The following is a 72,089-nucleotide window of genomic DNA, read 5'->3' as shown; positions in this document are numbered from 1 at the left end:
CTTCAACACGCAGACTACCCACAATCTATATTGAAATAGGTTTTATTCAATTTGAAAATAAAGTAGTGATAATATGTATTTCTAGGTTGCCATGTTTAGTAGGGGTGGGAATCTCTTGGCACCTCAGGATTCGATTTTGATTCAGAGGTCAACGATATAAAAAAAATATCAAAAAAAATATATAAAAATATATATACATCTGAAATTGCTACTCAGAGTTTGCTAATCACTTCCTACTTTTGTGATGATCATTAAAGAAATCAACAGATAAATAACCTTATCTAATATTTTATTAGAGAAAAAGCTTTTTTCACAACTATGAACAATGCAATAATCAATACAGCTTGCATTACAACACACTATGGAAGTAGGTAAAAAATAAACAGGAATTGTTCCACACAGAATCGCGATGCATCGAAGAATCGATTATTTTTCCCACCCCTAATGTTTAGTTAATCCCTCAAACACATTTCAGAGATGTGCCAGGAATGCCTGCCCCCGTCTAATCGAATGGCCTTTAACTCACTATCCCAAAACCCCCAAATATCTCTCACCTCCCGGGTTAGGATGATTTATAGGGGAAAAAACTGATTGCCGATTAGCAGTTTTCCCATTTCTAACATTCTTTCCATTTATAGATATAGAACACATGTATGGATGTCAATACCGTCAACCAAAATACCTTCTGATGTTATCTGGGTTCCCTCCGACTTGGTGTGCCAAACTAGTTACCTTGCTCCTCCAATGAGGTCACAGGGGTGGATAACTACAGTGGGAGCTGAGCCCAGAGATGCATTTAAATTACCCTCCCTGACTCAACTCCTCCTGAGTCAGGGATGGGGGATCCTACATCCGAGCTGATAAGATATTGCTGCCTTCCTGCTTACCAGAGTGTGCCCTGCCATATTCCCCCCCCCCCCCCCACCTTAATGATATTATTATTGGTTATATACATATTTAATGTACATATTCAGCAGCACACCTCCCATTTATATTTATAAATTTTTGGATTTATATTCTGTGTTGTTGAATAATATTCTCCGTTGGTCTATATCCACAAGGATAAATATTAGATTTTATTTTTACATTCACTGGAGAATTTCTAGTGTTTTTTTCTTTGTCTATCTGTGTTTGTGTATGTTTCTTGCTAGTCTTGCCATGTTCCCTGAAATTGTTTTGCACTGTTCAGCTTCAGATGACCCTGTGTTAAACTGTGCTTATGCCAAATAAACATTTTTGACTTTGGGGAGGTAAACTAGCCTGGCAACTGAAATAAAAAACAACGAGCACAACCGTCGCCTCGTCAAACACATCAAGATGAGGATGCACTCCCTGCACTGGCCCTTTAAGACATGATGCTGACTAGTTACCAAACGGCAAAGGCAAAACACTAAGCATAGCGGTGGCAGAAGGCGGGGGGTGAATCCCACTTGCTTACATACGCACATTTGCGTGTTCATTGACCAAGGCTGGAGCATTACTGTGCGGAAAGCACTTTTTTCTCCAGCTGCGTTAATTTTAAGTCTGCACCTTTGCACAAATCCACCGCTGCCAAATGCGTAGTGAAACAAGCACCTCCGACGGTGTGAAACAGGCTACTTATTATGAGCCATTAGGGGTAGATTCTGCTGTGCATCCTCGATTTCTGCAGCTCTGCGAGGGGCGCCCACTGAGGGGAGGTGGTGACGGACGGGAGGGTGTAATAGTGGTTGAACTGTGGGTGTCAAGGGGCGGGAGGATTAGCTCCGTACTGAGGCACAAATTAATTAAAGATAAGGGTCAGCCCCGGTGCAGTTAACAGCTCCACGGGGACGCGGTCCGGTGGTTTACGGTTCAAAGTCACCGGGTCCACCTTTCCAAGAGGGTTTGACCACCCCCCATCGGACCCATATAGGGCCTCAGAGTCCCCTACAAATAAACAGGACGTATTAAAAATGCAAGTAAAGACCCCCACGGGTTCCTACTTCCTACAAGTGTGTCACTGATAGAAACAGCCTTCTAGCGGACGCAAGACGGCCATTGGGAACAGAGGGGCGGTCACCTTCCTGGATCAACCCCATCACAGGGATCCCAGTCTGTTAACCCCCCAAGAACATTACCCCAGCACATTGTCCCGGGAACGGGAGGAGACCATGGGAGCCAAGGGGGGAAATGAGCTCATAATTAAAATGAGAAGCGGGGCGCTAAGTGGTATGAGAGCGATAAAACAGAATGTTTGTAACATAGCATTGACAGGGGGAGGGGGGGCGAGGGCGTAACAGCCTCCCTTAGTGGAGCCGCGCTGCAGGGAAACACAGCGTAATTATCAAGTAATGATGAGCCCATACGGTCTTACTACTCATTTATTGAAATCCTTTAAAGCCTCCTCCTGATTGCCTCTACCACACACAGCCCTATACAAATGTGTCTACCCGAACACTAACACTAACACATACACACACACACACACTTCCACCCCCATACACACATACACAAACACACTTCCACCCCCATACACACATACACAGTATACCTACGCACTATCCTGGAGCCACTTGGCCAGAACATCACAACACAGTGTGATAATACAGAGATAATGGGAGAGCAGCAGTGTAAACTCTCCCAGGTCTCGCCTCAAATGTACCTGCACTCAGGGGCTATTCACTCTATCGCTTTTACCAGCGGCTTGGCGGCACGGCATGCACTGCTGTGTTGCCTCTCAATGACGGGGGTTTCCGTGCGATCCAGAGATGCTGGGCGGTAGCCCCCTCGGCTTAAGATTAGGTATTCATCATCAAACTTTAATCTTTTCTTTTTTTCTTTGTGTCCCTGTGGAAGACACCCCTGTATGTGTGGTGTGATGTGAAACCAATATCCACGACAGGGGTTGCAAAGCATTCATGTAGAATAGGAGGAAAATCGAACCCTGGAGCTTACATTTTAAATGGCTTAGGGAACTGGATCTGAACCAACAGAGCCTCTGTCTGCATCAAACTAGTAGGCTGGAACATGTCCCCCACTCGGACCCCCTGAGGCTGGCCTCTGCTCCAGTGAGAGGTCCGGTGAGAGCTGGCTGGGCCCAGGCTGTTATATTCTGCCCGTGTTGGCGGCAGGTCAAGCTACCAGGGCTGTTGTTGCAGACCATTTCACACACTCTCCAGCAATGGCTGAGAAGTTGTCGCCACACATGTCGCCTCACTATATGATTATCTTGGTCACACACACAAACACAAAGCACACTTTGCTCTTGTCATCTATATCTGGGCTTCTCCAGAAGTGTCACACTTTGTATTCCGACCCATGAATGTTAATATGGAGAACAACCGGGGAGAGGGAGGTGAGGAGAGAATTACCAACAGACTGGAAGATGATTGTGGTGGAGGGATAATGGCAGGGATAGGGCTAAGTGGACGGGGAGGGAGTGCATAATAATGAGAAGGGGGGAAATACAGACGCTTGAGACGTACAAAAACAAGGGGCTCCAAAATGATTTTCTGTCTGAAACAAAGTGCGACAGGCAAACACCAAGACACACGCACGCGCGCTCACACACACACACACACACACACACACACACACACACACACACACACACACACACACACACACACACACACACACACACACACACACACACACACACACACACACACACACACACACACACACACACACACACACACACACAGATCTGCCCAGGCATACTCACATCTTGGACTGCGGTGTTCACTCTTAAACAGGGTCATATCAGGGACGCCAAACAAAGGAAGGCAACTGGGCGCGGAGAAAACAGCAGCGTAATTCCTTGTTTTTCTCTCTCGTCCGGGCTTTTCCACTGCCTATGTGACTGCTTGTTAGTCTCTTTCTATTGTTTGTTTATTTGTCACTCTTCTCGACAGACCTCGTTCAAGCTAATGTTAGGCTGACTGTTATGCTACTACTGAATCGGTGACATACTAGCTACAGCAGCACAAACGGAATGTACCAAGTCCTTGCTCCGAGCAGGGGGGAGTAAAGGACGGTAATCGGCAGTTCCATTCACAGAAGTACTGGCAGGGGTACTGGATGAGTGTGCAGCTTGTTTTCGCTCAGCAACAGGACAAGGCTGTGTATAAAAAAAATCTATGTTTTAAATAAAAACAATAATACTATTTTATATATAAAAAATATAAATATATATGTTAACAAAATATGTTTGAATAATTAATGTTTTTTAAAAAGTTAATATTTTTTTACATAACATAAATTAAATAATATATATGAACATATATGATATATATATATATATATATATATATATATATATATATATATATATATATATATATATATATATATATATATATATACATAATTGCTGTTCAGTTTAAACAGAGATTTTTCTTTTGTGTAAGTATGTCAATCAGATTCATAATTTCCAAATCAGTCTGCAATCACTTTCAATAACCTCAAACGAAGACACTTCAAATTGCATCCCGGAGTTAAGGAGAGTGTCTGGGCCGGAGACAGAGAGTGAGAGGGAGACTCACCTTGCTGCAAGCACAAGAATCATTAAAGCTTTAATGAACACTTATCTGGAAGAGCGGTACTCAGGAGATAACGCTGCAACCAAAGTGTATATAGAGCTGAAAACACTCAGGGGTCTTTGAAAGCAAATGCCCAATACCGACAAAGTATAGCGTGGGCGATTTTTCAAAACATTTCAGTACTTTATTTCTAGGGCAGATCAAACATGGTGAGGTATTATTGTTCTCCCACTCATGGCGATACTACCCAGTAGCCCATCCTTTCAGATTAAAAAATCCAGTGCTTACAACAACGTCATTTCATTTACGTTATTGACTCAACTAGAATTTAATTGAACTTTACATATCGCTCCACAATAACCAGCATTTGTCCCAAATCCATATTGACCCCTTAATCGAGTCATGATTGATTGTAAGCACAGTTAGGGCTGCTCTGAAACAGCCCAGAAGGACCGCCACCTGGAATATAACATGTAAAGCTTGCAGGTTATTGGTAGTTATTTCTCTTCATGGTCAGGTCATACAAAAGCAGAAGTGAGGAAGAATAGAACTACCTGCAGAGCTCATAGTAACCAGACAGAAGAACACATTAAAACACCTGATCGGCACAAGAAGACCTATAGCACACTGGCTGTTAAGAAAAGCACACTTTTAAATTGAAAAGTGTCTACGTGTGTTCACGGAGGAATCTTTGAATCTGGACATGATAATCTTCTTTTAACATGCACCGCTGCTCTTTTTGCCAATATGTAACAGAGAAGACAGGTCATATATCATCATTGAGTGCCTTTTCACTACCAGCGTCCGTCTGCAAACCCCTATCTCACTCTCTATAGCTGGAGTGTCTCTATAGCTGGAGTGTGTGGAGTGTCTCTATAGCTGGGGTGTGTGGATTGTCTCTATAGCTGGGGTGTCTTTATAGCTGGAGTGTCTCCACAGCTGGAGTGTAATGTTTTGATTAGGAGCATGCCATCTCATTCCGACAGGGCACCAAAAACACACACACACACACACACACACGCACACACGCACACGTTTGTGTGTAAAGGAGTAAAGATAGGAGCATGACGAGGAGGGCAAGGGTTTCAAATACTGGAGTGTGTGTGTGTTTGAGTGTGTGTGTGTGTGTGTGTGTGTGTGTGTGTGCGTGTGCATGTGTGTGTGTGTGTATGTATGCGCGAGCGTGGGTGTGTGTGTGTGTCATGTGCACTTGTCTCTGCGTGCACGCAGGTGTCTGTGAATGTCAGTAAATGTTTGGCTGTGTGATGGCGTCTCTGTCTGTGTTAGTTGTTGGACCCCCACCTAACCCATGCTGATGGTTCCCAGATGGGAAAAACGTCCCCCTGTTCACTGGGTATCCCTGGCAGCAGTGTGAGATGACAGGATGATGGAAAGAGACCTTAGGCCATCGCGTATTTCAGCACACTGCAAATAACTGACAACTTCTCAACTTCACTACCCCCAGCCATCACACTGAGCACACTCATCTGCCTAGCCCCGTGATGCCTCCCCAAAAGCCAACATTCACAGTGGAAACAACACTTCCCCTGTTCTTGAATGAGCATAATAGTCCTAAATGTGATTATTCCTCTGCGAAAGAGGTTGAAGACCAAACATGTGTGACCTGGGGTTCAACCAATTCTTGAATCTGCGAGGCTACAACTTCCCCACAGGGTGATCCTTGGGAGTGCTATTGAGCAAGCTGTCACTCGTATTGACATCAGCATCCTCAGTGTCTTTGTGGCTTTGATCAGGCATCTTAGATTGGAGGTGGAACAAACATGGTGCTCACTGGCCTGTTTGGTCAGCTCTGTACACGGCAATCAGGGAACTCTCTACCCCAGTTCTGCTACTCTTCATTTAGAGTTAAACTTGTCACGTAGAAGATGGAAAAATGCCCAGCCCACCGACAAGACGGTGATATTTATATATTAGATTATTTACCGGCTGGCGTATTTAGACGGACGTCAGACAGCAAACTAAATTATGTTTTGAGGTATGAGGAAAAATTGAAAAAATAAGGCACGGTTAACTTTGCATCAGCAGCTAGCTTATCATCGCCGGTGCGGGGTCAGTCAGTGGGTAATAAGACAGATGCATTCGAAATTCTGGTTAAACTCAGAAGCATTCACAAACAAGCCCATTCATCATCGCCGCCGCCTCCCTGTCTCTCTGAGTATCGGGGAGACTTGTTCATTTATGTTGCCTGGCTGCAGTGATAAAGCTTCGCACCAAGACGTTCCTGCATCGGCCTGACAGCACGGCTGGAATCAAAGCGGAAGGCAAATGTCCAGGATGGATCTGAATGAGAGAGAGCTGGAGGCAATTTGGTTGGTAAATCATGAAGGTTTGGGGGCATATGCTCATTTAAAGAAAGAGATGAGATTTACATGAATCATAAACACAAACTGCAAAACAGCCCACAAACGCTGACGCACACGTTTTCTTCATCCCTGTGAAGCCGGTATCTCAGACAACATAATCTAACTCAAACTAAAGGTGATACATCGGGATCTGGTTCATCGCTGGGTCTCTCCCCGCGCGGAGACGGAGGTGATGGAAGGGGATTGCACAGTGAGTTATTATTTTTGGTTTAAAGTGCACATTACTTTCAGGGTATTGAACTGGTCTTGTAGATCATGGATCACTTGCTCCTTCTTGGGGAAGCTCTGCTATCCTGGTATCGTTAGAAGGAGATGCTAAATGTTTCCAGAGGAAAAAGAGAAGGAAAAATCTTGTTGCTGTAAAATATAGTTTTTATCAAAGAAATGTTTAGATTCTTGAAGCAACTGCAAAGTCGTCACATATTGAGACATTTGTTCAAGCAATATGTGTATTCACATTTCATTTGTTTAAGAAAATTATCCTAATTGTTTCACCTCTTTATATCAATACAAAGTTGAATTGTTGTGGCAACATGCATACAACTAAGGTGTTATATTAAAAATAATACCAATACCGGGCAATTGAAAACCACTTTGTCTGATTGTGGCAAGAGAAGAACCCCATTACAGGAATATAACTAGCAACTCTAAGCAGGTAAAGAGGTGTTTAGTCGTTTCCAACACAGAGATCACAAGGGATTAATTATGGACTACGTGCTGCAAACACACGGCAGAAACAAAAAGAGCCGACAAGGGAGTGAAACAAAGGGAATTTCCATAACAACAACAAAGTTGAACATTTTCAGTAATGAACATACAGTTAGTGTTAGGCGACAGACATTTAGAATTCCTCCATCAATATCCTTGAAGGACAAAATTAAAATAGGCAAGGTACACAAGGAAAAACACAAGGTACACAAGGAAAAACACAAGGTATACAAGGCAAAACACAAGGTATACAAGGAAAAACACAAGGTACACAAGGTATACAAGGAAAAACACAAGGTTTAAAAGGAAAAACACAAGGTGCACAAGGTAAAACACGAGGAAAAATACAAGGTAAGTGATGAAAATAGATGCTAACTCACTCACTGCAAGGAAAAAAAGATTAGGCCAAACATATGTGCTACATATATAAGTACTTAAGTGCTCATATATATATATATTAGTACTGTCAGTTTAACGCGTTATTAACGGCGTTAACGCGAACCAATTTTAACGGCGTTAAAAAAAAAAAAAAAAAAATACAACAACATACCGGATCTACACCGGAAACAAAACAACAAGCACGCCGCACACACTTGTTGGGGCAAGTAAGGATACGGAGCAGGTGAAAAACTCCTTAAAAGTGAGTGTGTTTGTGTGTCAATCTGTTCGAGCCTGCACGAGAGTTCAATGTTGTCATTAGCTGTTACGTCTTTCTGACCAATCGCAGTTCAAGGCCCACCTGGGCTGTACCACTTCGGGAGGGGCCGCTCAGTTACTCCCCTCTAGACAAAATCAACTTGGTTGCGATGTTGACAGTTTGTGAGTGTTGCGTCTGTTGAGTGAGTGAGAGGTTGCGGGCGCACAGCTCAGGCTGCCTGAAGGCGCTGCAAGGATCTTTTCTAAACGCAATATTGTTATCCCGCAGTAATCAGCCCGACAGCCCCGAAACGTTAACGGCCCACCGGGAATTCTCCCGACTCTCCCGATTACCACTCCGCCACCGTGTGTGTGTGAGTGTGTGTGTGTGCGCGCGCGCGCGTGCACGTGTGCATTTGCGCATGTGCGTGTGTGTGTGTGTGTAGGCGTTATTCGATAGCCTGGTAATGTGTATAGGCCTACGTACGGTAGGAATGTTCATACTGGTTTCAATAATAATTGTTATAGTATTTCATCTTTGCTGAGCAAGAGTTTTCTTCGAAAGTTCAGTGATTGAAACAAATAAAAGCCTGGGCTATTGAAGTTTTACGGCAGGCCTAGAGTTCACTGCAGGTCTCTGTTCTTACTGTCCTTCTCAACACTCTCTGATCTCACTAAAAGGCTAGCAGCACGAAATCAAGGGATATTTAGAATAGAAAAAAATGTGCGATTAATCGCGAGTTAACTATGACATTAATGCGATTAATATTTTAATCGCTTGACAGCACTAATATATATATATTGTGGAGAGCAGCACAGGAAGGACGAGATGGAAGCTAATGTTCAGCAGTAATACAACTCGGACACAGTAACTGAGTAACAAAAGTACAGTAACACTACAATGCACATAACACAAAAAACAGAAGAACACAACACAATTACACCCCCCACAACAACCAACCACGAAGTAACCCAGGAGGGCCCCGAAAAGGTCCAAACCCCAGGATAATTTAACCCCCAGAATCCACTGCGCATCCGAACCGAACTACCTCACCTATGGTCACTACAATATATAAGTTACATATGATGTCAACTTGGCGTCAGTTGTCACAAACCTACAGCCACAGCTGGAATTTGGAAGGAAAATTGCAAACGTAATGGAAGTTCTGCAGTGTTTTCTTAATCAACATTTCAACTTTACTGCCTTGTCCTACGGCCTTCTAAGACTCCATTCCTCGATAAATGTGATGGAGGGCAGCAGGGTTGGGGGAGGGGGGGGGGGTTCTGAGCATTGAAGAGTGTTAAACTAGAGGTTTCAATTAACAGGACCATGTAGCAGGCTAATCCAGGAAGAAAATCTCATGAGGTCAGCAAGGCAGCACAATGACTCTAAGCACAAAGCCAATGGCACAAATAATGACTTTAAAACAAAACATCCTGGGGCGGTCAGTGTTAGAGCTCTGGGGACCAGGAATTATTCATAGTCGTTGCTGTGGTTACACAACAAAGAATTACAGAAGAAAGAGCAAAATAATAATAAGAAGAAGAAGAAGAAGAAGAAGAAGAATATGATGATGATGATGATGATGATGATGATGAATAAATCAAGTCCATAGTAGGCTGCTTCTATTGACTCATCCCCACATAAAGATTTTTATACTTTAATCACATGGTTTGTGAGCATTAACATTCTTTTTTACAGGAATGATATAAAAGGGGCTGTAGGTAAGATTTAAAGGTCCCATGACATGCCATTTTATGGATGCTTTAATATAGGTATTAGTGGGCCACTAACACAGTATTCAAAGACGTTCCCGAAATTCAGCCGTGGTGCAGAGTTACAGCCACTCCGAGCCAGAAGCACATTGAGCTTCCCCCAAATGCGCTGTTTTGGTGTCTGTAGCTTTAATGCAAATAAGGAGGAGCGAGACGGGTCAAGGAGGAGGGTGGGGGTGTGGCCCTGAGCAGCTTGCAGCCATGGTACCAAGCGCTGTTTACAGTGGTGTATGGCGAGGCGCACACGGCCTTTAGCCGTGTTCTGTTAATATTCTAGAACACACGGGAGTCCTGGAGCTCTATATCTAAATAATATCATAATATAGATGGATATTTATATCGTATAATATATATTATCACTGCCAAAAGCTGTGTGAGCCTCCAGGACGATATTATGAATCTCAAACGACCGTGTAGGGTTCTCCGACGTCTCTCGTTCTTCCACAGTGATCCATCCACATCAATCTGAAGTAGACTGAACCACGACATGGAGGAGAAAGGGATTGTTGACTGCGGTTGTCTCCCGCCGGAGCCTTGCTGCCGAGGGACCACCGCCTCGGCAGCCGTCAGCGCTTAGGCACCACCGCCTCCTGCAGCGCCGAGGCGGTGGTCCCTCGGCAGCGGGAAGCGGGGCTCAAGCAGGAGACATTCGAGGCCAACAATCATGTTCATGTACTTCAGGGAGTCAAAGCTAAAGTTCCTTTCCCCCAATTCCTTCTCAACCATGGCTGAGATAACCCCCACTACGAGTCTCGTTGTGGAAATACCAGAGACGAGAGTCCGACGTGTTATGCGCCATGACACCAACAGCGTGTACAACACTTTGTGTGTACGTGTGTGTACGACACACACGTTAGTCCTGGAGCTCTATATCTAAATAATATCATATAATACATATTATCACGGCCAAGCTGTGTGCACCTCCAGATGATATTATGAATCACAAACAACTTCGTCGGGTTCTCCGACGTCTCTGGTTCTTCCACTTCCACATCAATCTGAAGTAGACTGAACCGCGCGCTGCCTGCTGCCGGCTGCCCGCTGCCAGGCGGTGCTGCTTCGTGGCGGTGCTGCTTCGCGGCGGTGGTGCCTCGCGGCAACCGGCGGCAGGCAGCATGTCGCAGTTCATACTTCAGGGAGTCAAAGCCAAAGTTCCTATCCCCCAATTCCTTCTCAACCATGGCTGAGATAACCCCAACTACAGACTTGTTGTGGAAATACAAGAGACGTCAAAGAACCGACGTGTTATGCGTCATAACATCAACAGCAAACACTGTGTGTAATCACACACACACACACACACACACACACACACACACACACGTGGCGCTCGCACGGTCGTGTCTCATTGGCGGGCCAAATTCTCTGAGCGGGCCAGGGAGAGAAAGGGGAGGAGTTTAGATCCTTTATGACGACATATGGGACCACATTCCATATCAGCATGCTTGAGCCTCCGTTTTTTCAAAGGCGAGCAGAACACCTAGTGCTCGTTTTACACCGAACGCAAGTATTAGCCACTGGGGGATCATTGGCAGGCTAGGGGAACTCATATATATGTTAGAAAACCTCATAAAGTGAGATTTTCATGCCATGGGACCTTTAAGAGCTATGATGTGAGTGCAATTTGTTAGAAATGCCAGAGCCATCCATCAGCTATTAGTGAGTGAGATGCTACGAGACTATGCTTTTCAAGTTGACTGCGTCTGTACGAGACAATTTATATTTTAGACATCTTGTGAAACGCGCGCGTGAAACCTGACACTTCTCAATGGCGCACAGCCAGAGTTTAATTTTTGGTTGTTTACTTTCAAAATTGAGCGCTCTCTCCGTCCAACTCTCCAATCTCACCTACAGCGTTTCTAACTGTGTGTATTTCGGAGGTAGGGTCGATTCAATGTGAACTTGGAGAGAGAGAGAGTGAGAGAACACACCAATCCTGAAATTCTTCAGTTGAGTTAAATGCCGTTGGCTAGGATGAAACAGCAAGTCACCAACGAACAGAAAGGCACAAAGCCACCACGGAAATAACACCATCAATGGGCTGTAAAAAAGGCATTTAATATGGTGGAAAAGCTTTCTATCTGCTGTTGTCCAGTAACTCCTGATTTGAACACTTGTTTATTCACAGCATTAGTTATCTTAATTCAAATGAATGCCACCCCTGGCTGGGGGATAGATTTGTTATCTTAATGACTATTTCATCTGCTTTGTTGCTTGATATGTTAAGCGTTTGGGTGTTTGTGCGGCTGTCGACTCAAAATACTTTATATTAAAGTACAAAGTTAAGGATTTTAGCAAGTTTTTTTTTTTTTAACGCCGATAATCACAAAGCCATTTGCCAAGATTGCCACTTGAAAATGTAGACCTCCCCTTTGCTTTAGGCCTAACAGCACTGGCAGTGATAATGAAAAATCTGATTGCTTCTCAGTTAGCCCGGCTTCATCAACCACTCCTCAGCTCATCAAGATCCCCGTCCCTCTCCTCTTTCTCCCTCTCTCTCTCTCTCTCTCTCTCGCCCTCTCCCTCCCCCTTTCTCCCTCTCTCTCCCCCTTTCTCCCTCTCTCCTTCTCTCTCGCTTCACTTTCTCTCTCTCTCTCTCTCTCTCTCTCTCTCTCCCTCTCTCTCTCGCCCTCTCTCTCTCTCTCTCTCTCTCTCTCGCTCTCGCCCTCTCTATCTCTCTCCGTCCCCCTTTCTCCCACACTCTCACTGAGGCCTAGAGCAGATTTTCCTCCTCGTTCTCTTACAGCAAGTCTTTCCTCCACCTCATTTGCTCCACATTGCTCCTGTGTTTCCCCCACACCGCTCCGTTCGGCAAATGATAAACTCCGGTCCTGTCGGGCTGTGCCACTCTTTGAAGCTAATGAGCAAAAACTATCAGTCGTTTCGCTTTTAATTAGAAAATGGACTGAATGATTACATTTTTAATTGAAGCTGTCATTTTCAATTAAGATATGGCACCCTCCAAAAAAAAAAAAAAAAAGCCCTCTCGCGACTCTCATTATTTATCGGCACGCTTCTCAAGACGCTCTCCCGCTTTGCGGGCCTTTCCCCTTAAAGTCTGGCGTCGCGCACACACACCATCAATCAATGTAATGGAACGTCCATCCATTGCAAATGACTTACCTTCCCCGCTACCTTCTTCGATGTATCTTTGAAATCCTCTTCAATAAACACTCCTGTGAAGCCTACTGTCTCTGTCTCCTGGCTCTCTTAACCCCACAATGTCCTATTATCTAACTTATCTCTTTCGCTCTCCTCCCTGTTTGTCTGTTATCACTCAACCCCCCCATCCTCCGTCCCCCATTCCCCTCTCTCTCCCTCCATCCCTCCCCCATATCTCACTCCTGTGAAATCCACTTTTCTGACTCTTTATCTTGGTTTCATCGCCTCCTTTGCTTAACACCCCGGTTCCACGGGGGAACCACTTCCCCTTCCTTCTGTTGCCTCTTACCCCCCCTCCCCTACACACACACACACACACACACACACACACACACACACACACAGCGCCCCCTCTCCCCCGCACTCGTATCCTTTCATCGTCCCACTTACGTCGTTTGAATGCTTCCAATCAGCGTCTTGAAGAGCCGCATAAATATCTCTCATGTTTTAGAGATGAGCGCTACCAATTCACCGCGCCAATTAAACCCAGGCCCGACCTGCCACAGACTTAGCAGCGATTTGTAGACGCACAGACTGGGAAGGCTTTATAAATCATACGCTGATTGAGAGTCACATGCGAACACCATCATATGCTAGGCCTGGCTAGACATGGCCCGGTCGTGGAAGGAACTCTTACACTTAACCGGAGACGGTTTTGACTGTCAATATCACAAATAAAAGAGTTGGTGTTAAAGAATTTACAAAGTAAACGGTTCTGAGGAAAGATTTCAGAGTATCCTTGAAGGAAAACCAATACCATTTGTAGATTGGTTTGCATTATGTGCTCTATGGTAAACACATGCTACTGCAGGGCTTACTTCTTAATGGCGGACATGGTGACCCGGTCACTTGAAAACAGAAAAAAACAGAAACAACTTTTCAAGGTGTTGATTCTCCCTTTATCTATTTCTAACTGCTTTTGATGATGTGTCACCACGGGTAAATGTCCATAACGTCGTCCGGAGCCAACAAATGAACATAGCTGAGTAACTAAGGCGCCGGTGAACCAATTCCTGGGACTTTGTTTCAGCCTTGTATAAACAAGGGTAATAGGAAAAGCCTGCTGGTGTGTGGGAGAGAATAATGAGCACAGACATAATTTAAACTCAATATTGTGTTTCTCCAAATGATTCAAACTGTTAATTTAAACCCAGCATAATGCGAGCCGACAATGCTGCACTATCCCACGTTTGTCTGCTTCGTTCCCTATCTCTCTTCATCCTTGTCCTCCCCCCCCACACTCCACCTCCTCCTCTCCTCTCCCCCCTCTCCTCTCCCCCCTCTCCTCTCGTCCTCTGAGTGGGAGTCTGCTCTTTACGGTCCATTTCCTGTTGAGGACGCTCTGAAGTGTAGCCAGGGCCAATTCTTCTCCTGCGCTCCACCCCCCCCCCCCCCCCCCACACACACACACACACACACACACACACACACACACACACACACACCCCCACATGCACACACAATGCCACTTTCTCATTAACTCTTATCAAAGTTCATCTTGCATCCAAATGCTCTGGGCTGCTCAATACAGAGTGTGTGTGTGTATGTGTGTGTGTGTGTGTGTGTGTGTGTGTGTGTGTGTGTGTGTGTGTGTTTGTGTGTGTGTGTGTGTGTGTGTGTGTGTGTGTGTGGGAGTGAGGAGAAAATGAAAGACAAAAGCAAGGAGAGAGAGACAGAGGGAGAGACAGAGAGAGAAAAAGGGATTGCAGTGAGGATGGGGGAGGGAAAGAGAGAGCGAGCGAGAGAGAGAGAGAGAGAGAGAGAGAGAGAGAGAGAAAGGGAGAGAGAGAGGGGAGGTGAATACAGGGTAAGGCAGAGAGAGAATTGTGAGCAAGACAAAAAGGGAGAAAGGGAGAGACACTTCATTCTGATAAGGGCCCGGGAGTTATTGAGTTCATGGTGTGAAGACTAGTATAATACTTACCATTGCATTGTGTGTATAGGCTGAATATTTGTTTGAAATGAAATTTGGCATGGTTCACACTGGACAGATATGGCTATCAAGTCATTCTGTTTCTCGGTCTGTGTGTCTAAGAGTTAAATAAATAACCGATAACCTTAAGATCTGTTAAATAAGGTCTAACCTGCCCAAAGATTGTCCATCTGGATGCTTCTTTTTCAGTGATTTGAACAGCTGTTAAGCAATAAATTAGACAAACCAAGCCAAATAAACAGAATATGTTTGTGGTCTCAAATTACGTTGGCCAGGAGGTGATAGAATTTTGCAATATATATTTTATATAATTTGGCTTATATTTGACTTCAGCTCATAGTAACATTCAGCATTCTGAACCATCCTTCCCACAATGCAGCAGGGGCCCTGATTTAGAAGGGGAGTGCTTTACTTTTCTGCTGATTGCAGCCTTGGGCGACAGCTTTAAGGTGGATAAATCCCTTTATGTTGGTTATGTCGAGAGGCAAATAGATTTGTTTATACTTTTGATAAAAGCGTACACGGATTTCATTTGCGCTATAAATAGAATGCACCATTTTGGAAACTGGTGTTTATATAGATGTTCCAAGTATATGATATAAATAAAGTTGTGCAGCAGAGAAATCCTTCAGCAAGAGAGAGCCATTCGAGTTTTGGGTTTTCTGTGGGGAGAGAAATGCCAAGTAATTGGTGGCATTGTCGTGCGCTATTATCAGCGCAGTGCACTGAGCGAACCCATCTTGCTACGGCTCTTCAGCGGAAAGGCCACAGTGCCGCACAGCACAACAGCAACATTGCCCGACACTTTTACAAACCTTCCCGTTCTCTAAGAGTCAGCTGCCATATGGGAAAATACTGAAGGAGAGTCTGTCCACATCAGTGGTTGGTGTTTTAAAAAGGTTAATAAAACCGAGGATTCGCTGAGTCTCCCCAGTACGGTTCTAGCTCAGCCCGTTCAGTTAAGTGCCTGGGAGCAGCTCTTTAAATAGTGTGCTTAAGATGACTCTTGAGCTTGTTCAAACACACTCAGTATTTGCTAAAACTGAAGCTGCTCTGTTACACAAAATATTGTTGAATTTTTTGTGTCTCTGTGTTGTGTTGTGTGTGTGTGTATGTGCATTTATATATGTCTGCGTGTACGTGTTTTTGTTGCTAGTGTGAATGTGTTTGAGTTCATGCCTGTATGGTTGTCCGTCGAAAGTGTGTGTTCTGTAAGTGCGCGTGTGTGTGTGTAGCCTGTGTTTGTTCATGCATGTTTGTGTGCATATGCTTGAGTGTATGTGTACGTGTGCATGTGTATGTAAGCATTTGTCTGTGTGAATGTTTGTGTGTGTGTGTGTGTGCATTTGTGTATCCATCCAAGTGTGTGTGTGTGTGTGTGTCTGTGTATACGAATGCATTTGTATCTAAGCATGTGTCTGATCCATCCAAGTGTGTGTGTGTGTGTGTGTGTGTGTGTGTGTGTGTGTGTGTGTGAAATCTGTAGAGTGTCTATCGAGAGACAGCCCTGGGCATTAAGGGGAGCTACCGTTCAGATCCTCCCCCTTTAATTGGCTGCCGGCCCCTCGGCCCCGACTGAATGGAGAGACATTTGGGGGCCAGTCCCTCTTTGCGGGGATTGTCGTGTGGCTTCCATTCGCCGGCGTAAAGGAGAAATTGCATTCCTGTTTGGGCACAATGGCGGGCCTGAATCGGACGGGGCAGGAGTATCACTGTCATTACCATGACAATGGGAGCTAATTCCACCGGCGCTGCCTCCATTCTGGAGCCATCCGCGAGGCCGGCTTATCAGAGGGAACCATGAGACCAACATGGAGCCCCAGCGCGGGCACGCACACACACGTGTGAGTGTGGATGTACATGTGCGTGCACGCACGTGCACGCACACACACACTCATGCGGGCACGCAGACACACACACACACACATACACAAGCGCCTAATGTTGACTGCATAAGGAGGTGAATATTAGGTCATATATTGTGTTCCTGTTATCATCGGACCTCACGCTACATGGCACATGGACAATGGGTTTGAAAACAATTCACCTGCCAGGGTTCCAAAGGTTGGCACACATGTTAATGGAAACTTACAAACACGTGCACGTGTGTGTGTGACCTGTTCTCGTGAATTTTTGCATACACCGCCTTTTCCTTTAGGGGGATTTGAAGTGAGTTCTGCTTCGCTGAGTTGGCAGCCCGAGAAAGAATTCTAAAATCAGCAACCATGTTTTGCACTGCAATCTCCTAAGAAGCCTATGTGGTACAATCAGTAACACATAGAGTCCACAATGAAGCTCACACTAACTACATGAAGAGCAATTACGTCAAAATCACATGCCATTTATAACATCTAAAGGGCACAATGCTGTAGGGGCTCAGCATAACAAAATGCCTGGTTTCTGGGGAGATGAATGGATGGATGTAGTGTTGTTGCGACATTTGTTGCGTATTTCAGTAACAAAGCGGTGCTTTTCTTTTCTTTTTTTATAAAAAGCATTCTTTCTATCAGGACCATTTTGGTTCTGTGGGCAGTGTTGTCTGGGGTCTGGGTTTGATTGCAAGTGACCGGTCACCATGTCAAGATGCATAATTTCAGTGAGCCCAGCAAACAGCGGGACTCAAGTCCTGATGCCATTCATCAGCCCCCCCAGCTTTGAGGACTCACACCATCCAAGGGCAGAGCGTATTCAGTGGCTGAGCCACTCAGCACTGTCAATATTTGGGGTGGGATATTTGGGGGCAGGATAGTGTTGCCACGGCTACGGTTTTCGATGACTCCCAGCCAAAAGGTACTGGGTTCGATCCCTGACGTCCGCTAAGTCTACCAAGCAGCCCTTGAGCAAGACGCCCTAATCCCTAACAACATACTGTATATCTGTGCAGCTCAAGCCACTTTGGAGGAAATCTTAAAGACTAAACATTAAAATAGTCCAACAAATGGAGTAAAATGCACGCTTGAGGGGGTTCGAAGGGTCAAAGTACAGAACATCTTGAACTGTCCACTAGTGTGACCTTGTGACCTCATTCTGGTCCTGCCAAACAGTGAGCTGCTCTTCTTACTAGCACACCCTTGACCCATCGCAGTTACCCGCCTCCTCACACATCAAAGTGATTGGCTGTGCTTCTGGGTGAACAGGGTGGAGGACCCGGTAAATATATGGCTGCACTGCAGAGAAGAGAGCAATCAACTGGGTCAAATCTCATGCCTCCAAATCACAAGTCACGTTATTTACAAATCCACAAACATAAAGAATGTCTATATGGTAATACATGTACAAATATAAACATCATAAGAACATCATACGAAGAGTTTTAAACATTTAACGTCTTTTATTCTTCATGATAAAAAAAGGCATTTTAAACAAGCAATGATTGCTGAATTTCCAACAATATATCTTATTACAATAAGTGCACTCGGTGCACTGATCACGCATCAATAAGTGGTTGAGCCTTGGCCGGTTTAACAGTGAAAACACAGGTTTAGGAGGAGTTGCCGCAGGTAGCTCACGGGTTACGCCAGGTGGTTCCAGAGCGTCTCTGCACTTTGTTTATCCACCAACGTTCCACAGGGTGACGTGCTGAGGAGCTGCACAAGCACACATGCACACACACGTACAGAAATAAATTATATGCCTGCTAACCTTCACCAGGAACAACAGCAGTGCAAGAAATAAGTCACCCTTCACCAGCAGATTGTGAATAATGTAAGGATAGCAAGGCTATACATTACATACATGGAAGTCATTATGTACACATACCCTGATGTACCTGCACAATCATGCTCACAAACACACACACATACACACACAAATGCACACACACACACACATACACAGACACACACAAAAACACACACACACACACATACACAAAAACACACAGAACAGCACACAGGAGCAGTTTATAATAGCGTTCGCCTCAGGCTGTTGACTTTCAACTTAACGTTTTATAAATTGTCAGAACACAGCCAAGCAGGCTGGAAATGACTCCAGTGAGTTCTGCGTCTGGTGTTAAGGGGGTCTGCTGGTGTCACATGTTATTTCATGTGATTATTTAGGGATGTGAAACACAAAGGCTTCAAGACTTTCGCTTTTCTCCCTTGGGCCCTAAAACGATATTTTGGAATTTACAAACAAATTCTAAACCAAACAAATGAAACAATTTGCACAGAGAGAGTGCTATCCACACTTGTAATCCTGACAAGACTGACCACGTTGAGACAGCTATAGGCAATCAATACAAGATGGCACACCTGGGACCAGTTGAGACACACACACACACACACACACACATCGACACACACACACACACACACACACACACACACACACACACATACACACACAAACACACACAGACACACACACAGACACACACACTACAAAACAAAGAGCTGCCAGAAATCCAGCCAATCAATCTAAGTAGAAGGTATTTGTCTAAATGCTGCCGAGCGTTCTGAAGCGGACGTTTATTGATCCCTAAAAGGCTTTTTATTGTATGCCCCGTGTGTGCCATTGATTTTGAAAGTGCCATGTTTAAAAGTGTAGGCAGGGTCACACTGAAATAACAAACACAGATGTAAATGATGTTACCATCGCTCCAGGGGTGGATTAGATAAGCATTGGGCACTTTTCCATAGAATCAATGATATATATATATATATATATATATAACGTTGATTCTACTTGTTGTTCTTCCTTCAGAACCTATTCTGTTTATGTCCAAATAACAAAAATTCGAACGCTTTTCTATTGACATTTTCTACTCAAAAAATCGAAACTATGGCTAATGTTTATCTAATTCACCCCTTGAGTGATGGTCACATGATTAAGATATGTGTTTGTTATTTCAGTTGAACTATCCTTAACAATGGCAGGAACACCACGTTCAAAACCAGCAGCCTTGTTCAGAATATGGACCCTATGATAAAGACGTCATCGCTAATCACATCTGATAATCAGTTGGTGATCGGTGAAATGGTCAGCCCGTAGCGTCGATGCGCTGCGCTCCAGGCAGGCTCATGTTTGAATCCTCTTGACCACTGTGGATCTGGATAGCAGCGAGTCAGCAGCACCACCCAGTAATTAAATCCTCTTTCATGGCTTCCCTCCCTCCCTCCCTCCCTCCCGGAGCAGGTCCTCACCGTATTGACAGATGTAGCGGTTCCGTGTTTTACAACGCTGGTCGTTCCAGTTGAAGCCGCTGGACACCTGCAGCTCCACACAGTTGCCGAACCTAGAGGGTGACAGAGGGGCAGGGATAATGAGAGCGGAGGGGGGAATAGAAGCTGCTTGTCCAGTTCAAAAACATTTGACATGTATGATAGAAGGAAGAAACCGTTTTGAAAAAGGTCTATTGGATAAACGTTATACACCGTGAACGAATGAGACATTTATTCGTTCTCAATTCTCTATTTATACATTTTCTCAAGGCCTGCACTTCAATCTGGAACATTCTATTCCTGTTGTATGTCGAGAAAGAAAGAAGGAAAGAAAAAAAGAAAGAAAGAAAGAAAGAAAGAAAGAAAGAAAGAAAGAAAGAAAGAGAGAAAGAAAGAAAGAAAGAAAGAAAGAAAGATAGAAAGAAAGAAAGAAAGAAAGAAAGCAACTGAGACACCTTCTGGCCATTATTATAAGCGCAACTGCTTAAATAAAAGAAAAACATGAAAATAGTAAAAGAAAAAATAATTAGAAAAAATAGGTAAAGTAACGACAAATCAATAAGGAGGAGACAGTGTAAGCCCTGTTACATTTAATAGACCATGGCGTGTAATATTGGGTGATATTGGGTAATATAATGTTAGCACGTACTTGAGCATGTCCAACAAAGAAAGGCCCCTTACCCCTGGTTGTCCGGCTGTCCGAAGGCGAAGCTGTTGAAAATCAGCGGCTCTCCGGTGTCCCAGCGGAAAGAGTCCTTCAGAGATTTATACGTCAGACCTGCAGTCGAAATGGTATTTTTAACTGATGATATACTTCATAGTACATGTTTATTCTCCCATTAAACATACTGGCCAGAAAAACGGTACCGCCCATCTTGTTTGTGATAGAGTGCTTTGTGTACAGAGACAAATGACTGCAGCCGTCCAGACATTTACAACACCATCAACCATGTGATCGGATGGGTGGTGTGTGTACTTTATGTGTCATTTGTGTACTTTGTGTGTTCGGAGATGACATGTACGCACTTATTGTGTGTTGTACATCCTTGCACTTAAAAATGGTTCGTAGCATTGTGTAGTATCTTATTGTAGCTACCTTTTTTGTTTACGGGGAATGGGTTAACCTAGTGATTGGCACTTGGTTCTATGAACATCCTTACTGTACCGACATCGGTGTATTGTTGTTTCTTTTTCTTCTGACAAATGTACTTATTGTTAGTCGCTTTGGATAAAGCGTCTGCTAAATGCCATGAATGTCAATGACATGGGACCACACCTATCCAGAAGTTTCGCGTCTCAAAGTCCAAGTGGGTGACGTCGTTGCTGCTCTCCAGCTGTTCTAGATAAAAGGCCAGGATATCCTGTACCTTCTGGTTGTGGATCTGAGCGAGCATCCCTCCACGTTCCTGGCAACTCAGAGGAGAACAAACAGGGACACCAGCACACATAAACACCTGCACGGGTATACATTACACGCTTTGGGGGATGTTTTTCACACATTTGTGCATTTGTGTGTGGGAGGGTGTATTTGGTCGGGAAGGGACGGGTAGATGTTAGACAGTCTATGTCTGTGTCCCACATTGTATACCCTGTATGAGTTGTTGTGTGTGTGTGTGAGAGAGAGAGAGAGAGAGAGAGAGAGAGAGAGAGAGTGAGAGAAAAGAGAGAGTGAAGTGTATGTAGAGGAAGTATTTGTATTTGTTACATATCTTACACTATATATACTATTTATTCTTCTTTTTAAAGCACTGATCAGGAGTGGCACCTTCAATTTCGTTGCGTTAATACACCGTATTTAATGCAATGACGAAAAAGCTTCTATTCTGTTCTATTCTATTCTTTGAGTTGCGCCTGCCTCTTGTCTCACCTGGCAGTGGCTTTTGGCAGCGTAGTAGGTGTCTGCCGCTGGGGACACCATGAAGCAGTCTCCGTCTATCCGGACACTGCAGCTGCGCAGAGGGAACTGCAGCTTCTCTGCAGGGACAGCGACAGCAATACGCGGTGAGGCTCAGACGATAGCCAAGGCAATAGCAGTGGACTTTATTTTACCCTGGGTTCTCGCCGGGTCACCAGTATGATAAATAGATCCTGACCGCCTGCTTACAATGTTAATGCGGTGTCGGTGCCTGATTGAATTCGGCCACCACAAGCTTATGTTGAAAATAAATTCAATCCGTGATATTTTGGGGGAAATATCCTATATGCAATAAACAATATTTAGAAATATGAATGGATATGAATAAATGTTTTGATTATAAACCCGCCCTTTTCTATTTTAGAGGTGATCTATTAGATTGGGTTTTTCCAATTTGGGACTTTCTGCTGAGTCCCCCATCCGGTTGGAATTGCAATGCCTCCAAATTCATTCACATGCACCTTTCAGGTTAGCCTCTCTCGATTTTAAAACATAAACTTCCCACCCCAATTATTCTAGCTTCATGCAAAAAAGAAAAAAGGACAAACCCACCTGCACACTCGGGCCCGCCGTAGCCCAGGTCGCACTGACACGAGCAGTCCTCCTCCCTGTAGCGGCCGTGCACACACTGAACACTGCAGCGCACTGGAGACACACCGGAGACCCTCACATTAAAGGGGACACATTATACCACCAGGTGTGAGTGTGATTAGCCGTTACAAGACGTTTGGTTCAGTCCACCGGGTAGGCTGGTAGACTGATCTATCCAGCACACATCTAGGCGGACACGCCCACTTGTGATGTCAGAAGAGGCGGATTTCCAAAACGGCTTCTAACGGCCAATCACACTCACACCTGGTGGTATAATGGGTCCCCTTTATGGGTATCGATGGGCCCTGGCTCTCCCAGGCTGCTGAGGTGCGCGTTACCCTGGCAGAAGATCCCCGTGAAGCCGGGGTCACAGTGGCACTTGCAGGACGAGACGTTCAGGCGGCCGTGTTGACCGCAGCTCATTCGACACGGGTTCTTAGGGACCTCTGGGAGGAGGGCGCGCACACACACACACACACACACACACACACACACACACACACACACATAAGCATGGATGCACACACACACAGAGCATGAAAGCACACACACACACAAAAATGAGCATGAACACACAAAATACACAAATATGCACAGGACCACACACACACACACACACACACACACACACACACACACACAAATATGGGCATGAAAACACATACAAATACACACACACACACAAAAAAAAAACATGCGCATGAAACCACACATGCACACAATCCCACACCTTTCAACCAGAAATGGTATGCCATAGAATATTGCGATAATTGCGTCTATTAAAATAAGGACAGCTTTGTCCGTCCTTTACCCATCTCTCAACCATTCTAAACAGATAATAGCTGGGTCGTCTCAGAGTCTTTGTCCTCCAGAGGGAGTTATGGTGACTCACCACACAGCCCTCCTACGTGGTCCCACAGCCTGAAGCAGCCTGACATGGACGAGGTGCAGAGAGAGCAGGACTCCCCCGCCCGGTAGGGGGCCAGCGCCACGCCGTTCACCTCCCAGTTCCCCCTGGGACACGCATCACCGCACACATGTTGGCGCATAATCACACACTAGGTGGTGACACACATCGCATGAACACACACTAGGCAGCGACACACATCACATAAACACACACTAGGCAGTGACACGCATGTGTTCACGCATAAATGCACACGGTAGGCAGTGACACACATCACATAAATACACATGGTAGGCAGTGACATTCATCACATAAATACGCACTAGGCAGTGACACACAACACATAAACACACATTAGGCAGTGACACACATGTAAAAACACATAAACACACGGTAGGCAGTGACGCGCAACACATAAACACACGGTACACAGTGATACACAACACATAAATACACACACATAAATACACACTAGACACACATGTTGACACATAAACACACACTAGGCAGTGACAGACATGTACAGGCATAAACACAAAGTAGAAGGTGACACACAACAGATAAACACACGCTAGGCAGTGACTCACAACACATAACGCACACCATGCTGATGTATGGCTGTTCATCGACGACCTTGGCCTTGTGTTGTCAAACACAGCCAGGAAGGTAAAGCTTGATAGGGTTAAGATGGGCTTGTATTGATTTGGATTTTTGTGTATTTGTGTAAGGTATTTCACATAACACAATCATTAAGTTATTCACGTAATATCTATTTGTGTTGAACTAAAAACATAGCATGTTCCTCACCCAGGGGAGTACGAGCAGACGTAGAAGTCCCAGCTACGGTTCTGCTCTCTCACACAAACTTGTCTGGCACAGCCCAGGTGACTAGAAGTGGCCCACACCAGCTAAACCACACAGACACAGTGACACCAGCAAAAACTTTATCCATATTTTGATTGAACCTTTATAAACCAGAGAGCAAAATAGTGAGATTAAAAATTGCTTTTTCAAACGTTGGCCTGGCCAAGGCAGGCAGCATAAGTCAACAACATCCATCTTCAAAGAGCCAACAATCAATATTAAATTTCACACAATAAATACTAAGTGAACGTCGGCATCACCTGTTTGTAGTGCTGGCAGGTGGCGTTCTCTCCACACTGTCCGCCCAGGTAGGCATAGTGCAGCCCCTCCTCGAACCAGCGGTGGATGACCTCAGAGAAGGAGGTGGCTCCGTGCGCGCTGACGTGCGTGTTCCACCCCGTATGGTGGAAGGGCGGCGAGTCGTAGTGGGAGGCGTTGGGTTGGCAGGACGACGCCCTCTGCCTCGCCAATAAGGCCAGCTTCTCGTTCCACTCCTGGATGCGACGACCAAAGCGTTTGTGTTTTTCTTTGGTTACGCAAAAACACTATGCCGGTGCCCCACTCAGACGCAAGCTGTGTTCAGCAGCGCGTGAAGTTGGGAGCGGCGTCAGCAGGCTGCAGGGCCTGCCGTGGTGCCCAACTCTAACAGCAGACAGACCCAAAGGAAAGACAGTGCGGAGATGTCAAGCACATTTAGCCATCAAGCCAGGAACAGATTTCAATGTTGTCGATGTTTACTGTGTCTCGAGCATGTGCGTGGGTCTGTGGATGTGCACGTTTGTCGTGTGTGTGTGTCTGTGTGTGTGCGTGTGTGTGTATGTGTCTGTGTGTGTGTGCGTGGGTGTGTATATGTGTGTGTGTGGGTCTGTGCGTGTGTCTATGTGTATGCGCGTGTGTGTATGTGCGTATGCATGTGAATATTTGTGTCTGTGCCTGCGTGTGTGTGATTCACACTTCTGAGGCGTGACCTGTCAATAAATAATTTGTCACCTCGCGTGACCGGGAATAAATTGGTGAAAAGAAATGTGATGAATCGTCTCATTATTTTACATTGTTCAGCCCACAGCCCGATTTGTCTCTCCCATCAATCCTGTCACCTTTTTTCCCATCTAGTTTGTTTTGCACGGAGCGCTCTCGTTTACGACCATGAACATAATCTTAGTCAGGGCCGCTGAGAGGGGTCTGCGATCATGTTCGGTGGGGTCAGAAGACATCGTGGATTGGCTGTGAGCTGACACACATGAGTCAGACGGAGCTTAGAGGGACAGGCTGTCTCAGACAACATACTAAACCCCCTATTACCCCCACTGCCCCACCCACCTAGTGTTGTCAACAACACGCCAGTAAACATCTGGCTGTGGCGCCACCCAGAGGAGCAGAGGGTCACCGGGCAACGGGGCATTTTCCGTTGCCATCTTGGTTCTAAACACTAGCTGGGTAGGGGGAACTGGTCCGCATTCAGTTACCCCCCCATACCCAGCAGGTGTTTAGAACCAAAACGGTTGCAAGGGGATAATACCTTACCTTCTCCAACACATTTCAAGCAAATACAAGTCATGCCTGTTGTGAACTCCCGGCCCGTGTGTTTTAAGTCTTAAATCTATACCTTGGCAATCTTTGTGACAGTGTTTACAAAGATGTAGTCCACGACAAAGCAATATGGCTCTCTGTGTAACACCTATCTAATATCTGGCTGGCTTTTTAAAACAACCTAGGTCAGGAAGCATTGAGGATGTGGTGGGAGAAACATATAGTGATAAATATCAATCTCAAAACATATTTTGATATAAGCATGAGTAGGAAAATGAGGTAGTAGAAGTTCATGATTATATAATGCATCTGAATGCAGTACGAGAACGCCTTGGTTGACCTTATGACCTCCTGGATTATAAAAAATAAAAGCAGGGAGCTCATTACTTTCAATCCCTCGAAATCTGTATTCATCTCCATCAGTAAGAAACCCTGAATTAGCATATTATAATCATTCCACTACCACCGCAAACACTTACCTTTTAACAGCTGTGCTGGGAAGAAAAGGTGGAGATAATCAAAATCTTAAGCTCTGAGCCGTTTATAGCGTTTATCGGCAAAGCTCTCCCGTGCCTCTAAAGTGCACTAAGGCTTCTAGTGGGGGATTTCACCAAGAAAATTAAAGTAAAACTACCTGTCGCCCCGCAGTTGTTAGCGCGGAATAATTATGCCCCTACTGTCTTTGTAATTACCACCTTATCGACGAGAGTGAGTTTTTGGCAAGGCGGTTTTAAATTGGAGCGTAATGAGATAACTTTAATGATGTTATCTACGAGAAAGATTACAGTATGGCTTGTACAGAGCATCCTATTTTACACTTAAGTCAAATACGCTGTATATATTATACAACAGATAACCCGGTGAGCATATCTCACAAAGATATAAGCGGGAAGAGATCCATTTGGCCAAGCAGAGGAGCAGATGAGCGCTGAAGATTGGTTCTGAATCAAAGCAAGACATTTGTGTGGTTGAATCCATCTCTGCGTGCTTGTTGGACTAATCCGAACAACACACAGTAGTTTTCTTTATACTGAATTGGACCAAAATGAGGAAGATGGCGATTCTTTTGAATACAAAACACATATACTCCTTGAAAACCCCCATAAAGGTAGCCTTTATATTCCTGCCTGTTTTTCCACTCTGGGTATATCATTAATGTGGTATTTTGGAGGAATTTCCTTTATTTGAGGAAATCAGTTACCAAGGTCACAGAGCTGTTTAAAACACAGGTTTGATATACAAGAGGATCTGCTTCGACTGCTCCCCTTCCACTGTTTCCCTTAACTGAAAGACTGGCAGAGTAGAAGAATACTGATTGTCTGTACAAAACGAGGTAACACAAACAATTGGACAATATTAACCTCTTGACACACACACATACACGCGCACGCACGCACACACGCAGACACACGCGCGCGCGCGCACACACACACACACACACACACACACACACACACACACACACACACACACACACACACAAAGCAGAGAATAGCCACAAACCATTTTCTGCATGTTAGCTGCCATGGGTTGAACCCTGCTACGTAGCCTATTGTGCTGGGCAACAATCCGACTGTGCTCCTTCACCTCCAGCCCTGCTAAGAAACACAAGCAGAGGAGTATTTAACCATCTAATGGATCCGTGGTAACGATTTGTGCGTGGATGGGAGCAGTGGTTGGATGAATAGCTTCAATTGTTACATGGGTAAAATGGAAATGAAAACTAACGAACAATAACTTTTTTTTCTTCGTCTAAAACATCTCCCTTCGATTTTTCTCTTATTTAAATGTTGTTGAAACTGTGATTGGCCACTCTCCTTGTCCCTTTTACAAATGTCATGCCAGTTGACCATGCGTCATAAAACATACTAGTAGACTGTCAATTGAGCGGCTTACCGTCTGAGGTCGCCTCCATCTCTGCAGCGTTCCCACACAGCAGCAGCGTCAGCAGCAGGCCCATCGGGACTGCAACCGGGGGGAAACGTTGGGGACCCGTTAGAGACCTCATGATGAGTGGCTCAAATGTCTGCAGGGGACCGAGTAACTCTACACTTCCCTTTTACTTCCTTCCTCCTCACAGATACGACCCTCGCTCCACCAACCACACCGGGGAGTCTGGGTAGTGGATCTCATGGGTTGATAACGCGGAGATGGAGAGCTTAAGTTTCTCCAAGGTCCATGTGGTCCATTACAATGGGCCTTTTCCTCCTCTAGAAACGTCGTGTCATGCTGCTGAATGGGCTGGAGAACTGGGACTTTTATAGTAATTTCCGTGTATGTCCCCCCCGCCACTCCTATTAAACTATTGTACCGGACGAGGGACGTCAGCTCAATGTTTCCTCTCGACTGCGTCTTCAAAGCGTTATTGTCCCGTGGATGACTGGCCATCTCACTGGGTCAACCAGACTGGTGACGGTGGCCCGCTGGTTACTCAGCTCCAGTGTTTTATTAAGGGCGACACCCCCAAAAAACCTAAACGCTGTTTATTTTTTGGTCTATTGACATTTATTCGGCCTTTTTATCTTGTTGTTTAATAAATCACCAACGTCATGAATGGTAAGAAAAAACACATTCTATAGTAGAATTTTTTTGTGTTATTGTTAGGAGTCCCGTTCCCATTTTCTGCTGAACTAAACCCATCCCAAAAACCAGCTCAACTACACAAACTATCTGTCCAGGATAGTTTATGAGGACCTACTGTGGATATGCCTTGTCTGTCCCCCCAGAGTGCACATGGTCGCTATATTCTCATGATGATGACGATGATGATGATGATGATGACGCGCCTACACATCCATGTTTGCGCAAAGTTACACTTTTGCGTCAAGATTGCAGGGAAATGTTATTGCTAAATGTCAGACACGTCGATTACAAAATAAATACAGACTCAGGCAAGCTGGGTCTGTAGGCTAAAATATTCCGCAGTATACAACGTTGTTGTTTGTTTGTTTTTTCAACTGCGTCTATAACAGACAAGCAAACCCTGGTCCCGAATCATAGCACCGTCTAAAATATAAAAAGATTTGGTTATTTTCCTTCCCGAAAGTCGGTGATTGGCTATGGAGGGATAAACCCCCAGCACTGCAGCCCCCGGCTCCAGTCGCTGGTCTTCAGCGCATGAAGTCCCCCCTCCATAGCCCCAGACCTCTGAGATCTTCTAGAATATTCTTAACCTGCTCTAGGGCTGAACTTTGGAAAATGTTTGTGTCTCCGGTCTTTGTCGTCGTGATCCTATGCTTCTGTCCGATCTTATTTTCGTCTGGACAGGTGAGTGGCTGTTCAATTGATAGTGCATGCACGGTAATCAATGTCATGATTGGCTACTTGTGGTTTGGGGTCCTGCCAATCACAAGAGACGGCGAGATATAAGATGTTTTTTTCCCAGGCTGCTGTAATGGGTAGGCCACAATATGGGGAATGAAATCGGAAATCGTTCGTGCACATTATCGCTGCCATAATGGTAAATAAGAACTTAAATCAATATATAATCTGGCTTGAATAAAATGACTACATTACTTTTTTTTATGAATATCATTGATCTTCTTTGTTAAATATATCAGAGTAATTAATTTATTGATTACCTGGAATACACAGGGTAGACTATCACATCATCAGATAATTTTCTGAGTGAAAAATCATAGCCTATATGTAGGCACATCTTTATGAGTCACATATCATGAGCAAATGCAGCCATTGCACTGGTCCACATTTTCTCTCAGGTAAACATCTCGTCTATGAATAGAGTTCAAGCACATGTCACGTGATTTAACACAAAACTGCCAAATATCTTTAGAAATATCGAGGCCGTTTGACCTAAAATGTGTTTGTGTGTGTTGTGTGTGTGCGCGCGCGCGTGTATGTGTGCGTGTGTATGTTTGTGTGCGCACATGTGAATGTGTGAGTGTGATTTTAAGTTAGTGTGATAGAAACATGTCCATACCTTTTTTTATTTTGTTTGTGACCCATTAGAACATGAATAACAACGCCATAAAAACATCTTTAAAAAAATCACATCCAGACTTAATATCCACCACCAACCATCCAAATAGAAAAGTTGAAACACTCACATAACATTTTGTTCAGACGCATAAAGATGGCTTTTAGGGCATGGTAAACATCTGTGCTCCCACGCACTGCCATAAGCTTCTCCAAAAGCTACTTCGGACCAAAACTGAAACTTTTTTTTCGAAGCCAAATGTTTACTTTTCTTACACAACTCGAAGGATGAAAAACACAAATTGGCTGTTCTGAAAGCACGTGTGTGGGAACAGTAAAGGTCGGCTGAATGAAAGAGAGCAAAGAACGCCTGCCCCCCCCCCCAAAAAAAAAAAAATAATTGAAAAAATAACACACATATTTGTACCACTCCCTTCTGCTCTCAGCCAATGGGAGCCATGGCTTTAAAGAGGATTGATGTTTACGCTGCGACTGCGTGTAGTATACAGGTTAACTCGACCCGCCGGGCTTCTTCAAAGAGCCCGCAGAACTGATCGTTTATCACGGGGGGATGGGGGGGGCAGACGGTGTGGGCGATTTCACATCCCCTGAAATATCCACTTTGCGCAATGGTTATTTGAAAACCTGACCACTGGTTCCTCGTGTGTGTGTGTGTGTGTGTGTGTGTGTGTGTGTGTGTGTGTGTGTGTGTGTGTGTGTGTGTGTGTGTGTGTGTGTGTGTGTGTGTGTGTTGGTAGACGGATTAGACGATTTCGATTACTGGAAGGCGAATGTAAGAAGACGAAGGCGAGGGGCGTCGTGTGCCGCGGCTCAGGGCTACCGTCTCCCACGCAGTTATTAATGCAACGTTTAGCAGAGGCTTTTCATAATACTGACAACGCCGCCCCTAGACTTAGGCTACATGTATAAACATTTCTTTGCCAGAAAGTTTTATTGGCAAGTAAACATGTATTGGGACTGGAATAGGGCAAATAGTAGGTCAAGCAGTTTTGTTTGTGCAATTCGTTAAACCTCTAATGTTGGTCCACTGTGCATTAATTTAATAACCAGGCATATTTTTCCCGCTCGGGTGGAATGTCAATGCTCATACTTGATTAAAAGGAAGGGAAAAAAATATTAAATTCAGCAACCTAAATGGCATGACTCATTTAATTAAACTAATTTACCAAACGGAAATTGAGTTTTCTTATCTTTAGATTATTCTAAAATTTGCAACCAATTCTATTCGAAAACAACTAAACATATTCACCCAAATAATACTTATTGCCTCTCTTCTCTCTCACTGCCTGTGCCTCTCCCCCCTCTCGCTATCCCCCCACCTCTCTCTCTCTCTCTCCCCCCTCTCCCCCCCCCCCTCCCATCTCTCTCTCCACCCCCCAGGAGTGCTCCACCCGTGCTGAACTGCAGAGCTCTCTGAAGCAGGTCCACAAGCTGCTCTCCACCCACGAGGCGTCCTACACCCAGAGCTTGCGTGCCCTCCGCAAGAAGATCAACCTGCTGCAGCAGACCACCGCCAAGCTCCCCTCCCGGACCACCAACAGTGAGCCCCCGGCCCCTGCACTGCCTGGACCACGCAGTCCTCTTAGAGCAGACGCTTTCATCCCACGGCGGGAATTATTACAGGGGATTCAGACGCAGGTCGTTAGGGTGGAGGGGTAGGGGTGATGGGTCGTCTTGGGTGTGGATATCTACGATGTTGCTGTGGACGGCTGGATAGTCCACCCTAACCACTAGCTCTCGCCTGTGTGATCGCTTACATGTTGTATATATGAGCTGAACAAACATACTTTTTTTTTAAGTTATATTAAAAGTAAATCGTGTGATTATTCTGACTGATCTTGCATTTCTGACATATGATTCACTATTAGTGGGAATTATCCTTTTTGCATCAACAATTGAAATAATGTTAATCTTTAAGGAAAAAACTATTCAGAAAAACATTGCCAAAGAAACATTTTTTCTGAAATCTAGAGAATAGCATTTGTAGGCCCTTCGGGTAGCGCCCTACTCCATTTATAACAGTGTTACAAATCTACATTGACCCATTTGACCATTATCACAAAATTGATAAAGATTTTGGTATTGCACTTGATCCCTTATTTGGATTTTTGTAACATTGGGATGAACTGTCCCGCCCTACTGTACATGTGCTGATGCATGTCCATGATACCCCCAGCTTCCTGTCCAAAGCTGGACGTCCCGGTCAATGGCCGGAGGCTGGGCAGGGCCCAGGCTGTGGGCCACGAGGTCCACTTCACCTGCGACCCTGGGTACACCCTGGGGGGCACGGAGACCCGGGTCTGTCAGGAGAACCTGACCTGGAGCGGCCAGGGGGCCGTCTGCCGAGGTGAGCCCCCCCGAACCCTGAGGCCTTAACCGCGCGAGGAAAACAGTTAAGACCCTCCCACTCCAGGAAGTACCCGGTGGTAAACCCCCTGAAAAACACACTAAAGACCCTCCCACTCCAGGAAGTACCCGGTGGTAAACCCCCTGAAAAACACACTAAAGACCCTCCCACTGCAGGAAGTAACCAGTTTAATTCCCTGAGTTTCATGATAAGAACACTAACCCCCCCCCCTCCAACACTTCCAGTAGTACCCGGTTTCCAGGTAAGAACACTATAAACCCTCCCACTCCCAGTAGTACCGGTTTCATAAGAACACTATAAACCCTCCCACTCCCAGTACACCCGTCTGAATCCCTCCTGCTGATGCAGCTCACCCCGCCCTGTCTCCTCCTCCATCCTCCCGCCCTGTCTCCTCCTCCATCCTCCTGCCCTGTCTCCTCCTCCCTCCTCCTCCCGTCTCCTCCTCCCTCCTCCTCCCCTCCTCCTCTCCCATCAATCATCCCTGTATCTTATCCACTGATTTCTGGAACAACCCTGTCACCGTGCTCTTTATGTCACCTACGCCTCCTAACCCCTCCATCCCCCCCACTCTCTCTCTGTACGCCTAGATAAGATACATTCCATAAATGTCTCATGATCTTGTTTCCTTTTGTGTCATGTTTTTTTTTTTTTTTTTGGGGGGGGGGAGAGAGGGGGTAGGGTTGTGTTGGGGGGGGGGGGGGGGGGGGGGGGGTTATTGAATACAGTTGATTTGTGATATTTCAGGCAGGGGCTTCCTCTGAATGTCAGCCAACGTTAAGATAATGTTTCAAAGGCTTTCTGATAAAAAGCGGAGCATTCTGTCAACTTAGCCCCTGCTAATTTAAACCCTTTGTATCTCTCTCCCATCTCTTACTCTCTCTTTCAGGCTTTATCCCTCTCTCTCCTTTTCTCCCTCCCTCTCTCTCTTTTTCTCCCTCCCATTGCTTTTTTAATTTCTTCCACTGTCTCTCACACACACACACACACACACACGTATGTATGTACACAAACACGCACGCACACCACACACAAAGACAAGATGCTGCAATAATGTCAAATTCTTATCTTTTTTACGTGATTTTGTATATATTGCTGCTCTTCATTCATCCCTCTATCCATCCGTTCATTCACCCATCCGTTATCCGTGCATCCATTCATTCAGTCGTTCCATGTTCGTCTGCAGACGTCAACGAGTGTGCGTCATCCCCCTGCCTCAACGGAGGGTCTTGCTCGGATGAGGTGAACCAGTTTTCGTGCACGTGTGCCAAAGGCTGGACCGGAGCGTCCTGCCAGAACGCGGCTCCATCATGTGAGTAGGCCTATGTCTGGGAACCTAACACACACACACACACACACACACACACACACACACACACACACACACACACATACTCATACAGAGGTCAAGAGAGTCAGCTTTGCAGCTAGTGCTGCTTTATTCTCGGCTACAGCACGACAGGATTTCACTTCGCCTTGATGCCAGTATGTCACACAGTCACTAGTCCTCAACGCCTTCAAACCTTAAAAAGCCATGGTAAAACATTCCGCTTGTATATACCTTTAAAATCCTCTCTCCGTCAGATACTTAGGCTATTTATTATTTATGGCAGTACCGTCATGTTCCCAGAACACACTTAATCACATCTCCAAAAACAATCAATAGAACATGAAGTCCTTGATTAACACTGAATCCAAGCCTCGTCCCTAATTCGAGGGGCAAGATGTAAGCACGGAAAAAAACAAGTATCCCCAAAGTGCTGTTGAAGCAAATTGCTGACGAACACAGAAAGTCAGTCACGGCGTCCTGCTCAAAGGTGAGACTGCTATTTTTATGGACTTAAAAGCTCAGCCCATGCAGGCTGGCCGTGGCAGGGCGGGTTCAGTTTGGCCTCTGGTCGGCCCAAACACTGGACTCTCTGTGCGAGTTTCGTTTTCAACAGTCCTTCAGTTCCGCGGGTCGTACTCTTTGCGGTGTTCGGCGCCTTTAGAAGAGTTCATTAAACCCCCGCTGCAAAACACGACCGGCAAATGGGTGGCGGAGAGTTCAGCAACACCATGTTTTGTAGCTTCATATTTAACTTTGTTGTGGTGCCAGTGTTAGAAGAAAGTCGTGCGATGAATAGGCCTATGTTGGTTGAATAGAGGCGTCTAGGCCTACCTATACAAATAAACAACCCTCTTTAATTATTGCTTTAAATGTATTGACCTCAGCAGTATTTCTGCCAAATGGATGCAAACAAATAAACAAACACAAATGTGACATGCTGTTTATCCATGCAGATATCAACTTACTGTAGATTTAACATCGTATCAGAAACAAAACTCGAACATCATTCATACTAAATGGATATGTTGTGCTTGTCCTAGTCCCGCATTGGATACACCTTTCACGGATCAAAATAGAAGAAATCCTTTTATGTGTTTGACTGAGAATAAATGGGAAGCAGAAACAGCCGAGACGGTTGTGAGAGGCGGTAAATGGGGATGTTGTCTGGATTCTAGAGCTGGAATCTTGACCACTTAGATGTAAAGACCAGCTACAACTCATGCGATGCACAAATTGTTACGTCTAGTAGTGAAGTGTAACTATCCCGCGGCCATACCATCACAGATTAGCTGAATTGAATCCATTCGACGTGACTCCATCTGTTGTTTTTAGAAAGCTGAATGATGAAGCAGACAGGATGACACTCCCATCCACGGCCCACTGCTCTCTCTTCTTCTTCAGTCGTCAGCTCCGGGACGAACGTGACCGCGGTCTCCTCCCTCGCCACTGCTGCCCCCTCTCTGCCGGCGGACGCCAGTGCGGCGCATACGCGTCCTTCACGCTGCACCCAGGTCCAGGGGACCAGCCACTGCACCTGCGAGCCGGGATACACCATCGCTGGGCGGGACAGCAGCACCTGCACAGGTAGCCGGCCGGATTCGCGTCAAGACACGAGACACAAGTCACGCCCACGCACACACACGCACATGCACACACACGCCCACACGCACATGCAGGCACTCAGACATGCGCGCACATGAACGCACACACAAAGACACACACACACAAACAAAAACCAACACATGCACACGGTACGCAAATATGCACAGACACACACAAACACACACACACACAGGCAAATGGGGAGGGGCCCATTGGGCTGTGAAGATAAATCACTGCAAAGTTGGTACATGTGTCTTTTGTGTGTGTGTGTGTGTGTGTGTGTGTGTGTGTGTGTGTGTGTGTTTGTGTGTGTGTGTGTCTGTCTCTGTGTGTGTGTGTGTGTGTGTGTGTGTGTGTGTGTGTCTGTGTGTGTTCCTGTGTGTTCCTGTGTGGTGTGCTTCAAACATTTATGTGCGTCTGTTCATGTGTGTTTCTGTGTGCTCCTGTGTGCTCCTGTGTGTTTCAGATATTGACGTGCGTGTGTCCGCGTGTATCCCGTGTGTGTTGTGTTCCAGATATTGACGTGCGTGTGTCCCTGTGTGTCCCTGTGTGTCCCTGCGTGTTGTGTTCCAGATATTGATGAGTGTGAGGTGTTCCATAACGGGCAGGCCGGAAGGATCTGTCACCACGCCTGCACCAACACTCCTGGAAGCTACCGCTGCGTCTGTCCCGCCGGCTACGAGCTGGCGCGCGACGGACGCAGCTGCAAAGGTCTGCTGCTGATGTCCTCCAGGCGCCGCGCTCTCACCAAGACACCAGACACACACGCCAGCACACACGCACATGCACGCACTCGGATAAACGCATGCACGCACACACGAGGACACAAACACACAAAGATAAACACATGCACACGCCCACAAGCACATGCACATGCACGCACTCTCAAACAAACTTAAAAACAACATGTATGTGTGTTTGTGTGTGTCTGTGCATGTACATGCATTTGTATGCATGTACATGCACGGATAAACACAAACACACACACAGACCGAGAAGAGTACACTAGGGAATGATCCCGGTTACACGCTAGAATACGGGAACATCATTCAACCATTCACTGACATTAGTTAATGCAGTGATATGCATTGTTATCATTAGCATAGGGGGTTGGCGGGTTAGTAGGTTAGTGGGTTATTGGGTTAGGTTCACATATAATGTACAAATTTGTTCTTCATTTAACATTAAATAAAGAACTCCACCATTAGAAAATATGAACATCATTAGTAAATGAATGCCAGAAACATTAACCATTCATTACATTTTCTATTGCATTAACTCATGTAAATTCATGGTTAATTAAGGTGCCCTTTTTGCAACATTTCTAATAAGGGCCATTAATACGATTGCCTTTATCCTCATTTCCTTCCTTCGGTCTGTCTTCTTTTTGTTGGATCTCTCTCTCTCTCTCTCTCTCTCTCTCTCTCTCTGTCTCTCTCTCTCTCTCGCTCTCTCTCTTACTCTCTCAATCCCTCCCATACTTACTTTCTTACTTATTTACAATTCTTCAGTGTATCTACTACCTCTCTGTCCGTTCTTTGTTGCTATTGACTGTCCCCTCCCGTCCCCCCGTCTCTCAGACATGGACGAGTGTGCCATCAGGCAGAACACTTGCACCAGGGAGCAGGTGTGTGTGAACACGTACGGAGGTTACCAGTGTGTCCGCGTGGAGTGTCCTCGCATGCGCAATGCCACCTACGTCAAAACTTCCCCCATGTAAGCACAACCACGACCACGCCCTGTCTAGTAACCCGAGCCCTATGCGTGAACATGACAGGTCAGAGGTCAACGTACAGGATCGTCGCTTTGAAGAGATGGTGGAGACAATCACGACCGCAGATATAAATATAATATCTAAAAGAATACATATTTGAAATATGATCACATACACAATCATATCAGACCCAATGAAAAGGTAATAACCAGAAGGTTAAACAATCTGATCAGTTGTATTACAATTTTTTCATCATTTTCTCAGGGTTGAAAAAATATTTCTTTCTTCAAAATAAATCCCATATAAATGCAAATCCAAAACCCATTCAAAGAACCAAGGGAATCCGCTCCTCATCTCTGATCGATGACCACTTCCTTCCCGCCAGGCGCTGCGAGCGGAACCCATGTCCCGTGGACAACAAGGCGTGTCCCCTGGCCCCCAACTCCTTCTCCTACAACTTCCTGTCCGTGGTGTCCAACCTGTCGGCGCCACGCGTCATGTTCCGCGTGTCGGCCATGAGGCCCATGGGCGACGCCCTTCGCTTCTCCCTGCTGGGGGGCAAACTGGCCCGCCGCCACTTCACCGTGCAGCGGTCGGACCGCCAGACGGGCCAGCTGATGCTGGTCACGCCCCTGGCTGGTCCCGTCACCATGGAGGCGGAGATGGAGATGACAGAGCTGGAGAGACGCGTGGTGCTGGGCCGATACATCACCAGGGTGACCGTGTTCGTGTCCCAGTACGACTTCTAGGAGGAGGTGGGGGAGGAGGTGGAGGAGGTAGAGGAGGGGGAGGAGGAGGAGGAGGAGGAGGAGGAGGAGGGGGAGGAGGAGAGGGAGGAGGAGGAGGAGCAGGAGGAGGTAGAGGAGGGGGAGGAGGAGGAGGAGGAGGAGAAGCAGGAGGAGGTAGAGGAGGGGGAGGAGGTGGAGGAGGGGGAGGAGGAGAGGGAGGAGGAGGAAGAGGGGGAGGAGGAGGTGGAGGAGGAGGAGGAGGAAGAGGGGGAGGAGGAGGAGAGGGAGGAGGAGAGGGAGGAGCAGGAGGAGGTAGAGGAGGAGGGGGAGGAGGAGGAGGAGAAAGAGGAGGTGTTGGTGGTTGGGGAGGATGAGGAGATGGAGGAGGAGGAGGAAGAAGAGGAGGAAGAGGTGGGGAGGTTGAGGAGTAGGAAGTACCATGGAGGGATAGATTGGCTCCACCACAGATTGTGAATTATGTTATATGAAATTCAAAAGTGAATACCAAAAATGACAAAAAGAAATTTCTGAAAAAATACCTCTAGAATGATATTCATAAAGGCAGAAAATGAGCAAGCAACCAGCTGTCAATATTCTATAATTGTATTGTAGATCAAAAGATGGATACATTAACAGTGAAAAGACGAGTAAGATGGCGGATTTGAGTGCACACATCATGTGAAACTCCACCAGCGAATATAATGTTTACTAATAGTGAATGGACCCTCAAAAGCTGACGAGCCACAGAATACGGGCCTTGGTTAGTTCCCCTAACGCTAATGTCTAGTGATTTAGGAAGCAACACTAAGCTCCTAATGTGATGTGATGTAGACCCATAGGAAACAGGACATAGCTTCTAATGTCTCAAAATATAGACCAATAGGAAACAGGACATAGCTTCTAATGTCTCAAAATATAGACCAATAGAAAACAAGACATAATTTCTTATGTCTCGAGATACAGACCAATAGAAAGCAGGACATAACTTCTTATGTCTCGAGATATAGATCAATAGGAAGCAAGACTTCTTCTTGCAAACCAACGATGAGACGATGCAGATGTTTGCTATGACATAGAGAGCATGAAGGATAAATTGTTCATGTAAGTAGGGAAGTTAGTAAAGGAACATGTCCTGTGTTACTTTAACCTGTCAGGTTAAAGGTATAGGTTAGGTGAAGTAACATGCACTAAATGGCTTTAGTTGGAAGTTTACAGTTACAAAATAAAGCAGAGGAAATATATATACCAGCCAGTATCTGACAATATGTAAGTGATTAAGACTCTATATTTGATATTGATGTGCAACAATTTTCTACTCTTCCTTACAGTCCGACTTTAAAATAAAACTAAATTAAATATATGTTACTATTTATTTTTTTCTAGATCAACCCATTCATCTTGTAGGTGCTACAAGCAATGCAAATATGCCTGAACACTGTTTTAAAATACAAATCAACAACCTAATATTTGCCATATTTGAACCAAGTGGCAGATGTGTGTGAGCTGTGTGCAATAGGACCTGCACTGTATGTAGCAGGAGGCTGAGCAGCGGTGCAGAAGACTCCAGGGTTTGTGCTGTACAGAGCAGTGCTGTTCCCCACACACTGCGAGCCAAAGACACCCTGCGTTCAAAGAGCTACTTGTATTCTTACAGGGAATGTTAAAATACACAAGCCGACACACTGGCATCCTACAAGTGAGGTTTGGAAGGATAAAAGCTGCCTGATTTTATTTGAAATGTGTGTGTGTGTGTGTGTGTGTGTGTGTGTGTGTGTGTGTGTGTGTTTGGTGTGTGTATGTCTGTGTGTGTGTGTGTGTGTGTGTGTGAGTGTGAGTGAGCGTGTGTGTGTGTTGTTTGTGTGTGTGAGAAAGTGTGTGTGTGTGTGTGTGAGAGCAAGAGAGAGAGTGAAAAAGAAAGAGAAAAAGAAAGCAAGCGAGAGCGAGAGAGAGACAGGGACAGAGAGAGAGATTCAAAGTACATGACTTTTTGAGAACATCAATTAAACCATCAGGTCTAGTAGTCCATCTTCAACCTGCCTGTCCAAGTCTGACACATAAGGAAGCTGTGTGTATGGCCTAGGCGGGGGAAGGCAGAGTCACAGCGTGTGTGTTTCTTCTTGAAAGACGCAAGAAATACGTCGATGAATAAGTATTCCCAATAAGACCAGCCAAAGCATCGTGTGAGCACGGACACATGCAGAGCAGGGACGCTCCCCGGAGGGGAAGTGAACAAAGTGAGGGGACCCCATGCAGAGAGATGGCTATGTATGAGGACATTCAGGGACTGTCGGAAGATAGGCAGTGCCGGTCGGAAGATATTCAGGGAATGTCAAACGGAGGTGACTCTGTAGCAAACACTGTAGCAGAATGATTTGGGGAAAACACAGAGAGAGTGGTTCCACCACCATTATATACCTTTCTGTTCTGAGCCTCCATCTCCTCGTCGTGTCTGTAGAAGAATACGAACAAGCTCCAGGTGTCGTCCCCCCCCCCCCCCCCCACCCCCCCCCCCCCCCCCCACCCACCCACTCGGTCCACCCAGGACCAAATGACCCTGTTAGGAATCAGTCTCCCTTCTAAAGATCTCAATTGCTTTTTCTTTTCTTAATCTGTTAACCATCCCTGCAGGGGCAGATCTAAACGGGGGGCTACAGGGTGGCACCGCCTCCCCCTCAAACCCATTGGGCTTTAGAACTGTCAATCTGACAATGCCCAACGCCATTAGACCAGACCGCTGTCAATCGCTGTTCAGCTCTAGAATATTGTAGTGGAACAAAACAATGTTGTTTTGGGGTGTGGTGGGAGAAATTAAGAGTCATTCAAGGTATTTGATCTATTTGCATGTATCGAAATACATATATATTCATATAAACACATATTTACATGTATATATGTATTTATTCCTGATAGGACTGTGTGATTTCCCAGGAGCCCCTCCTGACTGGTTCTTGGTTCCCCCCCAGTGCCAGCTCAATAAAAAATAACCTTGACTCGCCCCCTTGTCTGCAACTCAGTCCAATCCGAAGCGTATCCCATAACAACCCACTGGAGTCTGTTTTCTGGAGATCTGACAAAGCCCGACAGTCAGGATACCCTCCCGTAAAGTATGTACATTTCTTCCTCGTCTTTTCTCTTTGTAAGCCCCTCACTGTCACCACCCCCCTATACTACCCTCTCGTATTACATGGCCCCTGTTCTCCGCTCCTTCTCCCCTCTCCCATCTCTTATCTCCTTATCTCCTCCTCCACCTGGACGGCCGTCCTCTGTGGCGGGCAGCTCTCCGCGACAAGTTGGGAGCAGATAAAGCACAGCGACCAGTCAGTGAGCACCGGCAGTGACTCGCACTCCCTGAACTCAATAGCTTTTCAGAACGAGCCTGGCGCCTAACTAGGAGTCTGAAGATCACCCCCACCACCCACCACCACCACCCACCCCCGCCACCACCAGCACCGCCACCAGCACCACCACCACCGCCTCCACCACCACCCACCTTCTGTGTGAGATAGCGACTCTAGTGGCGGCCAGTGGGTGCAGGCAGGGGAGAGGGAATACCGGGATCTGGTCCATTCAAAGGAACCAGGGGTGTTCGACCACTTCCCCAGAGGGCCGAGGCCCACGGAGCTGGGTGGGGTGGGGGGGGGGGGGGGGGGGGGGGGGGGTCCGTGTCAGGTGGGGTGGGGAGGAGTGCATGGCGCGGGCCCAGTGCAGTTAGGACAAGCAGGTGAGGGAGGTGGGAAAAGAGTGAGGATAAACGCCAGCAGTGCCCACTTGTTACAATGATAGGTCTGTGTGAGGTATGGAGGTGCGCTCAGGGTAAATAAACACGGCCGGAGCCTGGTGCTATGAGGCTCCTTGCCTGCAAAGCCGATTCACGCGGAGGTTCAATCTTTTTGTTGTCATTTAAAACATGAACTGTTGTTTTCTTTGTAGTCCATTTGGTGTAGGGTCTTTGTGTGTGTGTGTGTGTGTGTGTGTGTGTGTTTGTGTGTGTGTGTGTGTGTGTGTGTGTGTGTGTCGGTGTCGGTGTGTGTGTGTCAGTGTGTGTGTGTCAGTGTGTGTGTGTGTGTGTGTGTGTGTGTGCGTGCGTGTGTGTGTGTGTGCTTGCCAGGCCACAGATCTTTGCGTGCATGACTTTTGATATACTGGTTGACCTCAAGTTCTTTTTCCACTATAATAATTATACATAGGCTATGCGTGGGATGATATCGTTTGCGTTGAAAGAGTCAAAAGGACTGAGTTTGATTTTACGATAGGCCATTACAGACGATTAAAAATACATAGGGCTATTCTATCTAATATTAAGTTTAACCTCGATACTCTAATGGTGATGTTTTACTGCCCTCTAGTGACTGCAAACGGGTACGTTTTTTGTGTAACGAAAAAAAGTATGTCGTCTCTTACAAACAGTAGGATGGCATAATAATTAAAAAATGTCTATCAATCATATCCTGTTCAATAACATGACCTGCTAAAGTTAAATACACGTTAAATATGTCAAGTGATTCGGTTTAACCACATACCTGTTTCCATCCTATGGGGTTTTCAGAACCAAATGCAACAAATCTGACAATGTCAGTGGGTGTAATCCGTGTTAAGATGGTGTTATAACATATATAAAAACACGTGGTTTCTATACATAGTCCATAGAGCGGTTTATATTTTCAATGATCTTTGGTGTTGTTGCGATAGGGTGAGGCAAAACCCTGGCTTCTCAGTGACAGTTCTCATCTCAGTCATCGGCGCGGTTTTCTCTTTCTTCTTCCTTGTACCATGAATCATACATCATTTTAACACAGCCTCAGTCTCCATCTTTATGAGAAACACATTCCACTACCGGGGTGAGACATGCTTTGTACGGGAGCCTGGGTATGCTGTTGCTGCTTGGTCAAGAGGGTAGAGAAACAGTCGATCTGTGCGCGGTGTACGGTGCACTGACAACTCACTGGTGGACACTGGAGTATTGGTTGAGGCTGAGCAGATGTGTTTGGGAAGACATAAGTCAATATGTGATACAACGTTATTACATCCAAAAGAGAAATACTATCAATGATTATATTATTATCCGGATCGATCCACAGACTAAACTATTCGAGTCTGTCATTATGGTTTTTGTCCCATTAGCTGGCATGAGTATTACTACTACTACTACTACTACTATTACTACTAATACTGCTTCTATGTCCTACTAATACTTCTTCTACTACTACTTCTCCTAATACTACTAGTAATACTAATAATACTACGACTACTTCTACTACTTCTCCTACGACTAAAAACAATAAAACTACAACTACGATCAATAATAATCATCATCATAATTACAAAGACCAATGAAGGGAGTCATTATGTTGTTGTCTCTAATGTTCATACTGTTATTTATTGTTGTACAATGATAGAAGCCATTATAAATGACAAATAGGGGCTAATCCAATCCCCTGAGGTAGCCTACCTGTCATAATGCATACTTGAATAGAGTGAAGCAAATTTAATTAGGACAAACTACTAATTTGTCTTGTTTGCCTTTGCTTGGCAGATTCATCATTGTTTCCTTCTAGAAGGATCCCTCTGGTAATACTACTGAAATATCACCCATTGCACCACATAGCACACCATCTGTGTTGTTTCCCCCTAAACCCAATGATTTACAGCATGCGTCACCTGCAAGCTAAAACCGCGAACCGCTCAAGTAAACACGACCTACGCTAACGGTAATGCAGCGCGGCACTTGGGTGATGTCATTGATTTTGAACACACAAACGAACTGATAATTCAATCCTGCTTTTTTCTTTTCTTAACTAAACAACCAATTGCCAACCTAAACACCCAACTGAACACAACATGCATTTGAATCTCCCACTAAAACCTATTGATCAGCCTCTCTAAACATATTGATCCCAATTCGATTTGAGATGTGGCCAGCCGGGCAAAAGCCCGAGATGCTCAGCCAAAAGCAAACGATCAATGAGCGGTATTGGGGCCATATGCGACACCTTGCTTGATTGTTTCTGTAGCATTACTAGATCGATGCTGAAAAGAATGCAGGAAATGCTAGAAGAAAATATCCAGTAATACGAATTTTGGCATAAATAGATGCCAAAATTGTACATTTATATATACATACACACGTGCAAACATAAACACACACACACCCACACACAATATATATATATATATATATATATATATATATATATATATATATATATATATATATATATATATATATATATATATATATATATATATATATATATATATATATATATATATATATATATATATATTGTGTGTGGGTGTGTGTAGTAATATATACATATATATATATGTGTGTGTGTGTTTCATGTGTGTGTTTCATTAAACAAAGAAGCCTGAGGTATTCCATCAAAAGATAGAACGGAGCCCCATAGGCTTCTTGGTTCCATCCTTTAATGGAATAGAGCCATAGAGCCTATTCTTTAGGTGTCTATTGATAATGACGTCCGCTCACACAGTACAGAGTGGCTGGTATCCTCACAGCCACAGGGGTCTGACGCACCAACCTCGTTACGATGCTTCCCTCAAGGGTTAGTGTCATTATTATTATATATTGTTCAAAAGACTGTATCTTAGACATACTGGCAGCACAGTACACGTTCACATACACTTAGATCTATGAAGGGAATTTGTGCTCAGGATCATTCGTGAAATATACAGAATACAAAAGTAATATTGCAGCAAATGTTCTACCAGTATTTTATTGAAGTCTACTTGATCAGGTTCTTGAGTGTATAAGTATAAATATGCCTACACTGATACAGTATGACGGGTAGACCATGTCACTCATTGAGGTTAAGGCTGTTGTACTTGAAGGTTAAACCCTTCTGTTAATATGTGAACAAAAAATAAACCTATCATCTCTTTAAAACCTGTATTTGTGTGAATTTGAGTGTATTTCAATACAATTTGTTGTTATGACACAACTTCAGAACCAAAACAGAAATTGTACTGTAATAAGAACTTGATCAACCATTGTATTGTCTAAACGGATAACCCATGTGACAAACTGTTCTGGAAACGACTCATAACTAATTATATGTTAACATTAATAACAAATAGGATGGTTGTCTGGCCTTCAGAGCAGTCCACTCTTCCACATAAAGGATGCCAGTGTATTTGGCTGTGCAGTGGGCTCTATGTCTCACAGGACATACACTGGTACATATTTCAGAGGAGTTCCCTCTGAGACCTCAGTAGCTCATCACTGCAAGGCCAAACACATGTTGGTTTAAACTCTGTTGTTCGCGCTCGGAGGCAGGCCTAAAACTCACTGTTTTGCCACAGAGGGAAGCAGAGGGGGGATTTAAGGCTAATGCAGGTTGTCATAGAAACAACCCACGAAAGAGGGAAAGAGAAGGAGAAGGGATTTGAATAGGGAAAGAAGGCCTCAAATGAAATGACATATCCTTGTCTTGCAAGCAAGCTATCGTAATTGTAGGTGAAATAGGCCTGTATGAAATGGTGTCAACTGTGTGAACGCTTGTGTGTGTCTCTGTGTTTGTGTTTGTGTGTGTACAATAGTGAGCGTGTCTGTGTGTGTTTGTTGGGGTGTATTTTCTCTGAATGTATATTTGATATTCATGCGTCTTTGTTTGATGGATTGTCGGTTCAATCAAGTACAGACAAATCGAGGTCTCCGTCTGCTATGAAATAACCATTTGGAAAAACATCTTAAATTACCATATTCATTACTTATTTTGATTTATTATTATTTGTTGTGGGGTAAATTCTTTCATGATTTGATAAAATTGCTACATTGCTATTGGTAATTGTTATCCATCCAAACTGAAATAACCCACTACAACAAAACGTAACCATAAATCTTATGTAACCAATTTCCAATGATAACATGGTTCATATTTAACCATCCATAACTTGAATCAAATATGTTTGAATATGACCAGCAGAATGAGTTTATAATAATAATAATAATAATTGATCAGTTTTTTATAGCGTTTTTCTAAATACTCAAAGACACTTTACAAATAAGAAAGGAATACATACAGACAGTACAGACAATCAAACAAAAGGGAAAAAATAAACAACACCACAACAATAAGCAACACATTAAGAGAGCGGGAGAGAGTGGAAGATGGCGGAGGATGATTTGTCAAATGTTGTAGGTGGTCCTGAAGAGATAGGTTTTAAGTTGACTTTTGAATGAACAGAGTGTGTCATAGTTTCGGATGGCCAGAGGGAGGGAGTTCCAGAGGGTAGGGGCAGCGATGGCGAAGGCTCTGTCCCCCAGGGTGCGATACTTGGTCTTGGTGATGGAGGTGAGAAGGTTGGCATCAGCGGAGCGTAGGCGGCGAGTGGGGGAGTGGCGATGGAGGAGATCTGTTATGTACGAGGGTGCAAAGTTGTTTAGCGCTTTGTAGGTGGTGAGGAGGATCTTGAAATTGATGCGTTGTATTATTGGAAGCCAATGAAGTTGACGGAGGATGGGAGTAATGTGTTCTCTGGAGGGGGAGTTAGCAAGCAGTCGGGCAGCAGAGTTTTGTACATATTGCAATTTTTGAAGAATAGTGGAGGGGAGGCCATACAGAATGCTATTGCAATAGTCAAGTCTGCAAGTGATGAAGGCGTGGATTAGTGTTTCGGCAGCTGAGGATGAAAGGGTGGGTCGAAGGCGTGCAATGTTGCGGAGGTGGAAGAAGGATGTTTTTCTGACGCTGTTTATGTGTGACTTGAAGGAGAGCGTGGGGTCCATGATTAAGCCGAGGTTTCTGACCAGGGGGGAGGGAGTGACAGAGTGACCATCGATGCAAAGTGAGAAGTTCTGGGGGGTGGAGATGATGGTTTTTGGGCCGAAGATAATCATTTCAGTTTTATTGCTGTTGAGTTTGAGGAAGTTGTGGTCCATCCAGGTTTTGATGTCAGTGAGACAGTTGGTGAGAGTGGATAGGATGGCAGGAGTAATGGCTGTGGTGGTGATGTATAGTTGGGTATCGTCGGCGTGACATTGAAATTGAAGAACATGGCGGCGGATGATGTGACCTTGTGGGAGCATGTAGAGGATGAAGAGGATGGGGCCAAGCACTGAGCCTTGGGGGACTCCGTGTGAGACAGGGATGGTGTGGGATTTGTGGTTGTTGATGGAGATGTATTGGAATCTTTCAGACAGGTAGGAGGTGAATCAGGAGAGGACAGAGTCAGTGATGCCAATGGATTGCAGACGGCTGAGGAGGATGGAGTGATTGACGGTATCGAAGGCAGCACTGAGGTCGAGGAGGAGGAGAATGGTGAGGGAGTCAGAGTCAGAGGAGAGGAGGAGGTCGTTGGTGACTTTAAGTAGGGCTGTTTCAGTACGGTGGTGGGTCCGGAAGCCGAATTGGAATGTTTCGTACAGGTTATTGGAGAGGAGGTATTGCTTGAGTTGTGTTGCGACGGCTCTTTCTAGTAGTTTTGAGAGGAATGCGAGGTTGGAGATGAGTCTGAAGTTGTTGGGGTCGTCGGAGTCAAGGCCAGGTTTTTTAAGGAGGGGGGTGACGGCAGCAAGCTTAAGAGGTGGGGGAACGGTGCGTGTGTTTAGGGAGGAGTTGATGGTGTCTGTGATGAGTGGGGCGAGAGAGGTGAAACAGGCTTTGACGAGTTCAGAAGGCATGGGGTCCAGGGGGGAGGTGGAAGATTTTATGCTGGAGAGTATTTTGGAGAAGTCTGCTGTGGTTATTGGTGAGAGGATGGAAAGCTGGTGTTCAGGGGTTGAAGGAAGTGGAGGTTCTGAGTCAAGGCTTGTGGCAGAGGAGGTGGCAGGCTGGTTGTGGAGGATTTTGAGTGATGATGATGAGTGGAAAAATGATAGGAAGTTATTGCATCTCTCCGGGGTGAATGAGGATTAGATGTTATCCTGGGGTTTGAGGAGTTTATTTATGCTGGAAAAAAGAGTGCGTGGGTTGGAGGATCCAGAATGAATGATGCCAGAGTAGAAGACAGAACAGGCTTTGTTGAGTGCTGATTTGTAGAGGTGCATGTGCTCTTTGTAGGCGAGGGCGTGTACTGTGAGACTGGTTTTCTTGTGTAGTCGTTCTAGTTGTCTAAGTTGTGTTTTGAGTTTGTGAAGTTCTGAGGTGAACCAGGGGGCCGAGTGAGTGAACGTGACAGTTTTAGTTTTCAGGGGGGCCAGTTTGTTGAGGGAGGAAGACAGTGTGTTGTTGTAGATGTTGACGAGGTCCATGGGGGCTGGATTTACAGGAAGGGTGAGGCCGGAGAGAGTGTTTGATATGCAGGTGGAGAGAGAAACTGGACAGATGGATTTAAGATTGCGGAAAGTGAACCCTGTTTGGGTTCGGGGGCGGGAATGTCAATAACAAGTGTGATGGCTAGGTGGTCAGGGATGGAGAGGTCGGTGCTGGAGACATTGTGGATGTGAAGGCCAGTGGAGCAAACCAGGTCTAGGATGTGCCCACGGTTGTGGGTGGGAAAGTTGATGTGTTGGGTGAAGCTAAAGCAGTTGAGTAGGTCAATGTGGAGGTTGAAATCGCCGAGGAGTAAAACAGATGGCGAGATTGAAGATAGTGCGGTGATGAATTCAGAGAGATCTGGTAAGAATGATGGGTTGGGTTTGGGGGGGAGCGGTAGATGATTGAAATGATGAGAGGTTTTGGGCCGGGTAGTTTGAAAGCCAGGTGTTCAAATGATGGGGCAGCAGGGATGGAGAGTGGGTGGGGTTGGAGGTCTTGATGGTAAACAGCAGCAATACCCCCTCCTCTGCCCTCAGAGCGTGGGTTGTCCAGGTAAGAATATCCAACAGGGGTAGTTTGGTTGAGTTCAATGTAGTCCAGGGGTTTTTGCCAAGTTTCATTTAGGCAGAGGAGGTCAAGTTGCTTGTCGGTGATAAATTTGTTGAGAATGAGGCTATTATTGTTTAGGGATCTTGTGTTGAAGAGGGAGAGTTTTAGGTACTTTGTTTTGAAATAATAATAATTTAAATAAAATAATAATTTTTCATGTCAAGAGTTTGACCGTTTATTGTGCAATTGTTCAGTTAAAGGCTGTAGAGAAAACACAATGAGAAAGACTACATGTCTCGTATGTGCCGTCACACTCCCTGTGACTGGCGTGGACAAGACAGACAATCACCCCATCGGCATAACTGAAACTCTCCACATACCCCGAATGCTTTTATCCTCCCCTTGGAAAAAACCTAACATTATCAAACTTCTTCACGAAAATGTTTAGTTTTCTTTGCGTGAAAAATAATCATTTAAATCCACAAACAACATAATAAAATAACATGGGGTTTTTGAATGATCGTACATAACAAACTCTGTAGTTGGCGAAGAAATAAAAGCTGCTCACATTTTGAACTACACACTTTTTCCATCTAGATTCCACTTGGGTTTTGGATTGTTGGTGCCGTTAAAGTAGTAAACTATTATAAAAACGGCACCGACAATCCAAAACCCATTTATTTGGTCTCATTTAGGGCAGAGTATTTAATGTGTATTATGACTTCAATAACAAGTGCATAAAACAAAGTTTTGATTTATCTCTTTGAAATGGCTGGTTTAAGTTCATATATAAGGGGATGCGGAATTGGCAGTAAAAACGTTCAGGAATGTTCATTTATGCACAAATTTGTTCTTCTCACGTTTTTATAGATAAGGCCTATTGTGAATTGGGTCGCGATGGTTTGTGATTTAAAAAAAATGGGTCCTCAGAAAAAAAGTTTGGGAAACACTGGTCTAGCCTATAAATGCGTCAATGGAGTTCAACTCCCCTTGGCAGGAATATAAATATACATAATATTTCAATATAAAACTTGGGGGCAGATTTTGGATTCTGATAGGAGCACAGACCAAGGACATGAATGTTCACACTTAAAATGATGTTGTGTACATAATGCAAGCCAGGTGGGACCTTGTATAACCACTCCCCAGGGAAGCACTCTGTTTTGTCTCCTGTCTCTTGTCAATGCTCTATTTACCCATAACTGCCGAAAAACCACAGCTGCAAGCATATCAACGTATACATTGGTGCTCTTTCGACTTCTCTGATTAGAAAACAAACACAGAATGACCCATGCATTCATTGAATAAATATTGCATATATTCGCATACCTGTATGTATATACATGTGTCAAATTGCTCTTCAAACTATTGCAGATGACAGATAACACCATGCCTCCAACCCGGTTTTCTTATAACATTAAGCCGTATGTTATCTTATATTTACATTTAGGCCATTTAGCAGAGGCTTTTATCCAAATTGACTTACAATTAGTACATTTTTCAGAAGAAAGAGAAACAGTATGTGACTGTCTGTACAGTAAGGATATAGAACCAAGTGCCAAGCACTAACAATTGTTAGGGTCTTACATCTCTTGTTCTGTCAAGCACTTAGGAAAAGTTGTGTCCGGTTAAAAAACATATACCTTTGACCCAAGACCAACCTGGCTTGGGATAGGGTAGTCCACCCTCCACCATCTAATACGTTAATGAGCCATGGGAAAGCTAAAGTCATCTTTGGTCATTCAAGGTAATCCAGTAATTCAGCATCAGCACTAGTGGGAGCTGTTGTGTCGTCTCTGGGTCTAATGTTTGCTCAAGGCTGATGGAAGAGGCCTAACAACATCTAGATATTTGTATTGCACTCCCTTTGTACACTAAAAATAATATACACACGATGATGCATGTGAGATTATGCATGTGATAGTCAAATAAGGAAGGATATCGCCCCTAACAAAAATCCCAGGAAAGTCCCAGCCCCATGAAAGTCATTGAACACTTGAAATGTGTGAAGGGTGGATGTTTTATTCCGAAACCAGAGATCCTGTATGCTTTTATAGGACAGTCCTTTCCTGTAATATTCTCTGTAGACTGTGTAACCCTGATGCACCGTTTGATGCCCCGTGGCTGCACGGCGATTCTTGCAAAAAGATTTGACTCTTGACGAGTCTCATCTGGTTAATAAATAGCTAACAATTTGAAAGAAAAAAAATAAAATAAATAAAAAAAATAAAAAAGGCGTTTCTGCTTGACAAGCAGCCAAGCAGGCTGCTGGAGGTTTGCGAGCTTGCGAGCGTCCCCTGAGCTGTGGGCCTGCCCCGACAGGCCCACGTTGGAAGGCTTGCTTTATTATTGTAGCATTGATGTCAACATACCAGCAGTTGAAACGAAACAGCACCTGCCCACGTAGACTCACTGACGTCGTCGGTTCTTTAATCACCAACACTCGGTTTTGATTTATCAAATTTTTATTGTTTTATTAAAAAAGGAAATTATAAATCAGACAGTGAAAAATAAATAGAAAGAAAAGAATGAAAAAATATTTTTCAGAAATGCTGTAGAGGATTTTCCAAAGCCACTGAATTTGGGTTACATGGTTTCAATTGGAGATTGGTCCCTGGTTTTTCGAGGAAGAATGTATATTTTAGCACCAACGTCTTGTTTGTCCACACTAGAGATATTCAGAAGAAAAATGTGGCAACCAACAAAACCCCAGATTTGATAGGAGTCCACAATATACTACGAATTAGAAAACAATGGAATCTGTCAGAGATCCAAAATCTGCCACAGTTAAGTTTTATTTAATATAAATATAATATATTAATTTATACGTTGTACACTTGAATGGCTCTAAACCACTAGGAAAAAAAAATGCAGCAAACACAAATTTAGGACAAAACTGGCGGTGTTTCTGAAAACTGAAATGTAAAGCTCAGTAGCTGCACAGTCAAAAATACAAACTTTAAGAGCAACCTCCTGCAGAAACCTGTGCTTTAAAAACTAACTTGTCAGGGGATCTGCAAACCGAGTGTTTACCCTATCCTTTCTGAAGGCATCGAGATCTTTTATTACAATCATTAGGAGCTAAAGACACCAGGCCGCTGAAGCGTGACGGGGGGTTTAGGCCCCACAGTCAGTGGACCCGATTCAGAACCCCAAACCCTGCATGTCAAAGAGAACAAATTGGTGACATGTCTCCCTAACTGTGTGATATGAACTCTACCATGTGGTTTCAGACAGGAACGCCGGCTAGCGCACCAATAGGAACGTCAGGCCCGCGATGCCCACCCCAGCGGCCGCGAACAGTGCCGTCTTCATCGAAGACTCTTGGTTCACCTCTCGGGCGATGCTGGAGAACTTACAAAACCCTTCCTAAAAGACAGACACCAAAGAAACAAAGTTAGACAGGAGATGGTCAACAGGGAGGTGGGTAGCTCATAGACACCCGACAATATTACCCTTTTTAACAGCCCTGAATAGACAGTCCCAACAAAAGCCTGTTCAGAGCCAAAGTAGGCAGGTGCCGGAGACTGAATCCTGAACCTCCTATAAGCCAGGGAAACCAGATAGGGAGGAGAACGCGTTCTCCGTCCAGAGTTAGTGTCAGTCTGTTAGCAGTGGAGCTCAGACATGAGAGTTATTATTTATATTGGTTAGATTGCATCTAGTGGATGAGGTGGGAAACCCCCCACACACACACTCAAAACTGAAAACCTGAACATGTGTAAATGCAGTGAATGATATGAATATGATCTCTTCTTGTTTCCCCGTCATGTGTCATGGCTTCAGGCGGCCTGTAAACCACAACATGAAGAACACCTGCTCTCTGGACCAGGTGCCTGCTGTACAGCCACTTGTTTTTCTGGTCATGCCACTGAAGCCCTTTGAGCAGAGAAGCTTTGACTTGTTGCTACGAAGTCCATCTGGCTGGGCTACTGCAATGGCTGTTGGAGCCAGCTGCCAGTTGAAAAGGAGGGGTGTGTGTGTGTGTGTGCGTGTGTGTGTAGAGGGGTTCCATTGACAAATCCATTCATAAAAGTGAGCATTCAGCTCTAGGTATGTCTGGGTGGTGTGGCACACAGACAATGTTTGGCTGGATTGGCATCATTTTCTCTTTAGGGATAGTAAGGGAATCCTAGGCTAGTAATTTAAAACAATCAAATTTAAGTCCATAAGTACCACTTAAGGTCTAATTCACCCTAAACTATGGATAACTAGCGAAGTGTTGATCTAAAACGAGTCTCATATCTATAGGATTCTTTTTAGAGCAAAACATTGATATTATTAGGCCTCTTCCTTGCATTCTAGAAAGATGGCTCCATGAGGAGCATCATTTCTGCCAAGGCCTCAACACTGCCTTAAAGAAGTATGCATTCTCAGGATGATGTAATGATATAATGTTGATGTAATCAGTGGGGGAAACAAACAGGTCTGTCTAGCAGCAGTAAGAATTAAAAGGTATGACTGCAACGTGCATACTAAATGTCACAGGGAAACTGTGAAGCTGGGCCTGAACAGACTTTTAAAATCTTAATCTGGTTTCGATAAGCATTTAAAAAACAAAACCCACAGCACACACGTTATCAACTATGACACGACTAGTTCAATCAGTGACCTGAAAGGAACAGGTCAACACTGTGTTCAATGGCTCCTTGTTGATAAGCAGATGTCATGCATTGCAGTGGAGCCATGATGACCAACACTTACCCAGCCACCGTTCTTCAGCAGCCAGTCCTTCTTCTCCTCCCCTAGGTAGTCCGCTATCGTCTCCGCCAGATCCCTGCAGCTCCCGCCGGGAACCTGTCCCAGTGCCCTGCCCGTCCCGGGGTCCTGCCCCAGTTGCACCCCCTCCTTCTCCTGCAGTTGTCTGGCCAGCACCCCGGTAAAGGTGAAGAGGGACACCACCCTCCCCCAGTTCAACTGTCCGTCTCCCACCAGCTCCGTCATCACCCCGCGGAGGCCGGCACAGGCGTCGGCCTTGCACTGGGCCAGGAAGCTCTGGGCCAGAGCCTGGAAGTGAGTGTAGTACTGCCGCTCCATGTCCTGGGCCAGGCGCCGCATGGCCGCGGCTGACTCGCTGGGAGGCGGCGCGGCTGTGCCTGTGCTTGCAATGCAGAACAACAGGTAGTCCTCTGACAGGGCCAGGGTCTCTTTCCACAGCCTACACGACATGTTTCTGGAAGAGATTGCCATTTTGATGCAGGTTAGACAACTGGCCATCATTCGACATTGTGACTTTGTTACTGTTTACATGTAGACCTTAACTACGAAAGACGATTGAACAACACCATAAAATTATTTTTTTCCACAGATACTGGCAAACACTAAATTGTGTTTAGTTGAACACTTTGAACTTTAACATTATGCAATTGGTATCACTAAAGTCCTCTTAGGATGAGCTTAAGTTACTTTGTTAAACGGAACACTTAAAGAGCCAATGTACCCCCCAAAAAATTTTTAAACGTGGTAATTTGTCTTATATGATCTGACCCATTTTAATCATTTTTACTTAAATAAGTCTCAAATTTAGAGAGTAGATTTTTTATATACATTCTTCCCAAAACACAACGTTCAACTCTGCTGGCGTACTTTTCGCTACATTCTCAAGCAGTCATGACCAGGGGCACCGGCGGCGCGGTGGGTGTGGACCTCTATATACTATCTATGGTGTGGACGTGTGGAGCTCTGCCTCGGCAGCGGTTTACTCCGGTGTCCGCGATAAAGTCTGGCTTTTCGGACCCTTGTAGCATTCGCCATGGCGTGTGTGTGAGTGGATGGTGAATACCCCTTTCTGAGCAACGATGTATATCTTTATACCCGCGTCACAGGGGCTTCCCGGACACGCACACACACACACAGTATCCGGTGTGTGCCTTCTGGCTCCAGCTTACTGGCTCTTTAATAGTTTTCAGACAAGCTGTAACGTTAGGCCAATCTCCAAGCACTCCAATCTGTGTTGCCAATCCCTCAGTTCTGGTAGAATTGACCTCAACCATTACATGCGAGTGATACCTCCAAGCAGGCAAACCCGGCTGAAAAATGTCGACTATTATGGGTACAAACTGAACAAGGCAATCCAATTCTCCGTTCTCGGAGCTCAACGTCAGCTAACCGGTTAGCTTATGCTACATAAAGCTAGCCCGCGAGCTAACCGTATCATCAAGAGTATTACTAGGCAACGAATACCCGCTCGTTAGATCTTACGAGTAAGACCAAAACACTATATTATAACAGTAACCTAAACCTAAAACACATAAGGGGCCAACAGGCAGCAGCTGTTGGTTCCGGGGTTACTGTCATCGGCGCGGAGCACAAAGAACCCAACGGAGAGCCTACTAACGTCAAACCTAGGGCTGTCTTCTACACAGCCAGGATGTACACGAGAAGAGACCATGTTTTAGCTTTGATGTATAAAATGTTACAAACGCATAGTTGTATGGAATTCAATAAAAGGTTAAACAAAGCTCACCCTCCCAGCGATATCTGACTGATCTCTTCACGTACAAGGGCGGAAGGACACCGTCGCAACGGCACACGACACAATGTTCGCTGACTCCGCCTCGACGGACTATTTGATAGCAGTTGCTGGCAAGCCCAAGGAATCTCCCTCTTCCGGCTTCCATGACAGAGAATCAAACTAATTCACCCAAAAGCGTTCATGCAAATCCAGCACTAAAGGTTAATGTAAGGAAGTTCCCTCCAGTCACGCTGAAAGTAGTTCCCTAGTTGTTGTCTCTATTGTGAGTAATCTGAATACTGACTAAATTCTCAGAATTCTGACTCTGCAAATTATAGCGCGCTACGACTAGTGCACTAATTAAAAAAAAAGAAAAAAACTCGACACCGCGACCAGGCGGCAAATTACTGGTTAGAACCATCTTAAATGAACCTTTAATGCTGGATTTAATTATCAGAATTCGGATTTTTATCCAAGTATTCTGACTTTATTATCAGAATGCTGAATTTTGTCTCACAATTCAGACTTTATTAGCCTATTCAATTTCTGAATTAAAATTCTTGTGGATTGAAAAAGAAACGTCATTATTATAATGACTATATACTGTGATGAATAATCTACATTTGTACAGTCGATGGGCAGCACTTTAATTCCCTCAACTTCTTTTTCTAACACCAGCACTTCCACAACTATGCCCATGTTCCTGACTGCTATATACAAAACCATTTATAGCGCATCTATTTTTCGGCTGGGTAGTGATAGTCGCCCTAAATGCATCTTTAATGTGGGCTCTGATTCTGAATGAGTGCCCCTGCTGAACTGTGTGAATACCGAAAGGGATCTGAAAGAAACGTTCTAAAGAAGACACGTGGTTTTGACGTGCCGGTGAATTCCATGTGAAAGTGGAACATTGCTGCCATCATGGGAAATGAATGTAGCCTAGGCCTATTGTAAGTAGCTTTCAATTCCTTCTTCTTTTGTTGAACATATCCATTTGCTATGACAATAGAAACAGAATATTTCTTCATGTGGAGAACCGCTCTAGATTCCCCCACCCCCACACAGATTTTGTCCTGTCGAAACCTATGGTCGAAACCGATATGCCCTCAACCATAAAATGTTTAAGTCACTTCTCCTTCGTCATCCTTTAAAGGATAATTCCGGTGTAAAATGGATTTGGGATATGTTTTGATTGCTAACGGTTTGAAACGTTCGTTTTGGAGGACAAAATCCGCATATAGACGCATTCTTCAGTTGGCTGTTTTTAGCCGATTCTATCAAAACGCTATAAACTTTGAACGACGAGGTAAAAACAAAATCGCTATTTTAAACCACTTAAAAGGCTAAAAGTAGCCCGACACTTCTTTGGTAGTATCATAAGGGTCTTAACATATAAAACGAGGCATTGAGAACTTTGTAACTGTACATACTGTTTATTAAAAAGGACATTTTATACACACAATACCATCAGTAGATCACCCGTCGACGCCATTATTTTTAAGACTCGATAGGTAGATTGACGAACACAGAGATTGTGACATCCGTCAGCTACACGCAAACTCTGTGTTCGCCAATCTACTTGGCGAACAATCTAGGGCTCAATCTTACACAGTACGCCTGGTGCACACTACATGCGTCCGTCGGCGGATGACCGAGGGCGTGTCTGACGTATAGGGGACTAGTCTCTGTAGACGCATACTGCAACCAATCAAATCGCTTCCTGCTACAAAGCTGATGTGTGGATATAAATACAAAAGATGACACAAACAACAGGTGACTAAAAAAATAGAACCGGCGGATTTTTCCTGCTTCTTCCTGCTTGTTATTGCAAAATGGATCCAGGAAACGCGTGGAGTGTATTTGCATAACCGCGATCTGATTGGCCGACGGATCCGGCGCTGCCTGAAAAGTTAAACATTTCTCAACTTTTTGACGCAGGCCACTGAGCCGAATGGACGGAAGGACCCACAATGCATTTGGCGAGCGCCCATGCAAAGTCAATGAGATCTGTCGACGGACGGAGGCAGTGTGAAGGCCCGGTGGCAGGCCTCTTTTTAGGGGGCCTCGCCCTGCAGGTAAAATTAGAATATTGGCGATTGATCGCAGAATAAATTTAAATGTAAAATAATTGTTATTATCATACTCAATATATAACATGAGTATATATGCAATAATATGATATTTATATAGATCGCAAGATGACAGCGATTATTGGTGGATTTTAAGTTTGTTGTTGATATCTGCCACTGGTATGGATTTATGGATTTATTATTCAAGATTCCTGTCTTCATCCATGGCCATCCTAAAACACGGAAACTTAGCCTCTCTTAACTTTATAGTGTAAAACATGAAGCTGGTTACCCATTGGTCTTTTTATTGTCTGTATAGACATATATTTTCCTCTAACTATTTTGACCACGGCTAAGCAATTCAAGTGTTCCCATAAGACACATGTCACTTTGACGTGCCATTTTCAGCAAATATAACAAAAAGGGGAATTCACTGGCCAACCATACAAAAGTGTGATAGTAGACATATCATGACCGTTAATCTTATGCTTGCAATAACTTAATACTTTATCTTTCTTGTGTGTTTATACTTCTGTTCAATTTTTATTCTATTTTATTTTAGCTTAATTTTAAGCGCAGAAATACAGAGTATGTCACACAAACATTTCCCTGCAAATCCTGTATGATACTAGACATAACCACGATCGGTAATATAATAACATAATTTAAAGGGAGACGTTAGAAAAAAGAGTCCTGACGTTGGCTTTTGTAGGTCATGAGAATATCAGCAGTTGGAACCATGCACACACACACACACCCCCCACACACGCACACACACAAACAGACACACACACAGGAATAAAAGTCATCATCCCTTTGAATGTTTTTCTTTTTAATTGTTATACAAGGAAATGGCTTGGCAAGTCAAGTTGAGGTAAAAGTCATGTGACAACAGAAGAGCAGACAGACAGGGCTGGTCCTGGTGGCTCCCCCAGGGCCCTGCCTACGACGGGGGGGGGGGGGGGGGGGGGGGAGAACGTTGTAGGAAGACATTCATCAGGGGGCAGTTGTGCTTTAACACTGTTGGTCTGAACAGTCCACGGCCTTCTGGGGTAAATACTAAGAAACCGCGGATTCAGTGAGTCCATAGTCCATGTCTATTGTGTCGCAGGATAATACAGCATAAGCTTTTGGGAGTCCATTCTAGAGGTCATTTAGGGTTTATTTGTCTAACGTTGGCTTTTATTTATACAATATTATAACCATTGTTTCTAATACAATACAATACATCTGTGGTCAAGTTGTCAAGCGATGTGTAGCAATACAAACCTAACACCCTGCTCGCCATCTACCATGGGACACTTTTGGGCTCATCATACATTGTTAGAATATACCGATACAACTTGAGTCCAACTCTGTCCGTGTGTGTGTGTGTATGTGTGTGTGTGTGCGTGTGTATGTATGCGTGTGTGAGTGTGTGTGTGTGAGTGAGATGGGGAACCAGCATTCATCATTTGACGTTGGCCGCCACTGGCTCTCCAGGCGGTGCCTGCTGTACCCTGTGTATCCGGGTTCCGTGGGTCACCATAGCAACGCCACGATTCTAGGCCCAGATCTGAAGATGAGGTTGAGAAGAAGGCAACATTTTATTAATGGTCCCGTTGCTCTGATCCAACATAAAAAAGTCCAAAATATAAACACAGAAACATAGAAAGGCAATTACATTAACATTTACATTTCAGGCGTTTAGCAGACACTCTTATCCAAAACGACTTACAATAAGTACAATCGTCAGAAGAAAGAGAAACAACAATATATCGTTGTCGGTACAGTAAGGATGTTCATAGAAACAAGTGACAAGCACTTACAATTGCTAGGTTAAGGCCATCAAATAAATTTGTTGGTAATACAGGCATTTATATAAACCCCAAAATATACAAACAATATGTACAAATCCACATGTATGTGTATGCATCATTCCAACAGCAGGGCCGGGCACCAGGCCCGCCCCAAGGTATGGTTCTGGTGAGGACCAGGGGTCCAGGGGTCAAAGTTCACACACCCGCAGACTGGTGTCCCAGGACGCAGAGGCGAAGGACGTGCCGTCCGGCGACACCTTGACGCAGCTGACGCGGTTCTCATGGCCGAACAGGATGGAGATACGGTTCCCCTTCAGGACGTCCCACACGTTGATGGTGTAGTCGTTGTAGCCGGCGAAGAGCAAGCGGCCTGGAGACGGGCGAGAGACATAGAGTCAGAGAGAGAGAGAGAAAGAGAGAGACAGCGGGCGAGAGAAAAAGTGAAACAGAAAGTGAGAGAGGCAGCGAAAGAGAAACAGAGAGCGAGAGAGAGACAGAGAGTGAGAGCAAGACAGAGAGAGAAACAGAGAGAAAAATATGATATAATATATTTTTTATTTATTATACAATATTAATATAATGTACAACTATGACACACAAAAATACTTTAGTTGTATATCATAGCCCCCGTGCAACTTCTTGTGATTCTGAAAGCTGTGTTCAGTTGGAGAGCCACAGGACGAAGGCAGCGTCCCGCTGTGAGTGCTGCTGTCACCCACCACTGAGAGAGAAGTCCACACTGGAAGCACCAAAGATGATGCTGTCCTTCTGATACACGGCCACCTCGCGGTCCGCCCGCAGGTCGTACAGACGGCACTGGGGGTCACAAGGACCAGCACAGCGTCAGACAAGACCAAACACCGCCTAGCATCACCTCTGATGACAGGCAGAATAACACTTGGGGACTTAGCTAGCCTACAATTTCCAAGCAATGATTATGGTGAGACATGAGTCATATGTCCATGGATTTGTCCAGACCTGTTAATGTGTGACGTGTAGAACTAACCTCATGCTTGAACAAATAAAAACAAAAAACATGACCGGAAAATTTCACCTTGTTGCATTATTCAGCAAGATGGAATTTGACCTCGAGTCTCAATACAGACAAACGATTTCACAACAGATCAACAAAAAACACATGGCTGCAGATTACACTGTAATCTCTGACCCCTGCAGGCCCATACGGGAGATAACCGCATGACCTTTCGGATGTTTGTGTCCACCTCAGCAAAATCCATACTGCTGGAAGGCAGGGGGATCCGAGCAACACACATGGGGTTATTATCTGTGGACTTTTGGGAATCTAATGACACATCATCGCTGGGAGATCAACAAGGCGAGGAACACCCTGAGGAGGAGCAGCTGACTCACAGTGCCGTCGTCGGAGGCCGAGGCGAAGGCATCTCCGGTGGGGTAGTACCTGAACACAAACAAAGGTAGGGTGTCATGGCAGCAGCGTCTCATCACAACATAGCATCCCGTGCTGATTCTTCCCTCCCTCTTAACAAAGCCAGCGAACAGGTTGCTAAACACACACTTTTGCCTGACTCAATCAACATCCGGAAGGATGAAATCTAATTCTGAAGAGCTTGGTCCATCTTTTAGCATATTAGTATGGTATTATCAAAGTCACATGCCCTCCCATTTCAGGAATTTCCCATTGAGCCAAAAAAATGCTAAATGAATAGAAGGAGCCCGCCTACAAGAAAATACAATCAGTTCATCAGATATTCGCAGACATCTTAGATATTCATGTTACTTTAGGAATGATAAAGCAATAACTGTAGCTACAACTCTTCTACTAGGCTACTAGACGCTGCTTAATGAGAAAACGTACATAGTTCAAGTTTGAGGGTCTATTTGGTAATCCCATTTAATTTGTGGTGAATTCACAAGGAAAGATGGGATGGAACGGAGAGAGTGATACATGAGAGTGATATATGTGGTGAGACTCGCACACGGTACTCACTTCACACAGTTGATATCTGAATCGTGGGTCTCGAAGGACTGGACGTTTTGCCCGGAGCGCATGTCCCACACGTTGGCCTTCTTGTCGCAGCCCTGATGTCAACACACACACATACACACAAACACAAACACACACACACACACACACACACACACACACACACAAACACACACACACACACAAACAGACACAGATACACGCACAAACGCACACACACACAGACACAGATACACACGCACAAACGCACACACACACACACACACACACAGAAGATAATCATTAAACACGAAGGACACACAAAGTGTCGCAGTGGCACGATCACACGGTATCATGCCCGGAACAGGGAGGGGGTCACGCACCCCTGAGACGAAGGTGTTGCCGGTCTCGGAGGGGGCGAGGTTCAGCGAGAGGACGTCCGCCGTGTGGCCGTGGAAGCTCTGCAGCAGCTGGCCGCTCTCCACGTCCCACAGTGCACAGGTGCCGTCGCCACTGGACGTCAGCAGCTGGGGGACAGAGGCACACGCTGGTCACGGATCAACGTCACGCTGAGGCGGCCGGGCGGATAACGGCTCAACGGGGTTAGTTTATTGGAAAGAGACTTTGACGTGGACACGCAGGCACACACACACACACACACACACACACACACACACACGCGTGCGCACACAAGTTGTTAAGGCTTAAGAGAGGATAATGTCACCCTCCATAACTCAACCCAAAATACTAGCCGAAAACTACAATACAGTTGGTGCTCAACTAAATAACAAGTAGAATGCTGCCCTCTAGAGGTAGGTAAATATACCTGCATGTCAAAATAGGATATTCCAAATACTGTAAATATTTACAATTGAGGCGGGTCCTTGGTCTTATGTCCACATTAAGTTCATGGTCTGTGACAATAAACAAAATACTTCATTTTTCCAACAAGCCTGATTTTCCACAACTAAAACTATAGACAAATACTAATCAAAGTCCATGAGTCAAAATTGGTTTCAGAATATATATATTTAGAAAGATATTTTTATGTTTGTTCTTACTTATATGTATGAATAAAGTATAAGCAGGTTGTAAAGATACATCAATACACACACACACACACACACACACACACACACACACACCCCTTTTATCTCTCACTAACTCTCTCTCCCTGTGTCTCCCACGGCACAGATTCAAAGGAGCAGAGCATCCCAGTGCATTAGACAGAAGCAGCTGTCTACTGTCTAATGCACCAAGCATCAATAGCCTCCACTTCCTGCCTCCCTCCACAAAGAGGGACTACAGAGGATTATTTCCATTGCTACGTCAGGGGCATTTCCTGCAGTGCAGAGTGACTGTCAGGGTCCACTAAACCGAAGCCAAAGTATTGATTGATTTTTTTCATGTGCCAAATCCCAGACAATCCATTAATTTAAAACAAATTTCTTCTTACTGCAGTTACAGATATTGTGACTTAAGCTCAATATATAGAGATAGCACTTTTAATAGAAATACAAATGTTCATATTATCCAAATTTAGTGCTTAATGGCTTTACCAGATAAGAAAACGTACATGTATATAAAATCCAAACGTATGTGAATATCACCGTGTGTATGAATTCATAGGTAGGAATAAATCATGTAATTGTGACCTACTAATGTGACAGTGCATGTTAAGTAGTTTGTGAGAGCATATCTCTGGGATTGCGTGTGATGCAAGAGAGAGAGAGAGGCAAATAGTAACAGTAATTACAAGTATGAAGGAGAGACAAGGTTTGAAAATGTGCGTATTTTTCCACGTCGCTCTCTGCGTACACAAGTGTGCCGGTGTTGTTAGCCATTAGTGTCCGAGACGAGAGAAGGGTAGAGGAAACATACACATACAATGTTTAATACAAACACCCACACACCCACACTGACACACATACACATGGTGTTGTCCCATGATGGCGTGTGTCTGCTTCCCCTGGAACACTCCTGCTGCTCAGTGCACTCTGGGCTAGATAAAGGCCACTCAGCGGCTATAAATACACCAACCGTGGAGGACTATCACGCTCTCCCGTCCCCTCCCCTCCCCCCCTAGCATCTATCGTCCCTTTTCCTCCCACCTTTGTCCGGCTCCTCTTAGTCGGTTAATTATTCACAACCTAATATCACCTCGTCTCCCATTCTGTCCCCGTCCCCACGTCCTCTCATTTCCTGTCCTCCTCAGTCTTACTATACACTTATCGCCTCGCTCCTGCATGGGAGATATTAGGTGCTTTTTTGCATTATTCCCTCATCTGGCGAACTGTACTACTGTACAAGCTGCACATCACCTCGCAATGTGTCACCTCACAACGTGGGGGACACAGCAGCAGGAACAGCTCGAATTAATCTCAATCCGCAGGGGGTCAAAGACTGGAAGTGTGGGAGGATAAACACTGGCAGCATGTTGTTTCAGCAAAGGCTCAGCCCATCCCCCATAAAGGGTAGGCAACACCTATCCCATGAAGGTTAGACAGCACCTATCCCCACTAAGATAAGACAGCACCCATCCCCACAAAGGTGAGGCACCACCTATCCCCACGACGAACGCTGCTGAAAGCCATGGAGCCTCACACAATATTGTATCCAATCACAACAGCTAGAAAACGCCTCCTTCTTTCTGGAAAATATCACCGCACAGCGCTTCTGGTTTGGCATCGCCCCCCCCCCCCCCATTGACCTCGCCTGCGACCCTCCCCATGACCTTGCCTGCGAACCCTCAAACCCTCCTTCCTAAACTTCTCTGCTGAGATGAATAAAGTATATCTTATCTTATCAAAGACCTTACCTGCGACCCCTTCATGACCTCACATGTGACCCCCCCATGACCTCACCTGCATGTCGGAGTTGGTGAAGCTGCACCCTGACAGGTAGTTGGTGTGCATCGCAACAGACTTCTTCTTGGCGGCCAGGTTCTCGTTCTTGTCCAATGACAGCGGGTAGACAGAACACTTGTTATCCAATCCGCTGTAGGACAGAAGGGGTCAGAGGTCAAGGAGTGCCACACTTTGAATGGAATCACAGGAAAATATGTCACATTCATTCTTTTTTATGGGGGGTTTATTGAGGATAGACATGCGTCGGTGAGCTGTGAGCTACAGGGATCAGGTGTGTGTGTGTGTGTGTGTGCGAGGGGGGGGGGGGGGGGGGGGGGGGGTCTCTGTACACACCCGCATGCCACAGCGCAGCCTGAGGGAGCGTACGCACACGCCATCACCCACGTGCACGGCATGGTCACTGCGTGCTCCTGGAACATATGAAACACACACATGTTTGAAACGTCTGGCCGTTCCTTAGTCGCACACGGATGGAAAGAGTCTTCCCCTAATGCTCACACACACAGGCGTCCAGACACGCGCGCACACACACACACACACACACACACACACACACACACACACACTCACAGCTGAGTGGGAGTGTGTGAGTATGTGAGAAGCTTTTAGTGTATGGGATAAGTGGGCTTTTCCAGGGGCCCCGGATTAGTACTGCAATGAAACCAGGCTGGCTCAGAGTGTACTTTCACACACACACACACACACACACACACACACACACACACACACACACACACACACACACACACACACACACACACACACACACACACACACACACACACACACACACACTCCAGTTGACTGATATGAAGATTATCTGTGGTCCCTGCCTATTTTTGTCTCTACCTATTTGTCTTTCCATCATTATCGTCCTCTCTCTCTCTCTCTCTCTCTCTCTCTCTCTCTTTCTCTCTCTCTCTCTCTCTCTCTCTCTCTCTCTCTTTCTCTCTCTCTCTTTCTCTCTCTCTCTAGAGGGCATCAGAAGGTGGTCTTCCCATACACCAGAATACAATAACATGTACAGTAGTCTTGTTTTTGTGATCAAGACTTACACACAGTGAGGACAACTGTAAAATAATAGCTTAAGATAAAATTCCACAATGATGAGGATGAATATGATGATGGCAATCGCCATCACTTCATATTATAATTATGAAGTGGGCATTTTTCTGTACCTTATTAAACCAATCACTGACCTTATTGAGAGTATAGCCATCCCACACAATCACTTTTCCGTCCTAGAAGAAGTACATTAAACCATTTATTGAACAAAGAATGTACAATACGGTGTCCTGCCATTATTAAATCATCAAACTCAAAAAATGCAAACACAATTATGCCTATGTGTGCGTGCGTGTGTGCCTGTGTGTGTGTGTGTGACTATGTGTGTGTCTGTGTTTGTGTGAGTGTGCGTGTGTGTGTGCATGTGTGTTTGCCTGTGTTTGTGTGAGTGCCTCTGTATGCGTGTGTGTTTTTGTCAGTGCGTGTGTGTGTGCGCATGTGCATGGGCATGCGTTTGTGTGTGTCTGTGTGTGTGTGTGTGTTTGTGTGTGTGTGTGTGCGCGTGTGTGTGTGTGTGTTTATGTGTGTGTGTATATGTGTGTGTATGTGTGTGCGTGTGTTTGTGTGTGCGTGCGCGTGTGTGTGTGTGTTTATGTGTTTATGTGTGTGTATGTGTGTGTGTTTATTTGTGTGTATGTGTGTGTGTGTGTGTATGTGTATGTGTATGTGTGTGTGTGTGTGGATGTGTTTATGTGTGTGTGTGTGTGTGTGTGTTTATGTGTGTGTGTATGTGTGTGTGTGTGTTTATGTGTGTGTGTGTGTGTGTGTGTGTGTGTGTGTGTGTGTGTGTGTGTGTGTGTGTGTGTGTGTGTGTGTGTGTGTGGAGCGTACCTGTGAGGAGCTGACCAGGCGGCGCTTGTCCTTGCACCAGTCCATACACAGCACCTTGTTGCCATGACCCTTCAGCACCCGCCGGGTCCGGATGGACAGAGCGGACACTAGCTCCACCTTCTCAGCCACCTGGTTCACTGGGGGCCGCGCACACACACACACACACACACACACACACACACACACACACACACACACATATGGAAAGACATACACAGAGAAACACACACACGTGCAGACATACACACACACACACGTGCAGACACACACACACACACACGACAGGCAAAGTGTCAATGTGTCTCCCGTGTTTACACCATGCCACACGTGCAGACACAAAAGCACAAAAATACATACGCACCCACACACACATACACACACACACACCAGACAGAAAGCAAAAATACCAATTTATACCTAGAGAGTATTGGTTTGATATTGGTATTCACTATGTGCTTGCTAGAGCGAATAGACAATGACAACATACAACACAATGCAGCCCATAACAAGTGCAAGTTGCATAAGAATACGATTTTCCAGTTACAACGCATTTGCAACCTTCACTTATCGTATCCCCGACCCAGTGGTGCTTGTAGCAGCCTTTTATCGAGACTCCATGGAGAACTGCTATGAAGCCATTAGGCCACTCTCAAATTGAATTCATGAATAAAATGTACGAAACACAAATGACGGCAAAACAGACACAATGTCGAACAGAGCTGTAACCAGCGCATCAGTCGACCCCTCTCGCGAATGTAGCCGCTGCGTTTCAACGTGTGATATCAATAATAGTGTCAATATCGTAGCCTACTATGGAAGCGAATCACCATTCAGGATTGCGTGTTTTTCTTGTGTGCATGTGTGTGAGTGTGTGACTGCGTGTGTAACCCCGTTCCCATCCCCAGGACTCACACTCCACGTCGTGCAGCTTCGCGCGCTCCTCCTCGAGCTTCTTCTTCAGACTATCGCTCTCGCTCTTGAGCGTCGCCAGGGACTCGCCGCTCTGCAGAGCCTGACACGCCATCTTTAGGGAGGAAGCGCAGAGGGGAGAGGGAAGGGTCGACGACGTCCGAGTGTTCGGTCGCTTTCGCTCCGATTCCCTCTGCCGCCACCAAGGCTCTCCCGCCTCGGCCAACTGATGCTGCTGCCGTGCTGACGTCACGGCCCCTCATCTATGGCGGTCGGTCTCAGGCATTATAATATAATATAATATAATATAATATAATATAATATAATATAATATAATATAATACAAAGTATTATGAATAATATACAAATATTATATCATATACTTTCGTATTATATTACATTATATATGTCCCGGTTACGCAACGAAATAAAAATATTTTATGTACCGTAACCTCCCAGCATTCAAATAATAATAATTTCCTGTTCACAATAATCCCTTCCATTCGAAATCTCAATTTTCATTTTTTGAACCTTCTAGGCCAGGGCTGAAGGCCTACTCTGTGCTGCTGCCGAGATACTGAATATACAGGTGTATTACTATAGCTGTTGAGATACTAAATTTACTAAATATACAGGTGTATTACTATAGCTGTTGAGATACTAAATATACTAAATATACAGGTGTATTACAATAGCTGTTGAGATACTAAATATACTAAATGTACAGGTGCATTACTATAGCTTTTGAGATACTAAATATACTAAATATACAGGTGAATTACTATAGCTGTTGAGATTGCTAAATATACAGGTGTAATTATTGAGATACTAAAATACAGAGCTATATTACTAAAGCTGTTGAGATGCTAAATATACAGCTGTAATTATTGAGATACTAGATAAACAGGTGTAAGGCTATAGCTGTTGAGATACCAAAATATACTAAATATGCAGCTGTGTTACCATAGCTGTTGAGATTGCTAAATATACAGGTGTAATTGTTGAGATATACAGCTGTAAGACTGTAGCTGTGGACAGGACAACAGACTAAAGAGGATGGCCCCTCGACATAACACATTTTTGAGTGTGTGTGAGAGAGAGAGTGTGTGTGTGTGTGTGTGTGTGTGTGAGTGTGTGTGTGTGTGTGTGTTAAGTGTGTGTGTGTGTGTGTGTGTTTGTGTGTGGTTGCGCGTGCGTGCATCTACTTGAATGTACATTTACTGATTAGCTGATATGTGTTTAGAGTTTGACTTTTAAACATTGCTGAACCATAGACAAACAACTATGTTGCAAACAGAGCTTAAAATAAGATCCATATAAGACCCTGGTTCTCACCGAGTAGAAAAACATCATAATTTCAGAGACTAGTTACACAGAGCGGGGTGTAAACAGACACTGTGCCAGTGAAATAATAACACATTACCCGAAGATCCCCCTTGCCTTTTCTCCACATGGATGGCTCAACAGTACGGCTATGGCTGTCCTAAAATGGTATGACAGCTTCCTCTAATAAACATAACTATGTAGCTCAACTACAGCCATCAAGCAACGGCGTCTGAACATGGAAGCCTTGCATCTCTGCGTGAGTGGTGTGAGCAAGGCTCAAGTTAAACCCGATCCACCGCAGATAGTTTGAGCGCCGTGGGGGGGGGGGGGGGGGGGGGGGGGGGGGGGGGGGGGGGGGGGGGGGGGGGTTTGGGGGGCGTCCTGTGTGCTGCGTCCTACCATCTCCATGCAGAAGGAGCAGTAGTTGATGGGGTCACTCTTGATGTAGATGTTCATCAGAGGGCTGGCCTTGGAGCAGCTGTCGCAGGGGCCAAAGGTGATGGCCATGAACGTCTGGTCACACATGACTGCGGTTGGTTATGGACACCCCTGCGGAGAATGCACATGTAGAGATGAACACTTCAATCCATCGCGAATGCATGCGTTGAAATGGAAATATGCATGCGGGTAGCAAAAGAACACCCACGGACGCACACATGCACACACACGCCCCTTCGCAAAATCACGCACACACTCACACACAGACACACTCACACACACACACACACACACACACACACAAACACGCACACACAGTGCCCACGGGCACAGAATACATGTAGTTTTGGCCTATAATAATAATAATAACTAATAACTTAAGAATTGTGTGTGCACTCATGTATGTGTAAAATGTACCGTTGTGTGTTTGCGTCTTTGTTCGTGGTTATGTGTGTGTGTATGTGTGTGTGTGTGTGTGTGTGTGTGTGTGTGTGTGTGTATTTGTTGGCGGAGAAGCTGAACTCAGAATAAGTACTAATCTCAGTTTGAGCCCTCTGAGCTCCAAAGAACCAAAATGGCACAAAGTTATTCTGGGAAAGAAAATGTACAACCGTTCACACTGAGCTTAAACAAGTCACATTTAAGATCCATAATTCAAAGCCTCAAGCACCAAACATTGAATCATACCAGCTAAATGTTTTAGTAGGTACATGGGCATGTTTTCATGCTGTTGTCTGAAGGCTATAAACACTCATAAGTATTGATCACAGCATTGAGCACAGCATTGATCCCACAACTTCAAAGCACCCAGTTACCAGAAACGTGAATCACCCTTTTACAGAGGCCACTTTACCGTTTACAGTTCTACACATCCCCACTCCAATATATTTTATCCAAGTACTAGTACTGCAAAGCATCCTGAATGTTTTCACATAAACAAAACAAAATGTCAATGGATCTATCGTTTCAGCACACAGACGTCCGGGTAGACCTGCTGCAAGACAGTAAGGAACAATGTCTTACCTCAGCGGTTGAATGGGTCTCTATAGAAGATGTCTTCTGCCCTGCAGCTTGTGGGTGAGAGTGGAGAGGATTGGAAGGAGAGACTGGGAGACGCGGTTAAGCTCCTTATCCTGGTATTAAAGTTGTGACACTGCTGAGGAATTAACCCTCGGGCCAGGAGCCCAGCAAGGTACCTGGATGATCACCACGACCCTAGCTGATACCTGGTTGACCCCCAGGAGCCCAGCAGGGTACCTGAATGACCCCCAGATCAGCAGGGGACCCACAGGAGCCCAGCCAGGTACCTGAATGACCCCCAGACCAGCAGGGGACCCACAGGAGCCCAGCAGGGTACCTGAATGACCCCCAGGACCCTAGCTGAAACCTGAATAACCCCCAGGAGCCCAGCAGGGTACCTGAATGACCCCCAGACCAGCAGGGGACCCACAGGATCCCAGCCAGGTACCTGAATGACCCCCAGCAGCCAGCAGGGTCCCTGAATGACCCCCAGGACCCTAGCTGAAACCTGAATGACCCCCAGAGCAGCAGGTGACCCCCAAGGACCCCCAAGTTAATTACATCCAAATCTCAGTATCCTGTTCACTGGAAAATATGAGTAATTTTTTCTATCATCATGCTCTTTTGGAGGCATGCACTCCCAATCATTTTTTTTTTTTATGTAGGCTTTGAATATTGATCCATCGATTATGCCAAATATAGCTGACAAAATATGCAGTTGACATAGACAACATATATATTCCTAGAATACAGTTGTCAAATTCTGCTATGACATTGGACTGAGGGAACATAAAGAATTAGCAATTGTCATATTTCTTGCTAAGAAAAACTGCTAAAGTTTAAAGCAATAAGGCTTCAGGATATCAATAAAAAACAAGACATCTTCTCCTTGACAGTCAATGTTGAATTCATTTATTTAACTTTTACACATTTGACAGTTTAAACGTATTCAAAGTTTCGTATTGGTGAAGACATTCACAAAGCACAGCTACCAGAAATTACAAACGGTCCAGTTTGTCAAATGTTTACACGGGTTTTGGCGTGAGACTAGGCGGGAGAAGGGACGACCGGTCTTAGCTGGTCTGCACCGGTACGGTACCAGCAGCACAGATGAAGACAAGGATGTTCCCCAGCCGGGTTCCTGGGGATTTCAAAGTATCGGCGTGGAAGCTAGTGCTGATGATAACATGATCCTTCATCGTGTGTACTCCTCCATATACAGCAGTCTCTCCGTCGGGGGAAAACTAAAAGTGAACGAGGGAACGTCATGTAGAGTCAGAACCCGGGGGAAGCCCAGGGTAGGCGGGGTTGAGATGAGCCAGCTTGACAACAATCGTTGAAAAGGGTTCTCCCTTTGAATCTAGGCCAGGTTTTCCACACGGCCTAGCAATGCCCTTATGGGGGCGTCTGGCTGAAACAAAAGGGGGCCGTTCATAGTTCACTGTGTAACACGTAATAGGAAGCGGGGGGTGCTAGACTAGGGGAGGAGAGCCTCTTATCGTAGCTCTGCAGGGAATGTGTTTGACGCTCTGCAATGAGGTGCGAGGACCTACGAAATAAAAAGGCTTAAGACAGCGTGGAATCTTCTTTTTTTTTTTTTTTTTTACATGTGACCATTTGCATTGATAGGACGTTGTCTGCGATATTTTTTTAAAAAGTGCATTATGACCTACAGCATAACAAAGTAACATCTAAAAACACGTAATGTATGCACAAAGGACACCGAATCGAAAAAAACATGAACATTTCGCAGATATTCAAATCCATTTTACAGTGAAAACCAGCAACAGAAATACTGCATTGACAGAGAAATGGAAAAAAAAAGCATTGCAAGTGATTCGTTGAAATCATTCAGATAGCAAATAATTCAGATAAGGCTTGCCCAAATCATGTGCAGCTTAAATTGACGTACAAATCTTTTACAATTTCTGAACATTCATATGGTTAAATCGTTCATTATCTCTACATTTCATCCAGTATGTAGAAACGTCTTCTCCATTTAAACAAAACCTGGAACTGCCTATTGTTCCACAAAATATACATTTGCAAATAAAAATGGCATTTTCACAACCTCTGGTAAGATATGAGATATGATAGTATGTATTTATTTAAAAGACCACACAACATAAAAAAAAAAGACTAAATGATTAACAAAAATACATCCTAATTTCTAGCTCGTCCCTGTCTGAGCGAGAAGGGTCTAGTCTTGGCTTTTAATTGTATATTTCAGTTTGGTCAGATATCTTTCTCAGCACCCGTGTTTCGACCAGCAGTCTCCAAATCAACCTTTAAGATCTCCACTCCGAGCGGGGGTGCAAATTTTGGCTGGTGACTTTTTTGGGACCCAATGTGAGACACGCCTACCAAAATGAAATTATCTTGTAGAAGGGTGAGGTCAAAGGGCAATCAAGGTTCAAACTAATGTGTACAGGCATAATTGATTTTCAGTGAATACTACTGTTAGTGGGATGAGTAGTAAGGATGCATAAGGTAATGATATAGGAGACTAGAAGGCCTTCAACACAAGGGTCTAATTATCACAAAACAATGGGCAGACTTCATAAAACCCCTAATCTAGACAGTGTTTCTTCTTGTGTTCGTCATATTAAATCCTAGATAAATGAATACCAAATTAGGTTCTCAGTAACTAGCTGATATATTACTGTGTGTCGGTGGAGGTCATGCCAAGCAAAGGCCGGCTGAAAGCAGGCCAGCCAGATATCATGCTCGTGTAACTGTGTTTCCACCAAGTAACAAGCTGTGAAGGTAGATGCTCCAGGACATGGTAGACAGTGAGATACCTTTGGTTTTCCACTGGAGAATAGACCAGA

The 72,089-nt window shown here is 44.9% G+C and overlaps 5 protein-coding genes across 6 annotated transcripts in view; 1 reads left to right on the top strand and 4 right to left on the bottom strand.

Moving 5' to 3' along the window:
- Nucleotides 1-3,942, bottom strand: part of LOC307075927 (RNA-binding Raly-like protein) — a 33,264-nt gene extending 29,322 nt beyond the window's left edge. For both annotated transcript variants that reach the window (XM_079736681.1, XM_079736682.1), the window contains exon 1: nucleotides 3,689-3,942. In XM_079736681.1, the coding sequence (XP_079592807.1) occupies nucleotides 3,689-3,725 (37 nt within the window). In that variant the 5' untranslated portion in view covers nucleotides 3,726-3,942. The remainder of the gene's footprint in view (nucleotides 1-3,688) is intronic.
- Nucleotides 3,943-18,653: 14,711 nt separating this feature from the next.
- LOC307075690 (C-type lectin domain family 18 member A-like) lies at nucleotides 18,654-28,081 on the bottom strand (the record flags this gene model as incomplete). Its single annotated transcript, XM_079736369.1, has 12 exons — nucleotides 18,654-18,691; nucleotides 20,249-20,340; nucleotides 20,948-21,044; nucleotides 21,543-21,672; nucleotides 22,134-22,240; nucleotides 22,734-22,826; nucleotides 23,111-23,218; nucleotides 23,665-23,786; nucleotides 24,487-24,587; nucleotides 24,804-25,037; nucleotides 27,577-27,668; nucleotides 27,970-28,081. 12 exons carry the CDS (start codon nucleotides 28,079-28,081, stop codon nucleotides 18,654-18,656), a joined length of 1,326 nt encoding a protein of 441 aa, XP_079592495.1.
- Nucleotides 28,082-29,190: 1,109 nt separating this feature from the next.
- On the top strand, nucleotides 29,191-37,790 carry LOC307076377 (fibulin-7-like; the record flags this gene model as incomplete). The annotated part of the gene is made up of 8 exons (XM_079737364.1): nucleotides 29,191-29,340; nucleotides 31,411-31,570; nucleotides 32,207-32,377; nucleotides 33,582-33,707; nucleotides 35,127-35,309; nucleotides 35,901-36,038; nucleotides 36,908-37,043; nucleotides 37,427-37,790. The coding sequence occupies 8 exons, from the start codon at nucleotides 29,191-29,193 to the stop codon at nucleotides 37,788-37,790; spliced, it is 1,428 nt and encodes a 475-aa protein (XP_079593490.1).
- A 13,198-nt stretch (nucleotides 37,791-50,988) lies between these two features.
- On the bottom strand, nucleotides 50,989-55,064 carry bcl2l10 (BCL2 like 10). Its single transcript, XM_079736861.1, has 3 exons — nucleotides 55,002-55,064; nucleotides 53,240-53,708; nucleotides 50,989-51,904 (listed from the first exon to the last, which is right to left on the bottom strand). The coding sequence occupies exons 2-3, from the start codon at nucleotides 53,702-53,704 to the stop codon at nucleotides 51,782-51,784; spliced, it is 588 nt and encodes a 195-aa protein (XP_079592987.1). The 5' UTR covers nucleotides 53,705-53,708; nucleotides 55,002-55,064; the 3' UTR covers nucleotides 50,989-51,781.
- Nucleotides 55,065-58,528: 3,464 nt separating this feature from the next.
- Nucleotides 58,529-68,325, bottom strand: gnb5b (guanine nucleotide binding protein (G protein), beta 5b; the record flags this gene model as incomplete). The annotated part of the gene is made up of 12 exons (XM_079737118.1): nucleotides 58,529-58,613; nucleotides 59,061-59,227; nucleotides 59,577-59,673; nucleotides 60,229-60,277; nucleotides 60,827-60,918; nucleotides 61,186-61,329; nucleotides 63,667-63,799; nucleotides 64,003-64,079; nucleotides 64,869-64,910; nucleotides 65,566-65,702; nucleotides 66,478-66,589; nucleotides 68,200-68,325. The coding sequence occupies 12 exons, from the start codon at nucleotides 68,323-68,325 to the stop codon at nucleotides 58,602-58,604; spliced, it is 1,188 nt and encodes a 395-aa protein (XP_079593244.1). The 3' UTR covers nucleotides 58,529-58,601.
- Between the last annotated feature and the right edge of the window lie 3,764 nt (nucleotides 68,326-72,089).

Source organism: Pollachius pollachius (assembly GCF_949987615.1).
Source record: "Pollachius pollachius genome assembly, chromosome: 5".
In the NCBI taxonomy this organism is placed as follows: Eukaryota; Metazoa; Chordata; class Actinopteri; order Gadiformes; family Gadidae; genus Pollachius; species Pollachius pollachius.
This window is presented reverse-complemented; position numbering and strand designations above follow the sequence as displayed.

Coding starts and splice junctions, on each gene's coding strand:
- bcl2l10 (XM_079736861.1), bottom strand. CDS start 53,704: ATGTCGTGTAGGCTGTGGAAAGAGACCCTGGCCCTGTCAGAGGACTAC. Junction 51,905..53,239: donor TGCTGAAGAACGGTGGCTGG/GTAAGTGTTGGT, acceptor TCTGTCTTTTAG/GAAGGGTTTTGTAAGTTCTC.